Genomic DNA, 70,512 nt, shown 5'->3' on the forward strand with positions numbered 1-70,512 from the left:
CAAGCATTATGTTTCAGTCACTGTTAGTGATGCAGCTGTGGTGCTGGAACATTTGTGGTTCTTTCAACACTCGCAGTTGCATATTTAGATGTGTGAACCAGACCTCTGGCAGTGTCACAGGCACCCTTCTCATTTAGCATCAGGGCCAAATGTAGTCCTCTAGGCCTCTCTAATCTGGCCACTCCCCCCCCCCAGGTCCTTTAAGGGTTTTGGGGTGCCTGAAATGTGCTCTTGGCTGCAGGTATGGGGAAGCTTTGTCCCTACAGATGTTGCTGAGCTGCAAGTTCCATCGGCCCCAGCAAGCATGGCGAGTGGCCAGAGGTTCCCCATACCTGCTTGTACTCTTGATAATGCTTCGTCCTTGCCTGGCTGTGTATGTGCAGAAATCACCCTACCACACAATGGTAATGTTTATATAAGTCTCTATAAACCAATGTTCCCCAATAACTCACTTTCAAAACACGAGACCAAAATGCCAGAGTTTCTTTGATTTACTTTAGCTGCTGTCCACAATGGTATTAAATGGGATTGAGGCAAAAGCCTGCAATAACAGAATGTAGTACTTTACCACTGTAAGACATTATTCTACTTTCCTGTCAAATTATTGTTGTGCTTTTGCTTAGGACTCACTCATAGATCATTCTGGGATGAAGCTTTTTCAAACCACTTGTCCCCTTCAGTTATTTATAGCTAAATGAGCAACAAGAAGAACAAAGAAGGGTTACAAAACAAAGTTTTATTCAGGTCTAAACATTAAAATGTTGCAAATTTATGTACATAATCCTTCAGAAGGGAGTATAAAAGCAGGAGGTGAGCTATATACACACAAACACCCATGACAAAGTACTTCGGAAATAATTTAAACCAGAGAGGATTCACAACAGCTCCTCAGAATGTCCAGTCTTGGAATTGTTAGGGTGCCAAAACATTCCAAGAACCAAAAAAAGCTTTAAGTATTCCCTTCTCTTAAACATGTCTCCATGCTGAGCGACTCATGACTGCAGGAAAGCTTGAAACTCCCAAACAAAACTTAGGAGCAATAAATGACAGAAAGGATGTGTGTAACATACCCCTATATTGCTTACTAAGATGCAACTTTCATAGAACCAAGCTGATCACACTCTTTAACTACTGTATTTTATTATCAGTAGGTCAGGATTTAATGAATAAGTATTTTTAAGAGGTCACTCTAGCTTAACAGCCCAGGATTTCTTGATATAACAGGTAAACTTCAGTTTAGAAACAAAAAGCACTGTTTATTCAATTATTGCTGCAATAGATTCTAGCTCTCCCAGAGCCTGTGTAGTGTTATAAGAGGGGTCAAACAATGGTTTCTTAAAAAATATATTCATGTACAAAAGACAAATGAGTTCTACAAAGTAAAACATCTTTATAAATATTAAATAGCTAAGTAAGGTCTACTATAAATCTAAGAACATGTTTTTTAAAAGTCCAAAACCATTTTTAAAAGTGACACCAAAAAAATTGCAAAAACATTCATATCAAATATGCATACACTACAGTATGCTTTCTTCAAGAAGATGGTTAAGTGTTGCAGTCATATTGTGGAGAAATAGGTCCAGAATATTTTGCAGAAGAAAGACACAGCCTGTCTGTGCTAACAGCAACTTAGTACTATCAGGTCTTAACAAAATTCCACCCAAATTTAAGGTTTTGGTGTGTGTTTTTTAATTTCCCTCATCAGAAAAGCAAGTGGCTGGAGAAAATGGTGTGGAAAAGAAGATACAACCATAACTAACCCCCATGGAGGCACATGCATAATACTCCAGCACTATACAAAGATGATCAGCTCCAGCAGCTGATCACCTGTTTGGAGGAAACTGGTGTCAAACTCATAGATGCAACCCACTTTCTCTTCCCCCAACCATGTCAAAAGAGTTGCTAAGTGCTTTAATTAGAGCAGAGGTTAAGAGTATCCCCAAAAGCAGACACAGGTGAACAGTCTTTGCATTGCGGCCTAAGAGGACAGCACTTGGGCTGCTACAAGATGGTCTTATCTGACACGCGCTGCAACCTCTTTTGAAGCTGTGGAAGCAAGGGTCAGAGGCTATTGAGGATTCTGCATACCTTGTGGATTTACTAGGCAAGCATGCATATCAGGCATGGGGTATGGTTTCTGAAGCATCGGGGGAAAGGGGGGATTTCTAGCTCGAATAGGAACATAGGAAGCTGGCTAATATCATTGGTCCATCTAGCTCAGTGTTGTCTACACTGACTGGCAGTGGCTCTAAAGGATTTTGGACAGTTCTTTCCCAGCCCTCTGGAGATGCCAGGAGTTGAACCTGGGACCTTTTGCATGCAAAACATGGGCTCCACCACTAAGCTACAGCCTTTCTCTCTAAATATAACCCCCCCCCCCCGACTGCAGAGAAATGCTTGCAGACAGCTTCAAACCATTTAACCCATTTATCTCGGTTTCACTCATGCCAAAAAGTCACCAAATATCTTGAAAACATTGGCAAGACAATCAGATGGCAAAGAGTGTGTTTTGCATGTTAAACCAGATTCAATAGCTGGCATGCAGTTCGAGAGAGAGAAGCTGCAGCGATGATTAAGGGCTCTTGCTACTTGCTTGCCAGGCTAGAGGAACCACTGGGAAGATGTCGGGTGAAATAGCTCCTTGTATTCCGATGTTGGAATCTGGTGACCTTTCTACAGAAATGCGTTTAATTTGGGCGGCATACATGCGGCCCAATTCCAGGGGACACCACTAACCCGTCCCAAACAGATCTTGGATTTTATCTCTTTCCTAGCTGGTTGCTTCAAGACTCTTCAGTGCCAAACTGGCTCCATAACAGGCAACTTCATTATTTGTATTCTACACTGAACTTGCATTTGTTGCACTGGATAAGCTCTAAAACAACTGTACCCTACAAGGGTTCTTTTCTATCCCATCAGGCCACCTGGCTTGTTGCTTCCTAAACACCCAACAGACTAGGAAGCAGAGCCTATGAAGCCGCACAGTAAATAGTAACTGGCTGAGCTACATGTAGCTCAGTAACTGGCTGAACTACATGATAAAATTCTTTTTCAACTTAAAAAAATAACTCCTGGGAGATCAAAAAGTTTCTTTTGGGTGTTCAGACAGGGTATAACTTGGAACTTTTAAGTGATCTCGTATGAACCACTAAAAATAACCATCCATTTATTCCGGCAATTCCACTTTGCATACTTAATTCAGAGCACCTCCAGGGAAATTGAGTGAGAATAGGACCATCAATAGCTATTAGATACAACAGCTGATAATGCAACCTCCGTATTCAGAAGCAGTATACCTCCAATTATCAAAAGCTGGGAACAAACAAGGGATAGCCATCTTCATCAGGCCTTGCTGCGGAGCTTAAGAACGTAAAAGCCTGCTGGATCCTTTTCTCAGTGGTCAACCAAATACCTGTGGAAAACCCACAAACAGGACCCAAGCACAAGAGTACTTGCCACTCCTGCAGCTTTCTAGCAACTGATATTCAGAAATGTTCCTGCCTCTGCTCATGGATAGAGCATAGCCATTGTGGCAAGTAGCCATCAAATAGCCTTATCCATGAATTTCTCTAATCCTCTTTCAAAGCCATTTAAGTTGGTAGCCATCATTGCCTCCTTTGGGAATGAGTTCCATAGTGTAACTATGCACTGCGTGAGGCACTACTCTCTTTTATCTGTCCTGAATCTTCCAACATTCAGCTCCACTGGATGTCCACAAACTCTATAGTGTTATGAGAGAAGCAAAACTTTTCTCCATCCTTTTTCTCCATGCCATGCACCATCTTATAAATTTCTATCATGCCATCTCTTACTTGCCCTTGCACTAAACTAAAATAAATTCCAAATGCTGCAACTTTTCTTCATAGAAGAGTCGCTCTATTCAGCCCTTCCACATTTTCTGAACCTTTTCCAACTCTACAATATCATTTTGGCAGCGAGGAGACCAGAACTATACACGGTATTCCAAGCTTCTTGGAAAGCATCTTATTAGCCTAAACTGGGAACAGAATCCTAGACTAGTTGGGATAGTAACTTGCCAGAGCCATCAGACTTCCTCTAAAATCTGGACCCAACAAATGTTTTCTGTAGTGCTGTGCAAAAACCTGTCCTCCAGCTTCTCAAAATGTTTCTTACTTGCAAATGAGGCTTCCGTTTTCCTGTCCCTTTTTGCGGGGAACTTTAGAATTTATAAGAGGCAGGGGCTTGATTTATCATCGCAAAGTGTGTGTGTGTGTGTGTGTGTGTGTGTGTGTGTTTGTTTTCTTCCCATGAAACATTTTGCCAATACTCTACCACTGCCTGCACTCCCCTTAAGCTGCTTTGAGCTTCCTGATCTCAAACAGGCCCCCCTTTCATGGGGGGGGGGGCTTCTGAAGGAAGATTTCCCACTGACACTGCAACAAAACTGACCCTTCTTTCTAATCCCAGAACTTCAGAAGGCAAGAAATATGAAACCTTGAACGACAAGATGCAGTTACATAAAAGAAAAAGAAGGTATTTGCACTGTAAAATGATGAGACAACCTGGGCATGTCCATGTCCTACAATACTGAACTTGAAGGCCAAGAACCACTCCGTAAGTGTTTCCTAAAAATCATTCAACAGAAAACTAATCCAACATTTCCTAAAAATCATTCAACAGAAAACTAATCCAACATTGATCATAACTACAGGAATCTGAATCCCTGTGTAAAATAGCTGCATATTCGGAAAGTTGTGCGTTTGCTGCAGATCTGCTGAGGAGTGTGAGAAAGGGTCAAAATATGGTGCTGGGTACAGAATCTAGCTTCCTGAGAATCTCAACTTTCATTTTTTCTTGTAAATAAAAAGTTTAAAATCCTTATAGCTATTAAAATACATTCAAAACTGTGTAGGGGGTAACAGCTACAAAAATATCCAGTTAGGGAATTTACTAAAAATTTCCAGGTATTGGGACACAGTTTTAATACTCACATATAGTTTCTGGCCCTTCCTCATCACTAACCAAAATCTACGCAAAATAGAGAAATCATGCACATCTGCAATCTTCACTTTGAAGAAAGCCAATGTGGTGGAGAGGGGACAACACGGATCAAACATCTTGGCTACATAGAACTAGCTTCTGCATGAACAATGAAGGAGACCTCCAGCCTGAACTGAGAATTCTTAAGGCATGTGTTACGAAAGAAAAAAGGAAGTATCTATCTTCTAGAAATACAATACAGTGGTACCTCGGGTTAAGTACTTAATTCGTTCTGGAGGTCCGTTGTTAACCTGAAACTGTTCTTAACCTGAAGCACCACTTTAGCTAATGGGGCCTCCTGCTGCTGCTGCACGATTTCTGTTCTCATCCTGAAGCAAAGTTCTTAACCCGAGGTAATATTTCTGGGTTAGCAGAGTCTGTAACCTGAAGCGTATGTAACCCGAGGTACCACTGTAATTCTATCCTGATTTTGTTACATGACAAAAAGAATGGCAGCCATTGTTCTAGAATAACAAAACAAACGGAAGAAAAACAGGTGCGTTTTCAAATATCCCTATTTGAAACCCATATGAAGTCCAGCTCAGTAACAGCTTGCATGATTACGTTCCCTTTACCAAAGAAGCTCTCGTGGCCAAAGTTTTTTGCGAGTTTTCATCATGTGCAGGATGTCAATACAACTGCTGGAGGAAAATAAACTGAGGTTCCGAATAGCCAGTGATGGTAGACCTCAGAAGTGTGTCTGACTGGGGTGACTGGCTATCTGTGACAGGCAACAGAACTTGATGGTCCTCAGTTCCAAAGGGAAGAGGTAATGCTATATCTGAAGGCTTCACATCAGCAGATTCCAGCAAAGGGCTTTTCTCATTTGGAATGGAGTCTTGATCATTGAAGGAATGGTCAAGTGTGATGGGATCCAGGGGGTTCTCAGAACCTGTGAAAGCAAACAGAACTAAAATTGCGTTCATTGCTAAAAGTTGTGCACAGGAAGGCACAGGACAAGAAGATATGATTTCCCCCTGCAAATGATTCAAGGACACTCACTACTATTTACTAGTCTTCAAGCCTTCATAGATGTTTATTGTAAACCTGAAAACAAAACTGATAGCTGGGATTTTAAAGTTCACATTTGGGCTACAAGAATTATCAGCAAAATTTGATAACTGAATGGCTGATGGCCCTGACTTCAAGGACTAATCTCATTACAGATTTGGGTGGAGGGAGAGAGAATCTCAGAACCACCACCTCAAAACCATTATTTTCATTATGACAGGATGTGGTACTAGATTAGCTCATTTCAGGTATCTGCCCTCTAAAGCCAAGTGCATCTTCATGTAGGGTACCTAAACATGTACCTAAGCAGGCTCAGCAATACCATTCCTTCATCACTTGTACTAACATACAGAGTTGACACTCTTGACAAAGGGCAGCGGGTCTCCCATTGGCAGCACTTTGGAGCCTAAGTTAACCATGGAGCATACTAAGGCACAGTCCAAAGAATCCACCATTTTAGTGTGGCTAAGTTAGTCTTTGGATAGCATTGCTGAACAGCTAACCTTTTTACCCATGATTCTATGAGTAGTAGATATTAGTTCTTAAATAACCAGCACTTACCCGCATGAACCTTTGCTTTGTGTTTCTTTAGGTTTTTTATATCTGTGTAGGAGTTTCCACACAGCTCACAGATAAATGGTCTTTCACCTTCAAGAAAAATTGTCAATTAGACTTCATAGATGTGCAGTGCAATCCTAGGATCTGAACCAGGGCTTCCCACAACCAAAAACAAGTTTCTATAGCCACGGCATCTCAAACTCCACCCAGGTTTCTATGGCAAAGTTGCTTAAGGCTACAGATAGGTAGCCGTGTTGGTCTGCCATAGTCAAAACAAAAAAAAATCCTTCCAGTAGCACCTTAAAGACCAACTAAGTTAGTTCTTGGTATGCATGCACACGAAAGCTCATACCAAGAACTAACTTAGTTGGTCTTTAAGGTGCTACTGGAAGGAAATTTTTTTGTTTTGCTTAAGGCTGTTCTACATGTTTGGGAAATAACAAGTTACAAAGTGACTTCGATCCTCAGGCATAAAGCTTTTCGGTTCCTTCAAAATTGGCATCCAATATCAGAGGACAAGAGCACATTTAATGTGGAAATGCTATCATTTCACAATTCTTTATTAGAGAATTACATATAAAGATCACAATCCCCAGTTCACATACATATAGGAAGCTCCCTTATACAAAGTCAGACTGTTGGTTCATCTAGCTCAGAATTGTCTACACTGACTGGCAGAAGCTCCAGGATTTCAGGCAGAAGTTTCTCTCAACCCTGCCTGGAGATGCCAGGAATTGAACCTAGGACCTCCTCCTTGCAAGGCAGATGCTCTACCTCTAAGTTATGGCCCTTCTAATACAGACAGGCAATTAGAAAGGTAGGTAGGAGGATCATGCTAATTGAAACTAGATGATGTGTAGTATACTATCATTTAACTATTTGACATTAAATGACTTTGAGCATGCACATACCTGCATACAAGGCATGGAAAAGGTAAGAGGGAGGAGCACGCCTGAAAACTAACCTGTATGGGACCGAAAATGCTTGCTGAGCTCTCCTGAAGAAATGAAGCTTTTGCTACAAATTCCACATATATAAGGTTTCTCTCCTATAGAGAAAAAGAAGTGGATGAACTCAGTACATGACCTAGCAGCAATGCACGTGAAGACATCATGAAATCTCAAGTGTATGGACACACTTCAGTCTCCCCTAGTAGTAGACACGGATGCGGGTAGTGCCGAGTTTCTTGGGCTCACCAGTTGGAAGGTCTGATTGATATACATCACACATACATCTACCCAGACTAGAAGCAGTTCTAAAGCATCTCTGAGATTTTGCCTAAGCTCCGTTCACGGGAGATTTCTAGGAAATCATGCATGCAAAGCATGCGTTCTTTTGCTGAGCTCTGCTGTTGACCTCAAGCACCTCATTTAACATCTAAAGCATCTGGTATTCTCAAACAGTCTAACTATCTCCACCCCGCCTTAGCTTTTAATATCAGGTGTGTTCAAAGTGGCATGGTTGCCAACTGAAAGCTGGGCTTATCACGGTGTTCTGCTCAGCAGGCAATAAAGCAGGCAAGAACAGGTCAACTCATTTACAATTTGCAGATTTTCTTGCCTGTTGCACTGCCCTACAAAGCCATACTCTTCCCATTCCCTATCTATAGCACTCCATGCAAACTTGGTTGCGACACCTCTCTCATGTCTTCCACTCTGGATCTCACCTGTATGCTTTCTTGAATGAGTGATGAGTGAACTCGAGACTGCAAAGGCTTTCCCACAGGTGTCACAGACATACGGCTTTTCTCCTGTATGTCGCCGCACATGATATGTCAGTGTGCTTGCCTGTGCAAATCGCTGCCCACATCTATCGCAGACATATGGCTTTTCTCCACTGTGCTTCCTAAAAGGAAAGGAGCTGGTTAGATTCTATTGGTGCACCAATTGGTTTCCCTGGACAACAGGCCTATTAAAACAGTCAAAGAACACATGCAGGCATAAAGAGCAAAAGGGATGTCAGGCTGCGCAGGCTAGCTCCAGTGTTCCATGTTCCAGTTGGCTCTACCCCCAACTTTCCTGCATTGACCAGGAAGGTCCAAAGGGGGATTGTGTGCTCAGGTGAATGTACTTAAGAGTCCTCCCCTTGAATGGGAACCCTTGCATTATCAGGATTTGTGACCATGGGAAGGATTATCCACACACTCAGCTGAAAGCAGGAAGTATCCGCCTTCAGACTTTCCCGTTCAATGTGGGAAGGTCAGAGAGGGGACTAGGAAACTATGGGTACAGATGATGTGCATGCACACAGCCTGTGCCCCCTTCACATTGTATACCCATATGCATTCTCTGAATGCATGGGGGGGGGACTAATCTCCCTAGCTTAAGCGGTCAGTTTCAGATGAAGTCCTTTTACTCACCTGGCATGAATCTTCAGATTGCTAGAGGTTGCAAACTGCAGGTTGCAGGCATCACACTTGTACGGTTTCTCCTCCCCGTGATGCATGCGGCTGTGGAAAACCAGCTGGCATTTTTGAGCAAAGCCTTTGTCGCAGAGTTCACATTTGTATGGCTTTTCACCTGTGTAGAGAATTGAGCTGCTTGCTTTAGCAGTGTCTTGTGAAGGATGAGGTTTTTCAGGTGAGAAGTGACAGCAAACCAGAGGATGGGGGCAAAGTTCGGAATAAAGGGAAAGTATGTCAAAGACTACTCGACCGTGTCTAAATTTAAGCTGGTAGGGCCCTAAATAACTATTCCAAACCAGCCAACATTAATGTTAGCTAGTGTGGCACAGCAGCTGGCATCTCAGGATGTCCCTGGTTCAAGACTCACCTCAGCCATGAACTCACTAAGTAGCCTTGTTCAATGTTTAGCAAACAATTGGAAATCAACATCTATCACTGGTGACAGATGAAATGCTGGTATTACTCTGAATGGCAGAAAAAATAATGTAGATGCTAGGAGACTTCTTGACACACACACACACACACACACACACACACACACACGAAAAATAAACAATGGCAAATGTTCAGGAGCTCTAGGTACTGTCTTTTTAAGTTAGAATCCTTCCCATTTTGACCATTTTCAGATAACACATTTACCCCATGGTGTCTCAGAGTCGCCATCAATGTATATATGGCAGATATCTAAGTGTTCCTTTAATTTCATAAGCAGTTGTTTCCCCAATTAAATGGCATATAAATATAGCCTTTGGGAGAATCAGCAAGATATAAATTTAATAAATAATCACTGCCACATTTGAATTACTAAAATGCACCATGTTCTCCCAAGACTAAAAAGAAACAAAGAAAGAGTCTGCTTTGATGGGCTTATTAGCTTATTGATAATTCCACCAGAAATACCTGTTCAAAAGCAAATGTCATCAGTGGTTACCACAGGATGAAAGGAAATGTAGGAAGTTCACATTATTATTTCTATTCTAAGTGTATATGAGAAAAGGATGGAAGTGGGGACTACATACTTCTCGGTAGAGTCTTCTTGGTAGTGGCGCCCACCCTGTGGAATGCCCTCCCTTCAGATGTCAAGGAAATAGGCAACTATTTGACTTTTAGAAGACATCTGAAGGCAGGTCTGTTTAGGGACGTTTTTAATATTTGATGTTGTTGCTTTTATTATTAATAATAATATTCTGTTGGGAGCCGCCCAGAGTGGCTGGGGAAACCCAGCCAGATGGGCGGGGTATAATTTATTTTTATTTTTTGTTATATTGCAGCTCCCACAACAAACAGTTTTAAAAGACTACCAAAAAAGATAAACACAAAAAATGATTGTCTCTTAAATCCTTTTGTGACAAATGGTAAACTTAATGCTTAAACCAGAGCCGGCCAACATAACTTGTGTGTCACCAAGCTGAGCACATCACCATAGTTGTGTACTGACGCCTGGCAGAGGTATGTTAACACTGCCGCCTTTGTAGTTGCAGCTGGTCACCAAGAAAAGGTGTTTATCAAGCCAGCAGCACATGCCTGCTTGGTCACAAGTCTGCAGGCTTGTACTATAGGCAAAAGAAAATGAATATGGTTTATGGTTTACAGTCACACAATTCATGCCTAATATGGTTAATGAACATATGAAACTGACCTATACTGAGCAAGACCATTGTTTCATCTGTTACTGTACACTGATAGACCCTGGCTCACCTAGGTTTCAGACCGGAGTATTTCACAGCCCTACTTAGATATGTCAGGAATGGACCTTATGCATGCAGAGCATGTTCTCTATTGTACAGATATGGCCCTTTATGGTTTGAATAAATGAGCAAGCTATGGGCATTTGTAACTTGATGTGGAAGAAAGTAGTCCCCTGCAATGCCAGTGTAGGAAAAAAAATCTTAAAAAATGGTAATTGTACAAATTTGATAACAGCTAAAAATAAAACACTGGCAGTAAAGAATATTCCACTCACAATATTGCCGTAATCGTTCAAAAGCAACTATCAACCCACAATACTGAAGAAGGGAGAGAATGGGGGTCTTTCTGCTGACTTTCACAAGAGGCAACTCCCAACACAAAGCAAGGAGCCTACCTGTATGGGTTCTTACATGTGTTTTCAGCTGGTTGCACTGCGTAAAGGCCTTCCCACAGAGCTGGCACACGTACGGTTTGACTCCTTTGTGGATCCTCATGTGCCGCCTCAGACTGCTAGCTTCGGAAAACACCTTGCCACAGGTGTTACACACTGGCTTGGCCTTGGGGTATTTCGGATCCAGTTCCTCTCCCGAGCTTTCCAGCTGGTAAGAGTTCTTGTCGCTGGCGATGTTGGACAAGCAGTGCTCCTTCAAAGCACAATCCTGCTGCGCTTTACCCCGTTTGGACTTCATAGTCATCGTCTGGACAAGGATCTCCTGCGCAGCAAAGGTTTCACTCTCCACCACAGGTGTAAGCTGCAGCTCAGAATTATCCCCACCTTGGGCAGCTTGCTCCGTGATCTCTGTGGCGAGCTTATTTGCATCTAAAAACATCTCCACTGCAGAGTTCTCTGCAGCATCACTTGGATATTGTGCTGGCTTGTTTGGCAGGTTCTTGGGAGAGCTGAAGGCCTTCTTTCGCTTTTTGGTTTGAACAGATTTTTTCCCTGCGGTTGCTATTAAGACTGGGGACTGCACCGTGTCCACTGAAGGGGCATCCAATCTCTCTTGGCTGTTATAGTCACGAAGGGTTAGCAGGCAAGTCTGCTGGTTCAATGCAATATTCCCAGTGATACTAGAGATTTCTGTAGAAGAGGGATTAGCAATAAAAGCAAAGTCTTCCATCTTTATTTTACATTTAGTGACCGCCTCCTCCACTTTGAGATAGTCGGCAGCCTGATGTATTTCTTTAACATTCCAGCTGCAAGGGAAAAAGGTTAAATGGGAATGTACCAACTGAAGAAAACAGGCTGTCTTATAGAATTAGTATAAATACTAAGTGGATAGAAACTGATGAAGCTTGCAATTAGATTTTTATAATTTAGACTGGAATTTTCTCATATTTTTAAATAATTCAAATGTATTACATATTCCTTTAAAAATAATCTAGTTTAAAAGCTGAATTTAATAGAGTTCATCAACCACTGCTCTTTTCCAGTGTGGTGCTGTGCTTGAACATCTAATTTGCACAACAGAGACTCAGGTTCAGATCCCACTATCCAAAAGGTGCCCTTCAGATGCAGTTTATAACCAGGTTATTAGAAACATAAGATTTCCATAATAAAACATGAGAACTAAAGAACTTGATTTAAATAAATATATTAAATCCTAGGAAAGGTGTTAGGTATGAGCCACCACATCTCAAGACCAGTCAGTAATGCTAATATTTTGAAAATGATCAAGTGTTTGTATTTTGAAACTGGTCAAAACCAAAGGACAAGTAACACTGGTCTCACCCACAGGTTCGTTGCTGCTGCACAAAAGTCCCCTTAAGCCCATTTCCTTCACAACCAGGACATCTACTGAAATTCACAAAAAGCCCCACCCCTCCTTTCACAATTTCCCTGTGTCTTGTCTCAGGCAAGAATAGTCTTTGCAAAACCTCTAATTCTGCTTACCTTTTCTGTCACCTCAGTGACCCCTTACTTCTTATAACTTTTGCCTTTGCCTCAGGATGCATGGAAGAAAATGGCTGATATGCATAGTGGAGGGAGGGTAATAAAAAAGGTAAGGTCAATGACCCCTGGACGGTTAAGTCCAGTCAAAGGCGACTATGGGGTCTCGCTTCAGGCTGAGGGTGCCGGCATTTTCCAAATCATGTGGCCAGCATGACTAAACTGCTTCTGAGGCAACAGAACACCCTGAAAGAAGCCAGAGTGCATGGAAACGCTGTTTACCTTCCCGCCACAGTGTGGATTCAAACCGCCAACCTTCTGATCAGCAGGCCCAAGAAGCTCAGTGGTTTAGACCACAGTGCCACCTGTGTCCCTAGGGAGGGAGGGTGTGGAAATAGGGAACGTCTTTAAGCAGCTGCTTGCAATGCAACAACTGAGGCTGCAGTATAATACTAAAACAGAGGCAGTGCAGGCCCGAGATGATCACAGTCCAATGAGAACTGTATTCTGTGTAAATTGCAGGCACAGGGAATAAAGAGCTGAAGCCCCCCTAAACCAGGGTCATGATCTGGATCTGGTGGATCATGCTGGTCATTTCTGAAAGTAGAATAATGCACTCAAGGGCATCACTTATAGTTTAGCCCTCAGTTCCCTTCCATTTGCTATTTATACCCCTCTGGGGGGCAAGGAAGCGCTAGGGTGAGAAACTGTTCCCGTAAATAATCTCTGGCAAAACTAGAATTAGTGTTTGCCTCTTTTTATGTTATAATATTGGCCTATGAAACAGTTACTCCCTTGAATGAGGAGCCTGAAACCACAGCGACATCAACTATCAGGTGGGTGGTATTATCCTAGCATATCCTAGTTGTATTTTCTGACCTCTTTGTCCTCGCTCCATTTGTGACATGTCTACTTAAATTGCAAGCCGTCAGGCAGCAACCTGTCTTTTTAGTTCTCTGTGAATGTCTTATTTTGAATACTCTGCAGACAAATGCCCAGCCTTATTGCATTACCTGTCAAGGTTTAAATCTCCTGTATATATGAACTCCAGAAGTTTCTGAAATCCATCAGCCTTCACTTGATTCTGATCCAAAAATATGTTACTCTCCGAAGTATCCCTGTAAAAAGCCCCAAAGTACTCGCTAAAGGAAGCCAGAACATTTCGGTGAGCTTTAAACTGGCATTCACCAATAACGATGGTGCAGTCACAAAGGAAGCCCACCTCTCGCTGTTTGTTCAGTCTCTCCAGTAGGTGCTCACAGTGATGGGAATACTGCATTTTGGGTATTGAGACACAGCTTCCTTGCTTTGGTCTGAGAAGGCAAAGGAACATATTTAGTATCAGTATGCCAGGCTCAGAATAGAATATAGATGTACTATAGTTCCCACTCAACGATCTTAAACTTTTAAGCAATCCTGCACTTAAGGACAAATTATATGAATAGCATCACATGCAGTGAGTTTTCCTGTTACTTGGCACTAAAACCAGATTATTAAATTTTACAGACTGGTTTGGGTCACAACTATCATTTTTATATGATAGCTTATTGAAAATTTGATGTCCCTCATTTCAGTGGGGTTTCTTTTGTCCCAGACTGCATCATGTAGGCCTTGTATACTCTGACAAGACTTGCATGTTGTAATCTTACACCAAATATGCCTCTTCCCAACAAGCTCACTCAGCGCTTTGGGGGCAACAGTCACCATTGCACCATTGTGTTCAGTGGCTCCTGTTCCTTATTAATTCTTTTTGCAAATCACTCGCAGGGGTTTGGCGGGTTTGTCTGTCTGACCAATCCTCCGGTTATAAATTGGATGAAATAAATAGATATAATCGTGCTTAGGATGGCAGCTCTACTTCCCAGAATCACAGAGCTGAAAGGGACCCCGACGGTCACCTAGTCCAACCCCCTCCAAATGGAGGCAGGAATCTTTTTGTCCGACATGGGGTTCAAAACATAAGCCTGAGATAAAGAGCGTCAGGCTCTACCGACTGAGCTACCCCAGGCTCGGGACAGACGCTTGCCAACGAACGGACTGCGGGCGAGGAGCGCCCCTTTCCACCCGCCCCCCAGATTTGACTGTCTGAGGACCACTCCGCACATTTACTGGCCCAGCCCTGCCCCCCCCCCGCCCTCTGCGCTGCCCCATTCCTCCTGCACTTCGTCGAGGCAGCCCTACCTATACACCTCCTGTATATCTTTCCTCACATAAAAAAACACCCTTTCTCTCCACTACCCGAACCCCACCCCCCACCCCCGCGCCAAATTGGTCCCGTCCAACCGCCCATTCTTCCCTCCCCTCAGAACTACTAGGGGGAAACACACCTGGAGAGGGGCAGGGGTGGGGTGGGGGGATGGGGGACGCGGAACCTTGTTCACCTCAGTCCGCCATTTTATGATGACGCGACCCGCACCGGCGGCCGAAATCTCACTTCCGTTCTCAAATGAACTCCGGCAACTAAAGAGTGGCGGCGGGAGGGGGGGGGGAATAAGGTGGAAGTGGAGGGCGGGGCCGAATTAGGTTCCGGCCGGGAAGTTCTTCCCTCCCACCTCCCCTGACAAAACTACCTTTCCCATGATGCCTAGCACCAAAAATGAACTCTGCCAGCGGCCGAGTTTTTCCTCAGCGTGAGGGGAAATGTAGTTCCTAAGTGCCTCGCCGAGGTTAACTGCTTGGGTGCCAAGGACAGAATGAAATGAGAACGGATCGGAATAGGCTTTGTTAGGAAGTAGGTTGTATCAGCAGAGCACGCAAAGGAATGTCCCCTCACCCGCAAAGCTGCATAAGATAATTTTTCTCAACATTTATTGCGGTTTTTCTGCTGAAGGCACTGCAATGCTGGGCAGAAGAGGGAAATAAATAAATGAAAATCGCGAGACTGGACTGCCATCAAGATACATAACGGCCACTTAAATGCTGTTTTGCAGGAAATGTGATTCCAATGTGGCCCTAATGGCTGCAGATATAAAGTGATATGTTGAAAGTTCGGTTACAAATGCACACTCCGGTTAATCTGAAATAGATTTACCAGCCAGTTCTGCCCCCTCCCTCCACAATCCAGTATTAGGCAATTTCATATTGAACTAAATAAAACACGTTTTGGCAGCGAATAAAGTGTAATCCCAAATCCGTAATATAAACGGGTCAAAATAAATAAATTCAAGAAAAAGAAACTTCTGTGTTTCCGCCCGGTTTCGAACCGGGGACCTTTCGCGTGTTAGGCGAACGTGATAACCACTACACTACGGAAACCTCAATATGAAAACGTTTGAAATTATTCTATATATATGCCTGTGGCTCAAAGGGCGAATGAATAGAAACATCAGCACAATACATGGTACTTAATACTGAATTCCAAAAGTATATTTATAATCCTAAATAGTCAAGCCCAAAGACAGATATGCGCGGAACTCCGAAACATATGGGGAGCAAGCCCCACACAGAACGCAATGAGATTACAACTCCCTAGGAAACATGCCAAAGACTGAGCTGTCAGATCTTCCTTGCGTGGACATATGTCCAATATAGTCAATAGTGTATACATATTTTAAAAAAACTTTTTCTGTTTCCGCCCGGTTTCGAACCGGGGACCTTTCGCGTGTTAGGCGAACGTGATAACCACTACACTACGGAAACTTGCATACAGCTCACCACGCCTCCTCTTTCCCTAGTAAGTACCATTGCTGTAATCTCAGGTGTGCGCTCTAAATGAAAAGAGCAGATCGTTGCAATGGCAGCTTTTGAGGTTTTTTTCCTTCTACTTATGATTGCATATATTTCTAAAGGGCTTACTACAACTCCTATCTGTACCGGCCAGCATGCCGGGAGGGGGGGGGGAGAGGCTGGGTTACAGTTAAAACTAAGGTTGTTCTTGTCTCTTTTCTAGCTTTAACGACCAATGCATTTGTCAGGGGATTGCTACGGCAGACCCCGCCACCCAGCGGTTGCCTGATGTATGCTAATTTATACGTATATATCTCCACAAGCAGAATGAGAAGGTAAAACCTTGCCAGGGATCTTAATTGTGGAAATGGTGCTTATTAGCTCTCCCATAACAAAATCCCCCACTTTAATTAAATTAAATCTGCTCTATTTGTTTAGGACGCACATCTGAAATTAACAGCAATTGTACTTACTGGAGGAAGAGGAAGCAGATGTCCTCGTATTCAGGTTTCCGTAGTGTAGTGGTTATCACGTTCGCCTAACACGCGAAAGGTCCCCGGTTCGAAACCGGGCGGAAACATAAACTTTTTTTAAAAAAAGAACTTCTTCCTTGAAATCATTGGAGATCAATCACCCATGTCCATTCAGGAAGATTTGACAGCTCAATCTTCGGTATGTTTCCTCGTGAGTTATACTCTCAGATGCATTCTGTGTTGGGCTTGCTCCCAGTTAAGTGTGCATAGACAGTAGCCTGAATTGACCTTGATCTCCAAAACTGCATTGTTCTTTAAAAATATACCAAATTCACGGTTTTGAAAAACGTTATTGAAATTCTCCTGGGGTGCCTCTCTTCTCTGAGGACTTGAAAAGCAGCTAATAAATTATTTTAAGAACTACTGCATAAATCACAAACATTCAAAGAAATTAAGGCACAGTGACCAGAAAGGAGGTGATCCCCAGGACAGAGGAATTTGTGCAGTTTTGGGCAGCCATGAAGAACACATTCACAAGGTGATTTTATCCAACTACAGTTAGCTAGGCATAACCTACTGCAAGCCCTTAAGAAATTAGCAGGTGAACATTGCAGTGGACCAAGGTAGAGGCTTGCACCCAGAAGCCTGACAAACACTCAGCAAATTTCGAGACTACAGAGCTTCTAATTGAACTCACTGGAACTTAATTCTGACTATGTAAATTTAGGGTTATTCTGTGCGGAACTGTTGGTTGGTTGTCCTTCCTTCATCATGTCACACCTTGTTCATTTCTTTTCTCCTTTGTGGGTCACGAAAATCTGCATTATATGCTGAGCATGTTAGTCAGCAGATGAACCTTCCCCTAACACCTTTACAGCTCTCTCATTCATAGAAAAATCTACAAATAAGTAAACAGATGCATAAAACAAAACACAAATCTGGATCACTGTAACTTTATTTCTGCCCCAAGAATAGCTGAATTATGGAGACAGGACATGTTCAAATAACACGAAGTATGCTCATGCTGCCTCCTAGTGGTGCAGCAATAAAACTGCTAGTGAAGCCTTATTTACCTAGGGATCCATCAGCCACGCCATCCCCGGACCTTGGAGGGAACAAAAGTACCAGGAAAGCAAAATCTTCTTTGGAGAAAAACAGTTTATTGAGATCTGAGCACAGAGTCAAGGTCTGTACTCAGAGACAGCCTGCTGGTTAGTTCCTAGAAATACACTGGCTGTAAAGCAAGACACTTCAGCAGACTTTCTTATACCCCCAGACTTCCCCAATCGGCTAGCAAATATTGCTTGCTTAACACATTTTATTGCTTGCTAAACATTCCTGTCTTTCTGCTAAGCCAAGCACTCCCTCCCACCTCCTTGTACACGTGTCTTCTTTTGCTAGCTAAGCATTCCCTTCGTATCTCTTCTTATTCTTGCATTACTAAGCAGAAGTAAAGTAGGAAACATCTTGCTAGTGGTTTTTTCGGTTAACAGCAGTTTCTGGCTAGGCAGGAAGCGACCTTCTGACCTGTAGCTAGCATCAGCAGTTTCAAGTAGCTGGTTAGGCAGAAAACGACCTCCTGACCTGTCTGATTTAGACTTTTGCAAGCAACTGCAATTTTGGGCTGTTTTGACCATCCTAGCAGAGTGCAGGAATTTACTGTGTGTAGATAATATTTGAGAGCAACAGAATAAAATATTGAGAGAAACCTTTCCCATCTCCCTTTACTCCGTCCTCTTCTTTTGAACAATCTATTACTTAGATTCGTTCTGGGGTAGGGGTCTATATTCTCTCATTACAGCAATCACGCGAGGTCCCATCATGCGAGACATCATCTTTTTCATCATATGTTGCAGGCATTGCATTAAGCAGGGTATACAGAAGCAGAAAAGCAATAGAAGCATTATTGGGCCTATTCTCCCCACAAATACGATACCATACGACAAGGGCGGTACATATCACTCCTACCCACCAAACCCAATATCTCCATGGTTCCTCCCACCAATATTCAGGGGGTGTGCTCATTGTTGAAGAGCCCACTGATATTTGTGCCCGACTACCTGTTGAGCCTCAAGGATGAGAGCCCACCGGTGAGCTGATGCTCCCACTATGTGGGTCAATTTTTCTATTAGCCCTGTTGGGTGGATTGAACTCTCGTGCTGCCTCCCTAGTGACCAGAGCATATGGAAGCTGAAATCCTGGGGTGGCAATTCTTACTGGCACTTGTTTAGTAATTTCAATGCACACCTGGCTAAGGCTCCCACCCCTGCAATACTTGCATTAAGATAGGTTCCGTCCCATCTATCACCTGGGTTAAGAGTAGGACCTGGTCTATCAAATGAGGTTGGTACAGTGCTCTACCTTCCAGATAACAGTTGACTACCCTCCCACAACAGCAAGAGCGGTACAGAACTAGATAGATTTCGATCGTCTCTGCAGCTTCCCGTAAGAGCACTGTCCACGCGTGCTGGTCAGTGGTGTGGGAGAGGAGCCACAACGGGACAGTGGGGTGTCTCAATACGGTAATCTCATCAAACCCCAGTTTCCAATAGCCAAGGAGCACGCCATCTCTTACCACCGGCAAGACGAACCAGTCGTAGCAGAGGCCAGCAGGCCAATAGGGTTGGTATGGTTCGGTAGGGTCAGGGCAATAAGACATAGAGCAAGTCAATAAAGAAAATAAGAGAGAAAAGAGAAAGTCTTTGTAACTGTCCTTGTGATGATTAGTCGCAGGATCTCGTTGCCCGTGGCCTAACGCTTTTTCCTGGTAGCGTCAGACACAAGGTGATGATCAACTTCAGAGGGTCAGCGGGATTTCTTTTGCAAGTCCAGACACCCTTCTTCAGATGCGTGTGATGTACCCAGGGGATCACCTCGACTACTTTCACTGCAGTTGGGGATGAGGGGGTCGCCAGACGCTGTCACTCAGAGGGACTGGTGAACCGGCTCAGCGAGACTGCCACGGGACTGCAGGTGTACGCTTGAGGGAATACCTGGAAAGAAAGCAAACACACACAACAAACACAGGGATTGCACTTGTTCTTGGGTGATGTGATCTCCCATCTGCCCAAACCGGCGGGGATGCCTCGGACGAAAGGGGTTGGCCTGCCATATAGAAGTTCAAAGGGTGATAGTTCTCAGTCTCTTGGTTGGCGCACAGGGCACATTTTGGGATATAGCAGCAGTTAGTTGAGGTAGAATATTCTCCCAAGGTGCGCCTTAGCAGCTGGGCCTCCCAAATGGGTGGGCTCGTGGTAATTCTTTACAATTGTGCTGGCCAGATGTTGGGGCACAAAAACACGGCTGTCCGGTCCTTCCTGGAGCGTTGCTCCTTCTTGGCTGGTCCACTGCTGTTCATCAAGGGTGTAACGTGGTTCCACATCGTCTGGAGTGAGTTCTGGTACCAATATCAAAAGTCCTGGTGGTGCCTCTAAATTGGCTGGAGAACAAATGTCTACGTTGGGGGCGCTGCCTGCGGGCGCCCCTCCCATCCAATTCTTCACCGTGTGTAGAGATATCAGCAAGGCGGTCGTCACTGGAGGGGATCTTCAGGATGCTGAGACACAGTCCAATCTGAAGCAGCTTTCTTATGTGGTGGACTCAAGGGGTGGTGCCAGCGACCTTCACAGCTGTGGGTGTGGAGAGCAGATGGGCCCTTCCAGCACGGCGGCAGTGGTGCCTGGGACCAGTCTCATCCACACCTCGTCACCTGGCTCAAACTGGTCATGCAAGAAGTTCGGGCCTGGGTTGAGAGAGAAAATCTCGAGAGAGAGACTGTACATAATTGTTCAATTCCACATCTTGAGCAGGGATAGGTGAAAGCATGCACACATAAGGAACCGGTCTCCCAAACATCACTTCAAAAGGGTGACAAGTGAATACGTTTCAATGGGAGGCTACAGACTCTAAGCAAAGCCAAGGGCAACATGGACACCCAATTAGACCCTGTTTCTTGGGTCAATGGTTTTTCAAAGTCCTGTTCATCCTTTCCTCTTTTTCAGAACTTTGGGGCCTATATGCGGTACCCACCATCTTCCTTCTTCACTGGCAACAGTGGGGTGTTTCACTGTGATTGGCATTGTTTCAAGATTCCATGTTGAAGCAATCGCTTCAAATGCACCCACACTCCTTCAGCTGCCTGTCGTGGGATGGGGTATTGGTTTTTATCTTCCGCCCATAGTCCAGGGTCAACATCATGAGGCAGGCTAACAGGGAGGATTCCCTCCTCTTCTTTTCCCATCATCAAGCACCAATGGTCTCTCAGGGGCATTTCTAAAGAAAACTCTCCTGCTGGTCCAGTTGTCATCATTACTTCCCCCATTGGTTGGAAGGAAATCTGGGCTTGTAATTTTGTTAACAAGTCTTGGCCCAATAAAGAAATGGGACACTCTGGTATATACAAAAAAATTGTGCTGGACTACTTGGCCACCTAGGCAGCAGGTAACAGACTGCAAAAACGGGGCCTTTTGTGATTTACCTGTGGCCCCAATTATATTAACCACTTGGTTTGTGGGTTTTGTTACAGGCACAGGTAAGACTGAGTGGGCAGCTCCCTTGTTCACCTTCTCCTACCTGTAATAAGGTAGCTAGGTTAAGGGCTGTGGTAACCTGAAACTTCAGGCGTGAATGTAATAACAGCATCTGGCACTTCCTCATTTTCGCTTGTGATAGGAAATAGGTGCCTTTCATGTCAAGTAAGGCTGGGACTGCATGTGGAGTCACACAGGTGGTGTCCTGTCCAAACGTGAATTTTATCTGCCTTCGTGAGTAGGGTGGCCACTGCCACAATCGCTCTCATACAGGGGGGGGGGCAATCTCTGTTCTGTTGGGGTTAGCTTCTCTGACAAGTATGCGACGGGTTGCTGCCAATTTTTCAGTTTCTGGCATAAGACTCCCTTGGCTACCCCCTGGTCTTCATCTATGAACAGCGTAAAAGGCTTCTTGGGGTTTGGATGCCAAGCACTGGGGCTTGTTGTCACTTTGAGATCCTGAAAAGCCTGCTGCTGTTCCCTGCCCCATATAAAAGGATCCTTCTCTATTCCCTAGTTGACTCATGCAGGGGCCAAGCAATGCTTCTGTAATTAGTAGTGAGTCCAGGAGATATTGTTCATCATCATAAGTGGGATTATAGGTTTTAAAAAAAAAATCCCTTCAAACAATTTTACGATCTTTGCTGGATTCTCCTCAAAAGAGGGGTTCTGATTTCTCCAATTACAAACATCTGCACTTGAAAAGGGTATATGCTGGACCGTGTAGGTCTGTGGTGCCTTCGCTTGTTCAGCTGGGACAGGGGCTGGTGGATCATAAACCCTCTGAAGGGGCATTTCTCCAGTTGCCTGATCCTTCCTGGTTTTCTCATACTATCTGTGAGACATAACTCTCTTCGCCGCCTGTCCCCACTTACGTTGCCATCTCTTCCTCTTTTCAGGGGTGCAGCATTCTGCTGCCTCAACTAACAAGGGGCTTACATCCAACTTCTTCCTCAAATGGCTTTACAAACTCCTTTAGTCTCTTTTTCTGTCTTTCTGTCCACATTTTCTTTCCTTGATTCATATCATCTAGTGTCTTCCTAAACTCTTCGTTATCTTCCTCATCTTCCTCTTCTTCCGTCTCACTATCCTCCTTCGCAGGTCCTCCTCCCCCTACACCAGCACCTCCCTGTGCTTCTTGATCTTGGCCTGGGGGGGGGGGTTTGGAGGGGCTGTTGGTGGAGTGTAAGGTGGTGGCTTAATCACTCCCCCTCCTCATCTTCTGGGTCTTCTAACACCAGAGGCTTCACTGTACAAATCCTGTTCTGTGTGTTGCTGTCACAGCAAGACTTTAGCCATGGTAGATTCCTTTTTTTTTTTTTTTTTACATTGGTCTTCCATGTAGAGATATAGGGGATCTGGTCTGGGTGGGCATTTAATATATTTTGCCACAGGGGGTTGATTTACCACAGGGGGTTGATTAATTGCAAATCAAAGCCACGCAGTTCCCTGGGTTGGCAAGTCCACCTCACATAAAGTTTTGAGTCTCTGTTTTTTCAATGTGAATCATCACTCTTCGTGGCTGTTTTCCAGTTATTTAAAAAGCATTCCAGAGGAATACATTGGCTTGCTCCAGACCCTATTTTTTTTCAGATACTCCCCTCCTAACTGGGTTTTCAAAATTCTCTCACACTTCACATGCTACAGTTTGTCAGAAAATGCACAACCCTACAATCGCTCGGCCAAGGGGCACTAATACCCCGGCCCACACTTGACAACAATTCAGTCACTGGAGTATCTGACATGCAACATAGCAACATACAAATCACATCAATATAATTTCAACATGTAACACACTAAACACACCAAAATAACTTCAGCATGCAATACACAAAACACACCAAAATAATTTCAGCATGCAATACTCAAAACACACCAAAATAACTTCAGCATGCAATACTCAAAACACACCAAAAAAATCACAATATATATATATCCCTCCCTCTTCTGTTCCAAATTTTTGCTGGTGGCACTCTCCTGCACAACCAGTCCCCTTTTTACCAAACCTTACTGGTGGCATAACACTGCCACGCCCTTTTTTCCCTTCCTGGTGGCCCTCTGCACAACCAGGTGAGGCTTGATCAGACCTCGCCCCCCTTTTCCTTGGGGGCCCACGCCCTTTCCCTTGGGCTTACCGTTTTCCGCTGCGGACCTGTCCCCTTGGCGCCGTCCTCTTTGTTTTTCTCCCTCAACAAGATGTCTCCACTGCAGGACAGTGTGGCCGGCTTCCCCCACAAAACAGGCGGGGTGCGCGCTGAAGCCTGCAAACGCTGCTGAGCTGTTCACCTTGGTTGAGCCTGGCCCTCCGGTCCGTATTGGGGAGAGGGCTTATCCCGGCACGAGCCCCCAAAGAAATGAAGCCTTATTTACCTAGGGATCCATCAGCCACGCCATCCCCGGACCTTGGAGGGAACAAAAGTACCAGGAAAGCAAAATCTTCTTTGGAGAAAAACAGTTTATTGAGATCTGAGCACAGAGTCAAGGTCTGTACTCAGAGACAGCCTGCTGGTTAGTTCCTAGAAATACACTGGCTGTAAAGCAAGACACTTCAGCAGACTTTCTTATACCCCCAGACTTCCCCAATCGGCTAGCAAATATTGCTTGCTTAACACATTTTATTGCTTGCTAAACATTCCTGTCTTTCTGCTAAGCCAAGCACTCCCTCCCACCTCCTTGTACACGTGTCTTCTTTTGCTAGCTAAGCATTCCCTTCGTATCTCTTCTTATTCTTGCATTACTAAGCAGAAGTAAAGTAGGAAACATCTTGCTAGTGGTTTTTTCGGTTAACAGCAGTTTCTGGCTAGGCAGGAAGCGACCTTCTGACCTGTAGCTAGCATCAGCAGTTTCAAGTAGCTGGTTAGGCAGAAAACGACCTCCTGACCTGTCTGATTTAGACTTTTGCAAGCAACTGCAATTTTGGGCTGTTTTGACCATCCTAGCAGAGTGCAGGAATTTACTGTGTGTAGATAATATTTGAGAGCAACAGAATAAAATATTGAGAGAAACCTTTCCCATCTCCCTTTACTAGCACATTTGCAAAGCTAAACAGGGCCTGATACGATTTCAAATGTACCGGTATTTGTTACTCTCTAAGTAGTCCCAGGCATAGGAATCCCTTTTGTCCCAGAAGCTTCATGCTTGACACTACTGAACTACGTATAGCAGTCTGCAACAAAAATTCATTAACAGTTAAGAACATAGTCTTGTTTTTGCTTATATTGCATAATGGGGGCTGGCTGAAGGTAGCAGCCCAGAGTGGCTGGGGAAACCCAGGCAGATAGGTGGGGTATAAATAATAAATTATTATTATTATTGACAACTTGGTGGGGCAGTGCCCTGTTCACCCTTATTCCCTTATTGTATGTATCAGCTCCCACTGGGTTCGTGAGGCTTGGAATAATGATTCACGGTATGTGCACAGAAAGCAAAACAAAACAAAAATCCTTCCCCATTTCCTAGTCATATAGATATTCACAGCCTTACAAAGCTTCAGGAGAAGGTATCATAGCAACATCTAAGTCACAATAGAGCCAGCCACACATGCCTGGGAAGATTGTTAGCCTTACTCTTCCCCCAAAATAAGACAAGCCCACTGAGAGTCAAGTGCCCTGAGCAGAAACAGGCAGCAGCAGAACCATCACTCAGGGAACCACCGCTCAGGAACTAGGCAGAAGCAGAACCAACTCTCAGGGATGGGTGAGCTGCCACCAGCTGTGGTGATAGACAATGGCTCAGGTCTGCTCAAGGCTGGCGTGGCTGGAGACAAGGAACCACGTGTCATCTTCACCAACCTAATAGGCCGCCCCAAGGCCAAGTCTGTGATGTTGGGCGCTGGCCAGAAGGACTTCTACATTGGAGATGAAGCGCAAGCCAAGAGAGGGATCCTCTCCCTCAGGTGCCTGGAAGACTTGGGGGATTTTGAACCGTAGGGAAGCAATACACATTGGCTACACTAGTTTCTTAGGAGTGCGGGTGTCTAGGGAAACAAGTGGCCTGGGATGGTACACAGAAGGGGAGTGGCGAGTTCATGCAAAAAGTGATTCAGGCTCATGAAGGCTATAGGGTCACAATAGGGTAGAACGGTGGTGGTGATTTCAGGCTTGGGGGCCAAATGCAGCCCTCCAAGTCTCTATTATCTGGCCCCTGGGACTTTGCCCAGAACACCGCCCTCACTGGCCCTGCTGCACACAGGCATTGAGTGTTTTTGCCTGGCTGGAATGTGCCCTTTAACTCTGATAATGCCTCTTGCTTTCCTGAGAGAAGGTGTGTCAATGTGTGCAGAAACTAGCTAAAGGCAAATGTTTGCATTTATTGCTCCACCCACTTTTGCCTTTTCTTCCAGTCACAAATAGCATGTGGTCCATGGAAGGGTTAAAAAAAAAAGGATAGGAGCAGCCCAGGGAGGAGGACAGTGGCATCAGGGGAAATGGCCAGGAGGAGGGGTTTAAGAGCAATGAGAGAGGGGCTGCGCCCACCAGCTGAAACAGCTGCATCCCTTTATCTGCAGCTGTGAGTCACTCTTGAAAACGAACAAATTAGAGGTCAAAATGGATCAGTGATTATTACGTCAGGATATCTGCTCAATTGTAAATACTTAGCCTCCCAATACAAGTGAAATTTACATTTCCCTTTTTGACAAAGACTACATTTTGTAAAATCTTAAGGTTATTCACTGATTGGTACTTTCTTATTTTTATTTTTTACATATAATTGAAAAATTGAAATACTTTATTGTCACTTGTACAACTTGTATGCAGTGAGATTACACGAGCACCCCCCACTCAGCTCTTTTAGTCTTAATTCCCCTCGTTTACTGACGCACACCCACCAAACCCGAAAGTCAGTTGCCCTGTTGTTATCTTTTCATTCAGCAGCCTAACAGCCCACGGATAGAAGCTGTTCTTTACCCTGTTGGTGCAACTAATCATGTTTCTATATCTTCTATATCCTATACAGGAGCAGTGTGAAATCTTTTTCCAAATTAACAAAGCCAAAATAGTCTTATTCGGATAAACAGGTTTTGGGAGGGTTTCATAATAAGAAACACAATGGTCCAGATCCAAAGAGTTGTCCTGAAATTTTATTCAAATGCATGAGTCTGGTAAATTATGAAAAGTCCCACTGCTATAGGCTTAACCAAATTTTGTAGGCTGAAGCCAGTGTGTGTAAGCCCTACATCAACATGGCTTCTGTTAACGTGTTTAGGATTCAAAATTTAGGCTGTCATCTAACTGCACTAATTAGCAAATTAGGTCAACATAAATGAATAGGACTAGTTCACAGGTAAAAGCATCTGACATTCAAATTGACTTATTTGCAGAAGATTCATAGTCAAATTCAAAATGGCCAGACTCAGGGGGGAAAGAGCCAATTTTGCAATCTACAGTCCGGGTGCAATTTGTTCTGGAAATGTCATGGTCCCATCAATGCAATGCCTAGTAACAGGGTAGAGTGAGTTTCAAAGCTTATAATGGATTGATGGTTATCTGGAGCATTCCTCTATGGTTTGCAGTGTATCCAGTTTCACACTGAACTTTTCACCTCAACTCCACCACACATACTGTATGAGATAGACATAAGGTAGCTAAAATCAGTTTGGCTTTGTTTTCTCATACTGTGTTTAAAATGGTGGTAGAAGGGCTGGCACTTAGTCTTTGGTACACATCTATATTACAAATGAAATTGGTTTAACAGTCATGGATACCTCACCCCATCGAGAAGCACCCTGGCACAGGTACAGTTCCCAAGGTTTATTAGCTAGGGCCCATGAGGGATGGGTGAATCTATCAATGTTGGTTTTGCTCAGTTTTTAGTTTTTCCAATCTTAAATTCAGTTCCCCACATTTCTACATCAGTTGGCATTTTTTTAAAAAAAATGAAGTTCTCATGTATGGTAAATGCATTCAGCATTTTAGTGCATTGCTGCTGTCAGTCTCCTCTGGAGTAAGGATATGGGATTCAGCTATATGTCATCTAACCTGGTCAGAGGACTCTTCCCTACTGAACAGCATTTATGGCAGGCTGCTGATGTGTACATTGAAGTGAAATAAGACCTGCAACTGCAGTTGGCACTTCCAGGAGGCTGGAGAAGAGACTTGCCACCATTGCTCTGCCTGACAATAGCCTTTTGGTGCCGCCAGCCTCCTCTGCATGAGATGTGGGAGCCCTGCTTGTATGTCATCTATATCCCCACTCTGAACCGTATTTAAGTCAGGCTCCTTTGGAAAGTAGCAAGACCACTACCAGAAATTTTATTGTTGGTTAACTTTTGTGTTTGCTTTGAGCCTAAATTGGGGTATTGGGGGGGGGGGGAATGCTGAATTTATTCTGTGTTTGCTAAATTGATTTTTGTATTTTGAATTAACTGACATGTTCCATATGTTGTGTATTTAATGTTTTGAATGTTTGTTGTAAGCTGCTTTGAGCATAGTTTGTTGTGAGAAAGTGGCGTATAAGTAAAATCAATCAATCTAGAAATGAATCCTTAAATCCATGACAGTAAAAAAAAAAAAGTTTGAAACTGCTTCTGATTCAGCATGGAGCCACATTCTTCATGAGGGATTTATTTTCATTTACTACAGTTATCCTCAAGGCAGCATATATGGTTCCTCCTTCCCTTCCATTTCATCCGCACAACAACCCTAAGAGGTAGTTTAGGTGGAGAGTTAGTGACTGGCCCAAGGTCACCCAATGAACTCCACAGCTGATAAAGAATTTGAAACCTGATGTTCCAGATTCAAGTGCAACACTAGACACACTTAGCACTTTGGTTATTTTCTGATTCAATGTGTTTTTACATACACATACACTTGCACATGCAATACATAGAGAGTACATAAGATGCTGGCAAATTTAGTAGTACAAGAAGTTTGCTATGTGCTTTCACAAGGGTACATAGGCATGCTGCATTTTAAAGCTGGGAATGCTAAAGGTTTTGGGCATGACAGATTATGATAATATAATACCACCATCTTCTTTTATTCTATAGATATCCAGTGGAACATGGAATTGTCACTTCCTGGCCTGACATGGAGAAAATATGGAAGCACGTTTATGATAATGAATTGAGGTTAAACTCCTGCACAAGACCAGCTCTGATAACAGAGGCACCACTCAACCCACTGGCCAACCGTGAACAAATGACAAAGCTGCTCTTTGAAAAATTTGAGGCACCAGCTCTCTACGTGGCTATCCAGGCTGTCTTGGCACTCTATGCAGCAGGCCTCACAACAGGTTGTGTGATGGATTCTGGCGACGGCGTCACCCACACTGTCCCGATATTTGAGGGCTACTGCTTGCCTCACGCTGTTCTTCGGCTTGACCTGGCAGGCCGGGATCTTACAGAATATCTCATGAGGATCCTGAGGGAAAGCGGCATTGCGTTGGTGAGCACAGCTGAGAGGGAAATTGTGCGAATCATCAAGGAGGCTCTGTGTTATGTGTGCTTGAACCCTGAGGAAGAGATGGCTAAAAAACCTACTTCAATTGAGAAAACTTGGAAATTGCCTGATGGGCAAATCATTAAAATCCACAACCAATTGTTCCGCTGCCCTGAAACCCTCTTTCGCCCATCTAACATTGGCATGGAAGCCCCAGGTATTGATAAACTGCTGTTCAACACTATAATGAAATGTGATATCGATTTGAGGACCACTTTGTATGCCAACATACTCCTTTCTGGTGGTTCAAGTCTCTTTCCTGGCATTTCTGATCGCCTCACAAAGGAGTTGATTCGTATGGCTCCCAAGGACACGGAGGTGATGGTCCAAGCACCTTCTGACAGGAAGATCTCTGTCTGGATGGGAGGATCTATCCTTGCTTCTCTCTCTGCCTTCCAGGAGATGTGGATATCCAAGGAAGAATATGCTGAAGTTGGGGCCAATATAGTACACAGGAAGTGCTTCTAGATTCCTGTTGTATTGAAACATTTTTATTTAAAAAGCTGTGGGGAAGAAACACAAATTCACGGCATCCTTGGTGAGGCTTTTAGCCTCACAGCTTTCTGAAAGATGAATAAAGGTAACACTTCCATGCATACCTGTTTAGGGTACAGATTTGGGATTGTCTGTAGAATAGACTACTTGTTTATTGATGAAAAATGACAGGCTTGCAATCTATAAGGGGGAAAAATGACTTGGAGGAAGGTTGTAAAAAGCAAACTAAGGCACTAGTTCTTTGTTTCAAGTATAGGTTTAATTACATGTTTCTTTCATATAGTTCACCAGGTCCTTTCTTACAACCCTCATTCAACATAAGATCCCAGTTTGGCATGTTTTACCATTAAGCCAGAATGGATTCACCATGAAGCACTGCAAAGCAAAATACTTTCGGCAACAACAGTGGCTTTTTATGTTTGTTGTTGTTGAACGAAAAGAACCATCCACATAGCTTTTAAATGAGGGGAGGGGAGGGGATAAATCAATACAACAAGAGGGCAGACGAAGCCTTCGACGATGTGTATATATACCTACAAATCAAGGTTAACATTAATGTATCAGATGAACTAGCCGTGTGTCCGGAAAGCTTATACTGCGATACATTTGTTAGACTTTAAATTGTGTTCACAAGATCCATCCCTGCTTGTGAAGGAAATAGGGGAACACAGTGGTACAAAGAGAGGCGTGCTGCAACATGCCTCCGTGCATGTCTGAACAGTTCGAATGTGGGCCCCAAAGGCAAAGGCTACGAAAACGGGGGGGGGGGGGTGCAAAATTCGAGCAACTCCACACAGTAACCTAGCAAGCAGGCATGTCCTGGCATGCTGCTACAAGGCAGAGCGACCTCACCATGAACTTCCGCCAGATGATGTTCCCGCCCACGACCCACAGCCAATGAGAGGCAGCGCGCGCTCCGCCTGCTAACCAATCAAGCGCCGCGGAGGCCGCGCAAGCGCCGGAAGAAGCCAATCCAACGCCGGGGAGGCGGGGCAAGCGCCTGAAGCGGACCGACTATATAAAAACCGCATGTCGGCAACATTCACTCCGCAGGCGGCCGAAAGGTTCTCTCACCCGGGTGGGGCTCCCTCCCCCCGCTGTTCTAACCCTAATTAGCCGTTAACGGCTCTCGCTCACATTCGCTGTTTTGACCGTTGACTTTCAGCGATTCGAATTCTTTTTTCAAAAAACGTCACCCGTGTAATGGGGAGGTGCCTTCTCCTCCGCCTGCCGCGCCTTCTCGCCCAATTCCTTTCTCCTGAAGCGGCCAGAGCCCGACCCCCGGTGAAGAGGCCGCGGTCAGCCTGGCCCTGGGCCGCTGCTGCCGCGAAGGGTTCGGCCCTGTCAGCCTTGGGGAGCGGCGCGGCCGGCTGAAGGGCGGTTGAGGAGCTTGGGGGCGGGGACCGGCGCGAGAGCAAAACAAACCAACCGGGCGGTGCTGCGGTTCCCCGCGAGCCGGTGCCGCGCGCTCCTGAGCAGTGGGGCGCGCGGCCGACGCCGCCCGGACACACAAAGCTGTTGCTATTGCTATTATCTGCCCTCTTCCCTCCACCCCACCTCACCTACTCGAAAGGGGAGGAGGGAAGGAGCTGATGGTGGAGGCGAGCGCGGAATAAATGCGCCTTAAGAAGCAATGCGGGGAGAAAGTTGTGTCCTTGGCCCCTCAAGTTTGGCTTAAAAGAAGCCCCACGCCCACCATGGGGGGGGGGACTATAGAGTTTAAGGGAGGGAGGCTCTGTTGGTGCACGATGGTAAGAAGACAAGTTTGGTACAGGTGCAGCGCTCTGCTGGTAGCTTTTCTCTTCCCTCCTCCTCCTTTCCTTTTGTATCTTTGTCAGCAAGTCTACGGGCAAGGGAGTGCCTTGCTGGTTCATAGAGGCTCAGTGCTTAGGAATTGTTTATAGGCGCCTTGCAATTGTAGTTGTAGTGAAGCCTTGCTCACCCCAGATCTTGTTCTCGAGAGCAAGTTTTTCGCTAAAAGTTGCCGAAGTGACAAATTTCAATGTAGGTGGTGGCAATTGACTGGGTTCCCATGCATGCTGACTGCAGGGTAAGCTTTCTTGAAATTTCATATTTTGCCTGGTAGGACTTTTGTACAGCTGGGCCTGCCCTAAAGGTAAAGGTACCCCTGACCGTTAGGTCCAGTCGCAGACGACTCTGGGGTTGCGTGTTCATCTCGCTTTATAGGCCGAGAAAGACGATGTTTGTCTGCAGACAGCTTCCGGGTCATGTGGCCAGCATGACTAAACCACTTCTGGCGATCCAGAGCAGCGCACGGAAACTCCGTTTACCTTCCTGCCGCAAGGCATTTATCTACTTGCACTTGACGTGCTTTCGACCTGCTAGGTGGCAGGAGCTGGGACCGAACAATGGGAACTCACCCCATTGCAGGGATTTGAACTGCTGACCTTCTGATCGGCAAGTCCTAGGCTCTGTGGTTTAACCCACAGCGCCACCCGCGTCCCTAAAGGCACTGTACCCATTAACAAAAACACCACACAACTTGGCTCTGTTCACAAACAAAGCTTCCTAAATGCTGGTGGGTTTAAATCTTCAAAGAGAGAAAAAAGCATTATAACACAATTGGGAGTCATCAAGCCCCTGAGAGTTATTCTCATTTTCTTGCCATTCTTCTGCCTGTGTTCTGTATGTTTTAGGCAAGTTTTAACAGCTTCTGCATTTGTCAGGCTTCCTCAACCTCGGCCCTCAGATGTTCCCATCATCCCTGACCACTGGTTCTGCTAGCTGGGATCATGGGAGTTGAAGGCCAAAAACATATGGAGGGCAGAGGTTGAGGAAGCCTGGCCTATGTGGTGTTTTGCCTTAATTCCAGTATGTCTTCTCTTTTGTTCATTGTTGTTATTATGTCATTATTTCTGTGTTTTGTTATTTGTTCGTAACTGCTGCCTCCTGTGTTGCCACCTCTCCAGAGTGCAAGCCTGGGCAATGTGTATAGAGATCCTGACTCCTGAGCAGCCCAAAAGACAAGACCCACCCCCCCTCTTGGCCTTGCTGATGTGGTCTAAGGAAATACATCTGGCAGCAGCATGGCTGCAGGAGTTGCTGGAAGGAGGCATACAATATGCCATCCAACTCCCTTAAGGGCTTCACTCCGGATTTGTGTAGGGTTCACTCCTGAGCCTTTTCTTTTCCCAAAGATGTCCCACATAGCAGAAGGTATTGATTGTTATTGGGGTTTGTTCCCAAAGCCTTTCTCAAGAATGAATATAGCCTGAAGGCAGTGGAAGGACTGGTTTTCCTTTTTCAATTTCTGTATTCTTAACATATACTGTAAACCACCCTTTTTATACTGTAAACCATACTGGATCTTAAGATGAAAAGCAGTATATAAATTTAATTAAGAATAATACTTACCATATTTTTCACTCTATAAGACACACTTTTTCACTCCTAAAAAGTAAGGGGAAATGTGTATGCGTCTTATGGAGCAAATGCAGGCTGCACAGCCCGTGATCAGGTATAGCCGCGTGAAGCCTCTTCAGCACAGCGGGAACGTTCTCCCGCTTCCCTGAAGAGGCTTTGCGTTGCTTTCGCTGAGGCCAGAACAGCAAGAGGGATTGCTGCGCAGCAGTTCCTCTTGCTGTTCTGGCTTCAGGGATAGTTGCGCAAAGCCTCTTCAATAACATTTGATTCAGAATATTTTTTTCTTGTTCTCTAAAAACTAGGTGCGTCTTATGGTCAGGTGCGTCTTATAGAGCGAAAAATACAGTACCTGGTAAGGTAAAAGGTAAAAGTACCCCTGCCCGTACAGGCCAGTCTTGACAGACTCTAGGGTTGTGCGCTCATCTCACTCAAGAGGCCGGGGGCCAGTGCTGTCCAGAGACACTTCCGGGTCACGTGGCCAGCGTGACATCGCTGCTCTGGCGAGCCAGAGCCGCACACGGAAACGCCGTTTACCTTCCCGGTAGTAAGCGGTCCCTATTTATCTACTTGCACCTGGGGGTGCTTTCGAACTGCTAGGTTGGTAGGCGCTGGGACCGAACAATGGGAGCGCACCCCGCTGCGGGGATTCGAACCGCCGACCTTTCGATCGGGAAGCCCTAGGCACTGAGGCTTTTACCCACAGCGCCACCCGCGTCCCTTCACAGTACCTGGTACCATCTTGTAAAGATTTAAATGTATATAAATAGGTTTTTTAAAAGAACTGTTTGTTTATTATTTGGTTCCTTACCTAAGATTTTAAGGCTGCAGTCCTAGTCACACTTACCTGGGAGTAAGTCCGTTTGAATTCAGTAGGACTTCTGAGTAGCTATGGATAGGATTGTATTGTTGGTGATTTTTAAACGGTATTTCCCAGTTTTCAGGAATGCATGCCGCCCTACATCTACATAGACAAGAGAGTGTTTATATGACCTTTTGGCATAAATACTGTCTGAAAACTTGCTATTCCAACGTTTTGCTGCCACTGTCAGGCTCCAATTGTTGAACACATCCAGTAATGTAGGAATCCTCAGTGGGATTTTTGACTTTGATCACAGCATGCCTTCCAAAACTACTTTTACAAATCTACTCAGTTTCAAACATATTTTTCCAGGCAAGCATGGTTGGTACTAGTCACATAGTTATCCAGATCTTACTGTCTTTAGGATTGTTGGATAATTATTTTGCTAATTGTTAATGGTTTATTAATTATGCTTTTATTTAAGATCTGAGGAGCTTCTGAGAGAGGAGAAGACAGCTACTAATTAGATTAATTCATTGGAGAAAAAAATTGAGCTCTGGCCATTAAGTACTTCAGCAACAGGAAACACGCTTTATCAAGGCATGCTTGTAGTGGATAAAAAGACACGAAATCACCTGCCTCCTGGAGTAGTTGAGCTTGATAAATTCCTTCAACAGGCAGGGGGGAAGCAAGGAGGTTGGGATGTATATGATCACCAAGAATTTTTGAAACTGTGGACAAAGCATAAAGGAAAACCATCATACATTGATGAAGTCCTTGATCATCTTCCTGACAGAACAAGGGAGGATATTCTGCAGCATGAGAAATGCTATCAAGAATTTCTGATTTTAGAAGCACAAAAAAAGGAGGTGAGATAATGTTGCTAATTAGCGTTTGCCATTTTAACAACTTTGTGTCAAAAGCGATGAGACAGTTCACCCTCTTTTCTTCATCTCTAGCTCTGCTACTATGGCTTTCTTTTCCTTTGCTGGTAAGCAGGACATGCTAAAGGTAAAGGGACCCCCGACCATTAGGTCCAGTCGTGGCCGACTCTGGGGTTGCAGCTCTCATCTCGCTTTATTGGCCGAGGGAGCCAGCGTACAGCTTTTGGGTCATGTGGCCAGTATGACTAAGATGCTTCTGGCGAACCAGAGCAGTGCACAGAAATGCCGTTTATCTTCCCGCCAGAGCGGTACCTATTTATCTACTTGCAATTTCACAAACTCGGAGCACACCAGAACTTTCACGCACATAATAGTTCCTGCGAACAAGGCCCATAAGCTGGGCGGTTGCGGATCCGCCGCCTTCCAAGGGTCCCGATCCCCGCTGCACCATGGCTGAGCCGGTCCTGATGGTACCGGATCCCTTTATTTGCGGGAATAATAGACACGTTAATCAAGGCCCAGGTGGCATAGCGAGCAACAGTGGTAGTTTTCAGACACGTGTATGAAACCAGCGAAGTCCCATGTAACCCTCGGTCTCCAACTTTCCTCCCGCGGCCACAAGCAGAACCTCGCTCAGAAGCCCGCAGAGACGAAGCTCGATATCATTTGAGGGTGATGGGGAGTAATTACCTGGTTGCTCCTGGTTACAGCCCCTAGTGCTACCGTTGCTAGGGCAGCCATTGTGACAAGCCCTCAAACAGGGTGGGGCTGTATTGTTGACGTATCACCATTGCCTATGGACGACGTGAGGCCCGTGACACGGAGAGCGAGCACGCCCCGCTTGTGGCTAAAGGGGTGGGGCCAGCCGACATGAGCGCCAATCAGAGGCGACTTCAGAAAACTTGCCGTCGTTTAAATAGGAAGCGCGTTGATGGGTTGGGGAGCGCTCCGGAGGCTTCATGTTGCTTTCGCTGAAGCCTGGAGAGCGAGAGGGGTCGGTGCGCACTGACCCCTCTCGCTCTCCAGGCTTCAGGGATAAGCGCTTGAAGCCTCCGGAGTGCAGCAGGAACTCGCGCTGCGCTCCGGAGGCTTCAGGTTCCTTTTGCTGAAGTCGGGAGAGCAAGACTCTCCCGGCTTCAGCAGAGAGGAAGAGTGCGCAGCGCCCCTTCAGCCAAGCAGGAGGAGAAATGGAAGGGGCTCTATTTCTCCTGTGGCTTTGCTGAAGGGGCGCTGAGCAGAGAGGGGGAGAATTTTTTTCTCTTGTTCTCCCCCTCTAAAACAAGGTGCATCCTACGGTTGGATCCTATAGAGCGAAAAATACGGTACATTTTTATCTCTCTCCTGCCCCTTCTCTTCCCCTGATCTCTGTAGAACAGAGCTTTTTACTCAGTCTACAAGTTAAAAATGATGCTATTTTGAAATTTTATTTCTTATGCTATATGTTCATATGTAACCAAATTGTAAGTCTATGCAAATGTATTTATATATTTTGAATTTTATAAAATCATTTAAAATAAAACAACCAGAGCTGTTTCGTCAATTCTCAGTCCCCCTGTTGCCCCAACTTGTAACTTGTTTCTCTGCACTTCTGATGTTTGTTCCTCTTTGTTTGTTAAAATGGCATTAGCTCTTGTGAATTGTGTGCTTAAACAGTTGTGCATGCATATAAAATTGTGCCGTGTCTGATACTTGTTGGAATACTTCTTTCACAGTATATCAAGATCCTGCAGACCAGTACTAAAACTTAATTCCCTATGGGCTCATGTGATTTTTCCTAATGACTTTGCTGCTTGTCAGCTATGATAAGCTACTGGTGTAATGAATTATAAAGTTACATTATAAAGTTACATTGACATACTGGCAGCCAATTTATCAATATGAAAATTTGGAGAGACAGTCTTTATAAAAATTGCTAATTTTAGAATTAAGAACGATTAGGAATGGTGCTGGTTTAAGTTAGGAAAGTGTTATTTTATTTAGAAGATACCAAACTTAACACCTTTAACTTGTATTTTTTTAAAAATAAAAAATCAAATACAACTAATTGCAAGGAGTATGCTCTTGAGTATGCTGTCATCTAGTGGTATACTGTAATATTAACACAAGTAAAGAGGTGGAAACCACTTTACTTAAAGAAAATGAGACCAAATATGTGTATATTTTCTTCTAAGTTTCTGTCACATGCTGGATTATATTAGTTTTCTGTTCTAGAGGGTGGCACTCAAACCAGTGGATTCAAATTACAAGAAGGGAATTTCAGCTAATGAAATAATGCACTTGTTGACTGACTACTACTTCTTTGGCTATCACTTGAAGCCAAGTAAGATTGTCTTCCATGAACACAGTCTTAACATTGAATCCGTAAGTGACTGGAGACAGTGAAACAGGCAACTTCATTAGTTGGTTTTAATTCTAGGCTGGAAAGCATCCTAACAGAGATTCTGTTGTAGATTTTCTGTTTTTGCAGGTGATTAGTCCAAATGATGTTTGAGTTCAATTCCAACTCTGATGTTGTAGCTGTACATTTCAAAATGAACATCCTGATTATTCAAGCCCTGGAGGAGCCAGCTGGAGGACACACGGGAAAGTGGCTGCTGCTAGACGGGGCAGCTGAGCAGCCTAAACAAAGTCTCACTGCACCTCCAGTCTCTTTCAGCCATTTCCCGCCCTCACTGAAGTCCTCTCTAGGCTCTGGAGAGGGTCGTCTTGTGAGCCACAAGGACCCTCCAGCTCTCTTTCTCCATTTCCTGGTTAGATTTATTTCCCAGTGCCGTGTGTTAGTCAATCACACGTAAGTGGGGGGGAGGGACATCTGCGATTCAATTATCCATTGTCTGTTTTTACAGGTGAGATGTGAGGCACAGAGTCTGAGCAGCAATCCTGTTGACTTTTGCATGCGAAGAGTTATGCCATACCAAGGAAGATATAGTCTGTTTTGGCAATGATAAACATTTATCTCAATTGGAAAACCATACAGTGCCCTCTATATTTTTGATCCGCAACTTCCATCATTGCGTTTGACTGCTGGCTGGGGAAGATGGGGGTTATAGTCCAAAGCATTGGGACGGCACCAGGTTGAGGAAGCCTGGTCTAAAACATCTGAGTGCTGTCCAACCCAGTGCATGTGTTCACTCAATCAACTCCTGTGGGGCTTACTCCCATGGAAGCAGGTACAGAATTGTGCTGCTGGTGTATAAGTTTGTTTGGCAAAGCTGCTGATTTACTGTGCAAATTAATCATCAAAGAACTTAGGGCAAGGCCCTTGTGTTTCTTAGTAAATATCCACTATGCATAGTCTGCCTAGCTTTCATCTAAAAACCACAGCACTTTTATAGTAGAATACCCCATGATTGGCATACCATGTGAAGTATAATAGTTTAACAACTTAAGTGGATGCATTCTGCTCTAGCATTATTTCAGGATCGTATATCATTTGACATGGTGTCAGACAACAGCTGAGCAGAAGGGTCCAGGTTCAGTCTGGCATCTCCAGTTGGAGGGGGTGGAATTGGGTTGGAGAAGATCTGCCTGAGGCCCAGGACTTGCTTCCACCTTATAAATGATGTTGGGCTACATGGATTACTGGTTTGAGACAGTGTAAGTTGGTACAGTGGTACCTTGGGTTAAGTACTTAATTCGTTCCAGACGTCCGTTCTTAACCTGAAACTGTTCTTAACATGAAGCACCACTGTAGCTAATGGGGCCTCCTGCTGCCGCTGCGCTGCTGGAGCACAATTTCTGTTCTCATCCTGAAGCAAAGTTCTTAACCCGAGGTACTATTTCTGGGTTGGTGGAGTCTGTAATCTGAAGCGTATGTACCCTGAAGCGTATGTAACCTGAAGCGTATGTAACCCGAGGTACCACTGTACTATGTATTCATGAAACAACAGATGAATAGCTATTAATGAAATGATGGAACACTGCATTTTTAAAAAAATGGGTGAAATCCAATAGTGCCAATATGCCAGTGAAATGAAATACTATTGACATAACTGATTTCTCACCACCTCCTGCAATCTCCTATACAGGGTGGCCCAAAAGTAGGTATACAGTTGAATCGATGAAATTCATTAGCAACAGATGAAAAGGGTACACATAACTGACAGTTAAGTGGCAGTTAAATTTCAGGTTCACTTTTGGAAAGAATAGTGGAGTCAGATAAAATGATTATTTTTCTTTACTGATATAAATGATGACAGCGAACTTGAGTCAAGAACAAAGTGGATTCTAAAGCAGTATACTTACTTTTGGACCACCCTGTATGTACCCGTAAAAATCAGCTTCAGAAGGATGGAAGCAGTTTTTGGTAGTGCACAGAGTGGAGGAGAGGAAGGGGAAGCACAATCCTGCAAACAGAATCACACTCATATGCCATTGGGTTGGAGCCAGAAGACTACTTGCTCTTAGTTCCCCTTGAACCAATGGGACAAGTTACGAATTGATTTTGTTCCTGTTGATTTCAATGGTAACTAAGTTCAACTCAGTCTGTTTTGAATGAGCCTGTTTTTTTCCCCAACAGCAGATGGCAACATACTTTCACTAGAAGTAGAAATAAAGTGTAGATCTCACAGAACTCGCAAGATTGAAGATACAGTACAGTACTTAAAACAGTTAAACATTTAAAATACAGTTCTATGATCATGATAGCATATTTCCCTCTAAACCTTTACGTAGTTGCTAATGCAAACTATGGAGAGCTAAGATTTGGGGGGGATTTTTTGCAGACTACAAATAATAAAATAATTGCTATGTCTCCTGTTCCAAAACAAGTGAGATGAAAATACACTGCTATGAAATCCCATTTCTGCCCATTGAAATTAGGTGTCTATTTGAGTGTGTGTGTGTGTGTGTGTGTGTGTGTGTGTATGAATGAATGCATACATTCACAAGGTATTCTCTGAATGCACACAAGACACACACCCTTGCTAAAGCTAAGCCATTCTGAGTCTGGCCAATGATGGTTGGCTCTTGGGAAGCACATTTTTGTTCCATAAAGGAAGAAGGGCAGGATATAAATGTCAGAAAATAAATAATAAATGCATTCTAAGTGAATATCAAGATAACATGCTTAAGGAAGCACCTGCTAAATTGTTCTTAAAATCCATAGACTGCAGTGGGATTAAGAACTATGGTCACACGACTGCTCCATGTATGCACAGTTATTTCCAGCTGCCCACCTTAGATTGTATCATGCAATAGTAAGTCCACCTTATTCTATGTGTAATAGTGCAGGATTGTTTCCTTGAGGAAGCAAGCATGATAGTTAATCAGAAGATGTGTTTTACTTTTAAGAGAATTGCATATAACATATTCCTTGGATTAGAACAGCATATCCAGACCTTAATCTCTAGCACTGACCTTGGCAAAGTCAAATTTGTGCGATCCACTGCTGATCCAGTTTTCTGAGCTATGGATTCCATTTTGTGTGCCTGTACTTGTCCATTATCAACCAGTCATTTGGAATTTACAAGTCTGTGTGCAAGGCAGACTTTCCAAAGTGCAGGGTATGGCAGGCAGATGCATTGGCCAATCTGATGCCCTCCAGATGTTTGGAGCTACAACTCTCAAAGCTGATGGGAGCTGTACTCCAGAACATCTGGAGGGCACCAGGTTGGTGAAGACTAGCTTTTATAGTAAGAGTGCTTGTCTAAGTACAGTGGTACCTCGGGTTACATACGCTTCAGGTTACAGACTCCGCTAACCCAGAAATAGTGCTTCAGGTTAAGAACTTTGCTTCAGGATAAGAACAGAAATCATGCTCCGGCGGCACAGCAGCAGCAGGAGGCCCCATTAGCTAAAGTGGTGCTTCAGGTTAAGAACAGTTTCAGGTTAAGTACGGACCTCCGGAACGAATTAAGTACATAACCTGAGGTACCACTGTACTTCTGTTGTGCTTATACGAATGGCCTGACATATAAACAGCAGAGTAATTGAATTTGTTGCTGATTCCCCCACCCCATCCCAGTTATTTACTGTATTTACCGTATTTTTAGCTCTATAAGACACACCAAACCACAAGACACACCTAGTTTTTGGAGGAGGAAAACAAGAAAAAAAATATTCTGAATCCCAGAAGCCAGAACAGCAAGAGGGATCGCTGCGCAGCGAAAGCAGCAATCCCTCTTGCTGTTCTGGCTTCTGGGATAGCTGTGCAGCCTGCATTTGCTCCATAAGACACACACACATTTCCCCTTACTTTTTAGGAGGGAAAAAGTGAGTCTTATAGAGCAAAAAATACGGTACTTCAGAAGAGTAGGTACTTGAACAATGTCAGTGAGCAGATTTTGGCATAATTTTTTTTGCCACAGCTATAAAGATATTGATTGTACTGTGGAATGCATTATTTCATCATTGAAAAACACTGCTGGGTGGAGTTCATCTTCAGTGAAAAACTGGACAGCTGCAATATGTCTGTCTTAATAAAGCAGCTCTGGTAGGCATGTATTGACATATAAACATTGCCTTTGGTGGGGTTTTTTTGAGCTGTCAAATAACAGGTGTCTCATCCTGAAAGAACGATGCAATGATCTGCTGCTGTTGTCTCAGAAAAGGTGTGGATATGTTGCACTGGGATATATAATTGAAAAATAGAGCATGCTAACCCCCTAACTAAAAAAAAAAAAAAAAAAGGTAATAGGTTGGATCTAGACTTCATCATGCTTAAGTGTAGATAGAACTCATTAATCTCAGTGGGTCGTGAATTTAAGCATGACTATGTCTGAGTCCAACCCAATGTATGCTTGTATTCAAGACCAAAGAGGTAACCACTCAAATATTATTCATATTTACCCGTAGTTTATTTACAAGATGCATGTTCTCTGCAGGAAGCAGCCAGAGTAATTTAGAAATTGTGAAGTAAATATTCTTGCCTTTTTTCACAATGTCTCTGTTGTGCTGCCTAGGAAGCTGTAGCTGTGGTTAAAGACAAGTATGTGTCAATATTATCCAACATTATATTATATTACAATCTAGTAAATGCTTCATACTATGCTTTTTGTTATCAACTTTTAACAAGCAGGGCATTGCAAAAGTGAAATTAAAGGAACAAACTGAAATCTCCTAATTTTGTTTTCCCCGCCCCATAACCAATTCCCTTAGGTAAATGTCTTTATCTGCATGTTTACAAGAGAGTGTTCAAATAGTAAGACAAATTGTGCTGGATCTTTTCATGTGCTAATTGAGCACTTCTAAACCAAACATAAGAAAATTTATTTTTTCATTTTTTCCAAAATATTTTTTCCCTGGCCGTTTGGTAGTGAGTGGTGTACCTCTCTGATCCTGTTCCAAAAAATTATCTGGGATTACAGCAGGAATCTTAACAGATAAGTAGGGAGATCTTCGGTGCTGGGTTGAGTAGAAGTCGCCCCTCCTGTAATTACCTTGATTTTAGTATATTTTTCTTTGTGTTAAAATGGGCAATCTTTCAGTCTTGGACATGTCTGATCTTGATCCTGTTAACTAGAGATTGTATGTCATTATTTTGATGTGCCTGTTCTTGGTGCTGTCACAGTTCCTGAAGAGAATGATGCAACACAGCTGACAGGCAGAACAAAACACATTTTTCAGCAAAGACCGTCAAACGGTTCCTTCAAGGGCAGAGGCTTGTTGGCTTTCCATGCACAGAATTGTTAGTTAGAAGTTAAATAGAGCATTGTGTAAACACGGGCTGCTCTTTCATTACAGGTGACCAAGAATATATTTTGTTTCCATCTGTGTTGGCCTTGCATCAAGTCCAGGCTTAAGATAAGGCCTAAGATTAATTGATTGCTGTTCTAATAAACTCTTTGCTTATAAGTACAGTTTAAACACAGATGCCCTCCTTAAACATCCATCCTGTGTCATGGTATATTAGGGTGTGTGTAAAACATATTCAGCTGTGTGTGTAAAAAAAAAAAAAGTGTTTAACCCTTCACCAGACTGAGGTATTTATTTCCAAGGTGTAAGAGAACTAGAATTGTTCTGAAATTCAGAATAGGAAAGATTTTATCATTGGTATCCGGAAACAAGGAAAGAAAATGGTTAGTCAATTATCCTTGAAATACCTTGTGAATTTATTTGGTGGTTTCTCTGATTATTTGTTCATTTGACAACTAACTCCTGGACATGTGAAAACTGACTAGAATGAACACTATTGTATTTGAGGTACTATGGAAGTTCTGAGGACCAGCCCAATACATTTTGCTCCTGATTAATGAACAGTGAGAACCACTGGTTTAGTTGGGTTAAACAATAACCATATTCTAATTTTATGAAATGGACAGATATGGGCCTCATGTTCTCAAACATTAAAGGGGAAAAGATTGCTGTATACGTTGCTGATTATTTTTTAAGTCTTGTAAATTCTAGTATTGTACACTGTAGCATGTACTAAGACTGCTAGACCTGAGGTCCCTTCCAGATGACCTATCTATCATATCCATCCTGATTTCCTTGTACAAAGCTTATGTGCAGTTAGAGGTCTTAACTTAGCATTTCTTCTAATTTTACAACACAGAGCAATTCATCCTGATTTTCTTGCGGGAGCACTCATAGTTCATAATCTGTTTCCAGATTTCCAAGTACTGTGCAGTATTTGATAGGAAAGGATGCACACTGAGAGCATTTCTCAAGACATACTTCAAGGACAAAATCAAGGCACTTCAGTAAAGCCTAAACATTAATCAATGTAAGGATGTTCTTGTACGTCAAGTACTACATAGTATAGCTTGCCAATGACCTCAGCTTGCTAGCCAACACTGAAACAACTAGAGTAATTACAGATTACATTAAGTATCAAGCAAATGCCAAGAGTCAACTTTTATGCCTTATTAAAATAGATCCTTCCCAGAAGATTCAGACTAATAAAACTGAATTTTATATAGCAACCAGGGAAAGATTTATTTATTTATTTTTATGAAAACATTATCCCCTATTTCTCCTTGACTAACATTCCAGCTTGGCAGGCTTCTGTTGCATAGAATATATGCAATATATATCCTCACACACATCCCCACCCCACCCCCCGCAAATTACAATGATAGCTTTGAGCCCAAATCTTGCTGTAGTAAGACTATTTGAAAATAAAGGGGTTAAAGTTATATGCAAGTAAGCTGTTCCATTGGTATCAATGACTACATAGGGTACAACAGTTTTATAAGATCCCAGTTGCTTTCAAAAATAAAAGCATTTTGATTACCCTTACAATTTTGATTACCGTGCACAATTGATGTGACCTTTCCTTTGCAGTACGGAATCAATTTTCTGTCCCACTGCAGCCCATCAGAAGGTAGCCCAGTGGGCTTTGGTTTGATCCAGTGAATAGCCAGTTTGTCCATATTCAGACCTCCCCCCCCCCCTTTTAAAATCAATTCATGTTTATCAAATTGAAACCCCACTATTCCCCCAAGAAGACTGCATGTCAGGCTTCCTCGTTCTTCATGCTTAGCACCAACCCATGAGTTAAGGTAAGCTGAAGATTCTAATGTCACCCAGTAGGGCTGGCCCTGCCATTAGACATTATGAGGCAAGCACCTCAGGTAGCAGGTGTTGTGGGTCAACACTGTCTTCCACTGTTGGAAGACAGCTATCCTGCTGCCATCAGGTGCAGTGGAGGATGCTGTTCATGGAATGTGAAGGAGGTGGTTGCCATCCTGTCCTTTGCCTCAGGCAGGAAAAAATACCCTGGGCCAGCTCTGTCATCCAGTAAGCTTCATGTTCAACAGGGCCTCTTTGTTCAAATTCTAACACTAACACCATACTGACTAAAAGGAGTGTGTTGTGAGGGCAGGGAGGGAAATGTGAGAATCTGTATTAGATTCAGTAATGAACCACTGTTTACCAATGACCTGAAATGAATTTTCAGCTATTGGTCATGGGGAGGTCAAGCCTTTGTGGGAGTCACTTCCACTGAAATCTTGTAGCACTGACTTAATCATCAGTCTGTTCCATAAGTCTGCTATTCTAGGCTGCATCAACAGAAGTCCAGATCAAGGGAAGTAATAGTACCACTCTACTCTGCTTTGGTAAAACCACAGCTAGAGTGCTGTGCCCAGTTCTGAGTGCCACAATTTAATAAGGATGCTGACAAGCTGGAAAGTGTGCACAGAAGGGCAACCAAGATGATCAAGGGTCTGGAAACCAAGCCTTATGAGGAATGGTTGAGGGAGCTGGGTTTGTTCAGCATGGAAAAGAAGAAACTGAGAGGAGATATGATAACCATCTTCAACTATCTCAAGGGCTATCTCATGGAAGACGGGCAAGACTGGCCACTGTCATTCTTGGCCCCCCCCCCCCCCCCGCAGACAGTGTTCCAAGCAGTAAGCTGACCCAAAGGTGACTGTCCGCTGATGCCATGACACTACTGGATCATGCAGTGCCAGCCAGCTCATTCCCAGTATTATTGGGGGTCCTGCCAGTGTGGCCACATGAAAGGCAATGGTCTCCGTGTGCCTGGAAACCCTCATTTGCATTGGCGGGGGTCTGGTGTGTCACTGCTCTGGAGGGGAGGACACAAACCAATGGCTTCAAGTTACAAGAAAGGAGATAAAACCAGGAAGAACTTTCTGACAGTAAGAGCTGTTTGCCAGTGGAACGGTCTCACTTGAGAGGCTGTGGACTCTCCTTCCTTGGAGGTTTTTAAGCAGAGGTTGGGTGGCCATCTGTCATGGATGCTTTAGCTGATATTCCTGCGTTGCAGGGGGTTGGACTAGATGACCCTTGGAGTCCCTTCCAACTCTATGGTTCTGTAACATGAAGGACCATAGCTTGGTGGTAGAGCATCCGCTTTACATATGGAAGGTCCCGGGAACAACTCCAGGTAGGCCAAGAAAATACTTCCAATCTGAAATCCTGGAGAGCTGCTGCCAGTCAGTGTGGACAATACTGAGCTAGATGGACCAATGACCTGACTCAGCATAAGGCAGCTTCCTATCTTTCTAAATGTGACTGGTATCTGAGTGCCAAAATAACATCAAATTATGTCAAAAGCATGTAAAGGACCGTAGACATGACTTATTCTTCAAAGAAAGCCAGCAGACCCCTCCCATCTCATCCTGCTTATGCTTCCCAGTGTGACAGTGAAATGTGTGGCTTCAAAGTAGCCTCAATGGATTTAGGAGAGTAAATAATGCCATGGCACTAAAGGATATGTAATTAATTATGACCACTTATTTCATCTGAAAAAATAGCGATCATGCTAAATGAACCATGGACACAATTTCAACCACATCACAACTATTGAGTGTGTTTTTCCAGTGATGAACATTATGCAAGGCTGGAATTTAGCCTTTGAAGCAGAAAATAAATATGGAAAAAAAATGCATCTGAAAAGAATGCTATTGAAAAGAATAAAAAAAACAAAGTGCTATTGTTTTCAAAATAACAGCTGGTTGTTGAAGCAAGCAGTTAATGCTTCTTTTGGCTCTAGTGGAGCAAGAACGGGTTTGTAAAAAGTTGGGTCCATCTTTTGTTTTGTTAGGATTGTACCAAGATTAAGCGCTGGGTATAGTTTAAGACGCTTTATATCCTGCCTCTCATATGCATATTGATGACTGAAGACAATGAGTTAGGGAATTGCCACAATCCTCTGTGGCTGGTGAGGCTGTAAGACAAGGATTTGCGCAAGGCCACTCAATGAACTTTGTGGTTCAGCCAAGATAGAGACATCATCATCATCATCATTATCTAGTCCATTATTAACCTCCTTTTAGAGCCACAAGCTGCTGTCCATCTTCTGGTAGTGGTGTCCCTAATTTGACTCAATGCTATGTGACAAAATACTTATCTGTTCTGAACCTTCCAATACTCCACTTCCTTGGATGGCCACAGGTTCTATTACTGGCGGTGTGGGGGAGTTCTCTCTAACCACTTTCTCCTCTATCATGTTCCCCCTTACTCTCCTTTCGCCCAAAACTTAATAAACCCTATTGATGATTTGGTCTCTGGTCTCCTCTTCTGAAATCCAGCACTTCTTACCCACTCCAATGAATGCTTCTCAGTTTATTCTAAGGAACTACCTGAGCCGCTTCAGCCATTAGACAGACAGAGGCGCCTGCCTCAGGTGGCAGAATCCCTCAAGGTGGCACTGAAATCAATTTTGGCCACCACTCCTCCACCAGCAGCAAGAGGCAGCAGAACAAGTGGAGAGCAGCATTGACAGCAGCAGGTATGGTGGTGCAGGAGAGCAGGGCAGGACAGCACTTTCCATTTTGCCTCAAGAGATGAATAGGGGTACGTCACCCCTGAAAATTTCAATTTACATTTGTAAGCTAAAAAAGCTGGATTTCAAGTGTTTTTGTCTTTTAATACAGAAGAGCAAATTTTTAAAGAAAGTAAGAGAGACCTCAGGAACAAAATATGAAGAAGAAAAGTCGTAACCAACACCGACTGCAGCATGTTCCCGATTATTAACCCTCATTTGGTACTACTTAATCTCCAGAACGTATTAGTGCCACAAGGAATATATTTGACAAACTCTAATACGTTGACTACAGTTAACAATTTACCTACAGCTGTTGCTGGGCTAATGGTGTCCACCAGTGGCAAGACCATTTTAATTACCATTGTCATCCATCTCATGAAGCTTTATGCATTTGTATTATTTATGGAGCTTTCCTGCAACTGTTAGATGACTCACGGACAGCCGAGGGATCAGGAGTTCAACTTATGTTATGTTAGATGTTATCACCAGAGAGCAGCAAAGGGCACCTGGGTCACATATGTGAATTTGACCTCTGGTGAAATGAGTTTGGGGCTAGCTGTATTTAAGAAAAGAGGAGGGGAAAAGAGCGGGCTAACTCTGCAGAGACAGTACTGGGTAACTGCACCCTCCCCATCTATTAGGTGCTGATGGTTTCTTAAGAGGTGCTGAGTGCCCTCATCTTCTGCTGAAAGAAACTGGAGGATAGATGGAGACACTCCATGCTTTTCTCCACTGTTGTGCAGTAAGAGTGCATTTGTTGTTAAGCTGTATATGGTCCGCATACCTTCCCCTGAGATTGTGCTTATTAGTACAGTGTCTTCTTCATATATTACAGGTCTAGGGGACCTTTGCAGTGGCATCGTAATCGGGGTGGTGCGCCCCGGGTGCCATGTCTGCAGGGGTGACAAGGCGGCACCCCGCAGGGGCTCACGGTGACGCGAGCAGCCATTGTGCCGCCGCAGCCACATGTGGAGGGTCCTCCATTCGTGGCTGCAGCCACAAGCAGAGGATCCCTGCACTGGCGGCAAACCTCTATGTACAGCGTATGTGCAGCATCGCATGCATGCGCTGTACGTAGTGACGCCGCACATGCATTGTGCTTAGCAGTTTGCCGCCGGCGGCACTCCAGCGCTGTACGGACGGTGCCGGGATCCCTCGTACAGCCACAAACGGAGGATCGAATGGAGGCTTCATACAGCACATGCATTGTACATAGCGACGCCGCACATGTGCCTTATGTAGCGACGCCCGCCCCGGGTGTCATGACGCCTTCGTTCGCCCCTGGACCTTTGGCCCGACAGATGTTGCTTAACTACAACTGCTACCAGTTCAAGCAAGCATGGCCAATGGCTGGGGATGATGGAAGTTGTAGGTATAGGTGTACTGCCTGGTGGACTGCAATACACCAAGCTATTACTTGGCCTGTTATAGTGATATTCTCAAACGGGCATTCTGGTCAGAGACATTATTTGGCTTGCAGCTGAGTTTAAGAACATAAGTAGCAATGGGGGAGAAATTCAACTCGGTTCACATTTAAATGCAAACCTACGCCAATTCACACTTTCTGAAACAATAAGGACTGAAACACGGACAACTGTTGTAATTTGCATGTCCTCTGAATTTTCAGTAGTCTTTTCTAGTCAACTAATGCGTACAAAATGCATATACTAGCAGAGGCAGTCTTTGACCATCTTTCATAATATGGTGCTCCCTAATGCATCTTCTCAATTATGGATCGCCTCAATTTTCCTCCCCCTTGACTTGGCAACCTGTATGGGGGAACCACCCTAAATCTGGCGCTGATACTAAGAGAAAGTGTGCGTGTATATATTAGTGAAAATAACATGGAGAAATGTGTTACATTATGAAAAACTGTGTTGCAAAATTCCCTGTATTTGGCAGAATTGCAAACAAAATTGTGTATGTCAGGAGAATTTTGCGGTAAAATGCTGCTGAATTTTCATGAGGATTTTTGTTGTTAATGCAAACTGAAGTGGAAATATGGAAAAATGAATTTAATACTGGAGAAATGAAAGAGAAACTGTTAGTCACCTAACCCTAACCAGCTTGCATGGTTTGAGGCCTGCAGTTTGATGTGAAGCCCCCCTAAACCATGTCTTAGGTAAAGGTAAAGGGACCCCTGACCATTAGGTCCAGTCGTGACCGACTCTGGGGTTGCAGCGCTCATCTCACCTTATTGGCTGAGGGAGCCGGCGTACAGCTTCCGGATCATGTGGCCAGCATGACTAAGCCACTTCTGGCGAACCAGAACAGCGCACGGAAATGCTGTTTACCTTCCTGCCGGAGCGGTACCTATTTATCTACTTGCACTTGGACGTACTTTCGAACTGCTAGGTTGGCAGGAGCAGGGACCGAGCAACGGGAGCTCACCCGGTTGTGGGGATTCGAACTGCCGACCTTCTGATCGGCAAGTCCTAGGCTCTGTGATTTAACCCACAGCGCCACCTGTGTCCCTAGAAACCATGTCTTGCAAGCTGCCAAATGCCTGGCAAACACTCCGGTTACTTGCTACTCAATCATCTTAACAGGAGATGTCAGAAACTAAACCTGGAACATTCTTATTCAGAGACATAAAAGTAAACTATGGAACTCACTGCCTCAAGATGTGGTGATAGCTGGAGACTTACATGGGATGTTTTGTTTTTTTTAGGAATTAGACCAAAGGCCCCATATACATTGTGCACTTCAAGAAGTATCATACCACTTTAAAGAGCCATGCCTTCTCACAATGAATCCTGGGAAGGGTAGTCTTTCAAGGGTGCTGAGAATTGTTGGGAGACCCCTATTTCCCTCACAGAGCTACAAGTTCCAGAGTGGTTTAGCAGTCGATCCCACTTCCCAGGGACCTTTGGGACTTACATTGCTTTGTAGACAAACTCAAGAGGTTAACAGGTGAGCATGGTGGACTGATAGGCTTAATTTGTTGTTGTTTAGTCGTTTAGTTGTGTCCGACTCTTTGTGACCCCATAGACCAGAGAACGCCAGGCACACCTGTCTTCCACTGCCTCCCGCAGTTTGGTCAAACTCATGTCCCTAGCTTCGAAAACACTGTCCAACCATCTCGTCCTCTGTCGTCCCCTTCTCCTTGTGCCCTCAATCTTTCCCAACATCAGGGTCTTTTCCAGGGAGTCTTCTCTTCTCATGAGGTGGCCAAAGTATTGGAGCCTCAGCTTCACGATCTGTCCTTCCAGTGAGCACTCAGGGCTGATTTCCTTCAGAATGGATAGTTTTGATCTTCTTGCAGTCCATGGGACTCTCAAGAGTCTCCTCCAGCACCATAATTCAAAAGCATCAATTCTTCAGCTTAATATAGATTCTTAAATGTGCTCCAAGAGTGAACGTCACCATCATTTGGGCTCGGGAGAAATAACCTTTGCAGAATACTTGACACAAATGCCCTGTGTACCACACCACGTGTCATAACACGGGGTAGAGGACAGGTCTAGCTTCTATCACGTGCTTAACACTGAATTTCATCAGGAAAGGAGTTCAATTTATTGCCCTCCAGTGTCTTTTGACATGAAGCGTAGGGAAAGCGGTGCATAAATGCCAATGCACTGCCACACACATCGCTTTTTAAACTCCGTTCCTCTGCCTTTGTAAAAAAAAAATTCTGAAGAAAACAAAAGCCCCAGCGATATTATCCTTTAGAGAAAATGCTCTGACATAGTAACTAGTTGGGTTGCCCCACTCTCCATTTTTGGTTTATTTTGCAATGCCCCTGGCACAAATTAAGTGTGAATTAAAGCACTGGTGTGCAAATGTGTGAAATGTGCCCCCATTCCCCCTATATACACAAAAGACAGTTCCTAAGAAGACGAAAAACATGGCAGGGACAATGCAAAGACACTGTTGGGTTTATCAGAGCCACAAATCAGGATTAGTCCAGACATCCATCTTGTCTCCAAACCTCCTTTTAGCACCCGAGAAGCAAATGTAAATAAGATAACGTCTGTGAATGCGCACACATCTGGCCCCCACCCTAGGAAGCCTCCAGCATCACACATTTTAGAAATTAAATTCTGGAATGAGCCACCGGAACAGGGTAGAAATCATTCCCTTCTTGGCGAGAGGTCTCACGCTTCTGCCATCCCTCCACCTGCAGTTCCGCGTTGTGGCCGGGAGGGGGCAGCGCAGACCAGCCCGTTTGCGCTCAACCAGTAGCGTGTGAAGCCGAGACGGTTCTGTTTCTTGCAAAAGGAAAGGAAAATAAGACGGGCCACGCAACCGCATCTGGCGGGATCCATTGCAGACTTGGCAACGAGGCATCATTCCCACGGCGGGCAGACAGGACGAGGTTCTCTTCTCGCTATCTAGGATGCGCAGATCCCGAGCGCCGCGAATCAGAAGGACTCTATTTTCCTTCGAATTATACAAAGGCTCCCGAAATCTCTCGCTCGCTCCGTCTACACACGCACACGGGAAGAACCCAGGTCTCTGGATGAAACTCAAAATATCGCCCAGGGCAATAAAACTAAGGTCTTCTCAGCTTCTTATACTTCCAGGGGAAGAGTTATAAAGCACGAGCTGAAATCTCTCCCGCACTGATATCCTGTTGATTGAATTTTGGCCGCAAATCGTACACAGGGCGTTTCTCATAATAATTTAGCCTGAGATTTATTCATTCGCCTTAAAGGGGGGGGGGGGAGGCGAGATTCCTAAATCACCATCGCGATCGGAGGTATTCCCCACACACACCTCGAACAATTAGAGCAGACAAGGCCAGAATATAAGTACTGTTACTTGGGAGTAAGTGCCCCTGCTTTTTTGTTTTAAACGAGATCCAGGAATACGTGTCTTGTAAGAGAGGCGCTTTTAACGGATCCGTGTTTTTTAACCATGTTTTTGCGCCACTGCGGCCCCACGAAACAGTGGGTGCATGGTTTTTTTGATGCTGCCTACAGAGTAAGGCGTGGTCTATAGTATCATGGTGGTTTTATTTAATTTGCATGAAAAAAATCATATGAATTCACGAGGATCCGTTTAAAATCAGCTGGATCCTCCTTTTACCCTTTTAACTATCGCCCTCTCTTTGGGCCCCAAGACTCGCCAAAGGTCCAGTAGAAGCATTTCGACTGTCGGCCGTCTTGTTACGCGACGAGCCACGTGTACGAATCGAAGGTGTAAACCCTGCGCGCACTTACTCGGGAGCAGGCGTCGTGCAGGGACCACGTGCAACTTGACTGTGGGGTGTGTGTGCCAACTTGAATAAAATATTGGGGTGGCCCAGGTAAACCCCGTCCTGCAAACTGATCACATGATGCATCGTTTGAATGGCAGTGCCCATCAACTTTTTTGGGGGGGGGGCGTACCCTCAAAGATTTTATTCAGGGAGTTGGCTCCTATGCCGTTGAGGAAACCAACCTCGGGCCCCATTGCGCGCCTGCAAGCCTAGCCTGCCCCTGATTTGCCTGGCGCGAAGCCCAAGGGAAGCTCTGAGGGAACCTGCCCTCGCCAGAGCCTCCATCTATTTCATTCCACCTTTAAAATCAGCCCCGGAAAGGGGGCGCCGAATTCTGCGCCACCACAAGCGGCGTGGGACTCGCCCGAGGGTGAGGCGGGATTTGAAGGCCCTGGGCGAAGAGGAAGCCAGGCGAAGGGCGGGCAGCTCCAGGAAGGCCCCTTCTTGCGCAGCCGCCGCAGCCGGAGGAAGAAGCAGTTGGCGGGTTTGGCTTCCCTGCGAGCGCGCGGGGCGAGGCGCCGCTTTCCGCCGAAGGGGCGCTGCTGGCACGGCAGGGAATGGCCAGCTTCCCGGGGACTGGAGGGCCGCGGGTGCGAATCCGGGGGCGTTGTTTCAGTGCCGGTAAAACACGCGGCGGAGAAAGAAAGCCTAAAACCCGGATTAGGCAATCCTCTCCAAGAACAAATGAAAGCTCTCTCTCTCTCCGCGGGAGAGGAGAGGTTGAAGGCCGCAATCCAGCCCAAGTCAAGCACGTGCACGCGAGCCCAGGCACGGGCTTTACTCGGGAGTAAAACAAAAAAACCAGCCACAATTCGAGAGGCGCTGCACCGCGCACAGGATGGCGCAGCACGCTGTTTACACGGGAGTAGGTCCCGCTCAATTCAAAGGGGCTTGGCTCCGAGGGAAGCGTGCGCTCTCTGGTCTCCCTGCGAGTAAGCCTCACTGAGTACTACTTTCTGAGCAGGCAGCAGGATCGGGCTGTTTAATGGCCTCTGCTTCCGGGGGAGGGGAGCGTGCGCTTCTGGCCACCCCCTTCCTGCACACGCGCGCTTTCTCCCGGGGTGCGAAGCGCTCTTTTGAACCCAGGGCCTGGCTGCCCATTCAGATCGAGGCGATCGTGCCCCTGGATCTTTAATATACCGTATATAATATGTTTGTTTTGAAAAATGCATGTATTTAAAGGGCAGCATCTTTTCGCATTGCCCCGGTCCTTCCTTACAACGTCTGAAGCGAAAGCGGAATCAGCCGATCGCATTCTCGCCTCCATCCTTTTATAGGCTTTTACCAGGCCGGTTTGCTCCCCGGGGTGGGAGGAGCAGGAGATTCAACATATATTCCGGGAGGTTTTTGGCACTCCAAAAGTTTCCAGAGTGATGTGGGTGATGGCGGCGGACAGAGGGAGGGGGAGTCCTCCTCCCATTGATTAAAATCTCCATATTTGTCTTTAGGCATCTGGGGTTTATTCAAACTTTCCCGTGTCTCTCTCTCTCTTTCGCCCCCCCCCCCCCGTCCGCCTCACTCCTTTCTCGTTCCCCCCACCCCTTCCTTGTGCATTTGTAAAGTAGCCCCATCGAGAAATGATAAATATCCCTGTTGATCACTTGATTGATTACCTCTCGGAAAGGTCACGCAAGCTCGCAGTAATTTCCTTTCGCCCAGGGCTCCCTTTTCCCACTTTGAGCGCGACAGTTCCAACTATACAGGGGCCTTCGCTTTGATTTTAACCCCTAAGTAGCCCCCTGAAGAAGGAGGAGAAAAGAGTAGGGGGGCGGGAGGGAGGGCAGAGAGAGAGAGAGAGAGAGAAAAGCCCACAATGCAGAGGCAGAAAAATCAGAGGTAAATAAAGCCAGCTAAGGTCCATTTCATACCCCGCTTCCTCACCAGCCCTCTACGCCCATTGAAGCAGATCAGTAAGGTTAAAACAGAGGAGGGTCTTGGAAAGGAAAAAGATACCCCCTTAAAGAAAAATTCTTTTAACCACCCCAGAGCCTGGGGGAGGTGAAAGTGTTGTCTGAATGGCCCATTTGTGACTCTCTCTCCCTCTCTCCTGTGGTCTGCACATTCAACTGTAAGCAACCAGACACGCTATTAATTTACCCAATGCTACCCAGGGTCCTGAACCCAATTAATTTCTAATAATTATAGCCCAAGGGGGCTTGGGGGCGGGAGAGTTCCTTCCCACCCACCCCTCCCGAGCCAATGCCACTTCACGCCACTGAGGTCAGCATATCATAATAAAAGTGTGTATTTTGAAAGCGATCTGTAGGAGACTGAGTTACTGCAACGGCTGGAAATTGTTTCCATTTTGCCTAATTGAGCCCCATGGCTGAATGCTGGGAGTCCCGAGACTTTTAATATTAATATTAATAATAAAAACATTTTTTAAAAAATTAAAAAGTTTCTTTTCTGCCCGGGCTGGGGGGAGCTTCCCAGTATCAGCTGCGATCAGCCCGCGAGAGATTTAATTTCTTAACAGCAAAAACCTGAAATCAAGCATTGGGTAAACAGTACTAATAATTGCCTTACAACGATTAAATTAATCTCCCTGCGTTGGTAGCTAGGAGAATATATATCTATACGAGATTGAATAGCAGCAGGTAGAGTTCATTGCACAAAAACAATGGGGGCTACAAACGCCATGATCAAGGGGAGGAAAGGAAGAAAGAAAGAGGAGAAAAGAACCGCCTCTCTCTCTCGCTTTCTCTCCGCCGCGCTTTCCAAACAGACTGCGGGGCATGTTCAATTAAGTTCAATGTGAGGAAAAGAAAAATTTCCTGTTCCATAGCAGAAGGCATTGAAAACTTTGGACGTCGGGCCATTTCCCTGTAACAGGCATTTAAAAGCACGCCAGTACCCGCAATTCCAACAACCTGGGATTATAACGCCGGAGACGGCGCACCGTTCTTTAAGCCACGTGGCGGAGTATTTTTTCTTTATTTTACAAGCGAGGAGGCGGGAGGGGGGTGTCTCCTTCGGTCGGGCAATAAACGCGCCCAGCCTTTATGACCGCCACCATCGATCCTTTCCTTGCACCCGCCCAACCACCCCTCTCAAATTCGGACGTTTGAGAAGGAGCGTCATAAGCCATATATATATATATATATTATATATATATTATATTCTTAAAAGCAAACAACAGAAAAACCCACGCCGCCTCTCTTGCCCTAAAAGCGGCATGGAAACGGATTCGTGGTCGGTGAGATTGGAAGGATGGGTAGAAAGCGCTGGACGGCGCCCTCCTCGCGTTCCTCAGGGCTTGAGGATCTCTCGAGGCGTCAGGATAGGGCTCTGGCGCGCGAGAAATAAATGCAGGCCGGAGCGGCTCTGTAATCGAAAGGGAGAGTCGTGCAGGGGAGAGGGAGGGGTTCCCCGACGTCTGGTTGGGGCTCCCTGGCTTGCAAGTCGCCTGAGATTCGGAGCAGGTGAAAGTGACCAGGCGCAGGGGGCCTGGAGCTGGACCCGAATTTTCTCCTCTCTCTGCGCCGCGGGAGGGTCTGTACTGCCCGGGGGACCGGGAAGCGGGTGGGCGAGGGGAAAGGTCAAGGGTTTGCGCATTTAGCTGAGACAGTTTATATATATAACCCTTGCATTCCACCGCCTTCTGGTTGGGTGTTTCGTCCGTCGGAAGAAACGCTTTACAAATGCGTCGCGTGCGCTGCCACACCAACCTCCTCTCGCCTTTGATCTGTGATTGGGAAGAGAAAGGTGGGTGGGCTTTCAAGTCCCGCTCCACTCCCACCTCCTCCTTTGACCTTTTGCAAGGTGGCCCCCTCTGTCAAGTCGGAAACTCCCCTGGCGAGCGACTTTTCTCCCAGCCTCAGTTTCCTCATCTGTGAAATGGGAAGAGTGTAACACTCACAAGGGTAGTTCAGGAAACCCGAGAGTATAAGGAAGACACCTTTGGCCACTTTCTTATGCTAACTTCTTATGCTCCACGTGCAAGGAAGTCTTATTGAGAGTTTTGTTTTTCTTCTTTTTTTTTTTTACTGAGTAAAACATGCTAGGTGTTAGTAGGTGCAGGCCCATTGATTTCAATGGGAACTTCAAACACGAACTTGAATCAGTGAGGAAAAAGTATAATGTATATACTGTACTTGATTTTGGGTGGATCCTGCCCTTTGGGTTAAGGAACCCAGTCTTGCAGGCGCCACAAGTCCCATTGAATTGAATGGGATTTACTCTCCGGATTAAATATATTTAAAAAGACGCCCCAGTGCTGCACTCCTGTGAACACTTACTCGGGTATAAACCTCAGCTGAATTCAGTGGGGCTTAAATTCGAGGAAGAGTGCTGTGGATAAGTGCATAAGTGCCATATGACAGAACAATAGGAGGCTCGGCCGGCGTCGGTTTAGGTAGCTCACGCGGCAACTGTTGCAAACGTAGTTGCTGTATAGTTAAGGACACAACCAAAAGGACATGTTCATATTTATTTTAAAAAAACTCCCAAGTATAGTATCTGGAGTATGCCTAAGGGGGAAGAATATCCGCAATCATTTCTGCAGAGTCCAACCCCACACCAGGGCAAACCACGTTTACTAGAATGTAAGTCCCACTGGTCTCAGTGACATACTACAAAGGAAAGCTAAATTTGTAAGCAAATCCCACTGAGCTCAACGGAGCTTGAGTAGAACATGATTAGGACTGGGTTCTAAAAGCCAGATCCTGTGCACCATTACTCAGAAATATGCCCCCTCGAGTTCAGTCTGTCTAACTTCCAAGTAAGGAAAGGTGCCCACTACAGGGTTTGCCCACCATCCTGCACATTTACTTGCGAGTAAGCCCACTGAACGGAACCTCTGGGTAAGGATGGATAGGACCCGCTTAGATTGCAGCCTTTTGCTATCGTGGTTAAAATAAAGGCAATGCCCGTTTGCCAAGGGCACCCAAGAAGGTGTCAGACTCTCTGCATAAATTATATATTATTGAATCTATGTCCCTCCTTTCATCCGAGTCTTGGATTCCAAGAAGCTCAAGGCAGAGAGCCCACCCACCCCGCCTTTCCCCCTCCCCATTTTGATCCTCGCAACAACCCTGCGAGGGAGGTCTGTTTGAGCGCCGCGGGAGCGACTGGCCCAAGTGAGCTTCGTGCCTGAACCGGGCTTTGAACCCGGATCTCTCCCACACCCCGCCTCCCGTGTAAGCAGCGACTTTCCTAGGTCAAGACCCAAGACGCTGCCCACTATGCCCGACTGCCTCCGGCTCCCACGATCCGGTAACGCGCGCCCGCCAGCCGCCACCCCTTTTGCTGGGTGCGTAAACCAGACTGCGTTATTGCGCAGCGCTTGGGAACATCGGGAACGCCGCAGGCTGGAAGTCTATAAGGTTCGTTCCGGGCAAGCGCTCTCCCCAAAGGAGACCTCCGGGCGGACTACATGGGCTTGGGCAACTGAAACACGCAGGAGAGCAAGGAGAGAGGGGCTTTCAGTGGACGGATCCTGCCCCACTCTCTCGCCACGCAGCAGACTCCAGCCAAAATTCTGCCCGGGCCTGGAGAGAGCGAGAGAGAAAGGGAGGCGGACGGAAGAGGCGCTGCGAGAGGAGGCTTTCAAGGTGATAATCCTGGAAGTCTGCCTCCGTTTACACAGGCGACGGGGGAAGCCAACAGGTGGCGGCTCAGGCAGAAGAAAGACGGCCATCCTCTCCGCCTCCGTCGCCGCCCCTCCTCCTATTCGGCTGGCCTCCTGCGCCTTTAAGAGCTGCACATTCAACAGGTGAAGCAGCTCCAGGATTCCTGGTAGGGCAGAAATGGAGAGAAACACCTCACCTGTTTGAATCTCTCTCCATCCTGCCCTGGGATGTTAAAAGGCACACGAGCCCCGCTCGGAGAAAAATGAAAAAATGGCCGGGGGGGGGGGAGAGATAAGCAGAAGGTGCATTTTGATGTGCCAGGGAGGGGCACAGTTAACTGTTTCCTTGCTCCTCCTCACCTTAGTCGCCACCCATTTCTTCCGAGATGGAGACCATGCCTTCTCCCTTTCCTCCCTCTTTTTACCCTAGACTGAATCGGTGTGTAGATTTCTGTCTCATCTAGCTCTTTAAAAACAACAACCAATAAATAAACAAACTCTGTTCTGGAAGTTAGGGCGGGTAGTATTTGACATCAGCACAAAAACTTACATTGTAAAGTTAATTATGACACGAAGTCGAGCCTTTCCAAACGGAAATATTTTCCTCGCAGGTCAGCTCAGGCTAGAACTTGGGCGGACGTCCCACCAAAGGGACCTTCGGTCTACCTAGAACAGCCCCCCCCCCAAAAAAAAATAATTCCCTTTGTAGGTGATCCCTTTCCAATGCTTTTTGTGTCTTTCCCGCGGTGGTCCTTAACATATTTCGACGGATCACGCCCAGCAGACTCTTTTCAAAAGCAGCCAGGCCATATGCCGCTGAGAAACTCACCTCTCACCTGCCTGAAGGCGGTAGCCCTCCCGTTGTTGCTATTCGGAGGTAGACTGCTCCTGTATATGTAGGTTTTACTTAGTTCAGCCTCTCCCCAACCCCCGTTGGTCGAGTTATTCTCCACTTATTTGTTTCACTTCAAATGAATACGCTTTAGAGGGAGTTGCCAATTCATTTAATTTTCTCCCTTTAGATTTTTTTTTAAATGTACACAAATAGGCTTCAATTCCAATGCATTTTTTTTCCTTTTTATGAGAAGGGGATTATTACTTCTTTTTTTTTTAATGAACCCTCGTTTCCCCCCCCGCAAGACCACCTGTTCTCAATTTTTAAAAAAGCAACACCTCTCAGGGATTTTAGTAATGTATATTTCGCACCATTCCCATATTCCACGGCCTCTTTGAGGGTTAGGAAGCGCGCTTGGCCGTCTCCATGCTAGCGAACGACAAAGGTCGCTCAGGAAAGAATGGAGAAAACTTGTGCTTTCCTAGCAAGCGCCCCTCGGCTTTTGATCTTGCGCTTTTGCCGAGCTGGTCGCTGCTACAAGTGAAAACCCCCGACCCCTGGTCTCTCCCACTTTTACAGCTAGATCCGATGAAAATTGCTCAGAAATCAATCCCACTGATTTCAATGAAACCTAGGCCCATGCAAGTGCTTAGATTAGCTGCCGATGCACCTGACTCTACGCTTACTCCGAGGCAAGTCCCACTTGTCTGCAAGTCAAGAATGCAGAGGATGCTAAAGCTGGCCACAAATGATCCAATCTGCGTTAAATCGATGTGGCTCTAAATCGTATGGAAATGGAGCTTGAAAGCGACTGACTCCGACGCTGGGCTGTGACCATCAGTTCAGAAGCAAATTCCAGCGATTGGCGTCCGATCATTGTGTTTAGGATCGGAAGCCTCTCCTGTCCTAGGGTACAGGCAGGGGCGGGTGGAGAGACGGGGAATCCAGAGGAGAAGGTGCACCCCCAAATCCGGAACAAATTGCTCGCGCAGAACTGGCTCAGCATCGGGGCTGAGAGACCGTAATTTTCTTTTATGGCGTCTGGCAGGATTTTGCTACAGATATTAATGGGAACATAAATAGCGCCGAGAAGGTATTGAACAAAACTGTTTAGTGCAAGGAGGTTGTTCTGGAGCAATTTTTTATTTTATTTTTATTTTTTTGCAAAAATCATTATGTAGCTTGGGTTGATTCATTCTCCAAACAGGAGCCAGTTTCTCCCAAGCATGTTTTCGATAGATGTTTTCGATAGATGTGCACCCCGCCCCCGCCGCCGCCGCCGCTCCCCGCTTCAACCATCCCTTGTCATTAAAGCGAGTGAAAGGAATCTGATTTCATGATCGCCATCTAGTTAAATATGTATCCAGGGGAAGATTAAAGATATGATAGGATCCTTGTGACAAAAACAAGGGTTAGGAGGGGTGTGCAAATACACTCCGCTCCAATCTGCATCCATTGCCCCGATCCTACATCTATTACTTTTGAAGTATCTTCAGGTGATTTAAATGCACCCCCTTATTTTATTTTATTTTAACATCCTGGGTGTGTTGTTTATATTGCAGAATTGCATTGCTGCGCGATCCTGCACGTTTCCTTGGAGGTACAAGGGTGCTCGGGACTGCAGCCGCGCAGCCCAAGCCTAAGCACGTTTACTCGGAAGTAAGACCACTGAATTCAATGGGACCTTCCTCCTAGTAAGCTTTAATATTAATGCATCTATGAATTGTATGTTCATCGGGGGACTGAACGAACCTTTCGGCCCTAAACAAGGCTGACTTCTCCTACAGTCCCTATGTACGCTTACTTGGGAGTAAACCTCACGGCATTTCTGAGTAAATATGCTTAGGATCAGGCTACTCCTGGCTGAGTTCGACCCGAACTGACTTCCAAAGTGAGGCGGCGTTCCACTGCGAGTCCGACTGAAGCAAAAGGCCGCTTACTTTCAAGTAAACGAGATTAGGATCGGGACCTAAGGGTTCCGAGCGCTGGGATGCGACGGACGGCATTGCAACCCGAGAGAAGCAAGGTCGCAGAAACCACTGCAAGTCCCACCGGGATGAGATAAGAGAGGGACTACTCTAGAGTAAGGGGAGCGGAGGATCAGAGCCACAAATGTGCTTGGAAGGGATAGTCCTGCCGATCAACTCTTCCCCACACAACCCCCTTCGTTTGTACTCGGCCAAAGGGCGGGGGGGACGACACATTGGAGTCAATGGGTCTCCTCTGGAGTCACGGTGCGACCACTTAGCGCGCCTCACGGTGCCTTCTGCAAACACTAACAGGAAAGTGTCAGTGCAGTATCTCAGAGCCCGGGAGTTTGCACCGCCAGGCCTATAGGGATGACCGAGAATCATAAATATTTATTCTCCTCCCTCTCCGCTTAGATATATAGGTGTCAGAAGGAAGCGGCTTTGCGGTTATACAAAACCGGGCTCCCCTCTCTCTCTCTGCCTCTCCGGGATGGCGGCGGGGCGCGCGTGGTGCGGGGAGGAGAGACTCAGACTCCCTCGGGGAAACTCGGGCAGGTCCCGTGTCCGTCTGAAAAGACGAGGCGGCGAGCCTCAACATCGGAGAGCCCCCCTCCCGCAGCCCCCAACCTCTCTGTCTCTATGGGCGGGTGGATCCAGGGGGAGCCGGGTTGGTCCACGGCACATAAGCGAAATAATTGTTGTGCTGGTGAGAAAAGTGTGTGCGTGTGCGGGTGGGGGGAGCGCACCGGCCAAGGGCGCACGAAGAAGAATCGCCGTGCACAATTAATAAATCGCAGGTCGTATCAGCTCATCATCCGGCATCTCTTAAAAAGTCTGCATGGGCGCTCATGTCAATTGGTTTTCTCTCCCTGGCTTCGATTCCCCCAAGCGAGCAAAAGAGAGATCTCCACACATCCCCCGCCCCGCGCCTTAGTCCCTTTCCTGCGATCTTCTGCCCAAGATCCCTTAAATCCAAAAGTGAAAGATCGCTCCAAACTTTTTTTTTTTGGCGGCGCCCGGGAGATGTTGAAAGTGGGGGGGGGGGGATTGCGCGGGGGGAGGGCGAGCGAGAGGAGAGCGAGAGGGAGAAGCCGCCCTTGCGCATGTGCGAAGGTGTCCAAACTGACAATGCTGGAGAAGATAGCAAGCTTTGGGGTTGGGAGAGAGAGAGAGAAACAGAGTGAGTGAGAAAGAGAGAAAGAAAAGAGTGGGGGAAGCAGGAAGGAAAAGAGAAAAAACAACAGAGAGAGGGGGAGAGAGAGAGATAGCGGGGGGAAAGCCCCTCCATTGATTTCCCTCCCCACCCCACCCCCCATCCCGACCCCAGATACACCCCCCCACAAGCAACCATCCAAGCAACGTCCGCGGGATTTGGCAGCAATGCGATCCAAAGGCAGAGCGAGGAAACTGGCCGCAAGTAGGTGCAATCGCTCTTTCTGTTGCGCGCCCCCCCCCCGCGCCCCCCGCGCTCCCTTCTGTGCCCCGCTAGGCGTCCGGGAAAGATGTGGGTCGGTGGGGTGGGATGGAGAGGGCGGGGAGGGTGGGGGTCAGCCACTGGCCCCACAGATCCGGCCCGCCCCCGGCGCAGAACTGGCCCCCGAGAGCCTCCGCTGCCCAACATCCATCCACCTCGCGGCTGGTTTGCTGGAGAGGGAGAGAGCGAGATGGTGCGCGGCGGCGGCGCGTTGCGTTTCTCTCCCCTCTCTTTTCTCCCCACTTCCTCGCCTCGGACGCGGGGAGCCGGGCGGGGGGGGGGAGAGGTCCCGGCTGGGCTCCCTGGCTTGGCTTGGCTGTGCCCGGCGCTGTTTGTGTGTTTGTCTGCCGGGGTGGCGGCGAGAGGGAGAGGGAGGAGGGGGGGCGGGGAAGGATCGCTGGTGAACTTCAGCCGAGGCGGCGAAAGAGTTGAGGAAAAGTTCAGCCGCGCCGAAGAAGAGCGCCGCAAGTTGCTCGCTCGCTCCGCCGAGGGAGGGAGGGAGCCAGAGGCTGCAAGGACGCCGAGCGCCCCTAGTGGGCGCTGCCGGCTCTGTGAAATAAACATTAAAAACAAGCGCGTGGGGAAGGGAAGGAGGGGAGGCCGCGAAAGCAGCCGCAGGAGGAGGAGGCGGTGGTGGCAACCTGCAGCCCCGGAGTTGGAGCGATGGCTTTGCTGGGACAGGTTGGGTGCAGAGGAGAAAGCATGCACCCACTTAACGCAGCAGCAGGGGACTCCTCGCCAGCTGATGGGGATTTTTTGTTTTTCCTCCTCGAGGTGGGGGTTGTCCATTTCAAGCTGAACCCCCCCCCCAAACACCAGGGCAAGATGCAGCCGCTCCGGGCTTTTGGGAGAACCTCCTTGGCTCGAGTCGCTCTGGTCAGCGCGGAAAGACCTCCCCCCCCCCGCCGTACACGCAACTTAGCCAAACAAACTCGCGCTCTGCGCGTGTGAGCGCTGCTTCTTCGGCGCGCGCACGTGTGCAACTGCCTCCCCCCGACCCGTGCACACGCGTCTCCCGTTCCTGTGGCACGTGCAAAAGGAACAGCCCGCAGCATACACGTGTACAGGCGGGAATACTGTTCCAGGAAAGGTTGCCTAAACAACGACGAGTCTTCCTTTTCTAGTTCTGGTGCTATTATTTATATTTTTTTTAAGTGGGGGCAAGTGTGTGAGTTACATAACAAAGCAGGAACGAGCGATCTCGGCTTCCCTACCAGTAGCGGCCTCCTTTTCCTTGTTGAAAGCGTAAAATAATAATAATAACAGCAGCAATAATAAAAGGAATATATTCCGTGGCGGAAGGGAGACTTACAAAGTTTTCCTTCGCTTGGGAGTTCCGGCTCTTTCCGCTTGGTAGTCCTCGATTGAGGTGGCCAAACTGGCCTGCCTGAGATTCTCAGCGGCAGCTCCCTGCTGGATCTCCTTATTTTCCTGTCTGTTTATTTCACATATTTAAAAAACTAATAATAATAATAATATCCACTCAAGAAGCAGCTAGAGCTGGGCAGTTTCAATTTTAACTTGATGCAGTTACAAGGCATGTTTTGAAGTGCGAGCTCGGTGAGGTGGAAGCGATTGGGCCGCACTTTTCTTTTTTTGCTTTGGCATCCTCGGAGACCCACGATGATCTTGTCAATTTCACGCGTCCTCCTCTAACAGTTTGCTACAGACTGCAGTGGCGGCTGGCAATATTGGGGCCGGAGTCTCCGTCTATCCTTACGAGCCGATCAAACATTATGTGTGCGATTCTCCATCTCTCCTCCTCCCCTCGCACAGCCGGCCATACATACAACTTACTGAAATTTCCATTGACTCCACCGCTATGGAAACTTACATACAAAATGTGCTCACGGCTGCACTCCTGTACTTTAGCTTGGGCTTGAGACTCACTTGAACATGTTGGGAATTGGGATTCACTTCCTAGCAAACGTTCAAAGCACCATCGGGCTTTCTGCGAATGCAAACCGCGCAGTAATTTCAAGTTTACCTCTTTTACGCTGCTGGGGAAGAATCGTTTTCTTGACTGCAACCCGCAGTGCAACAGATGCAGCCTTGCTTCGCTTTTTGCAAGGGAGCTGATCTCTAGTGCGTCCCGTCCCCTCACCCCATTTACCTAGCCCCTGGACAAGTCCTCTTTATTTATTTCATGCTATATTTGTGTTTGTTTCACTGCATTGTTACTTTGATTTCCAACTGGGGGGGGGGGAGAGTGAGAGAAAGGTGGCGGCGAGAACGGCAGGCAAAACGGTGCAGAAGTTGTGTGACATTTTTAAAAGGCCGATTATTTGCTTGTTTGGGGAGAAAATCGCGCGCGGGGAGGGGGAGGGAGGAGGGAGGAAAGAGGAAAGCACAAGATCTCATTGGATTACTGTCTAATTTTCTGTGAAACAGACCAACCCCCCCGCTCTTCCTCCACCTCGCCTGCGTTTGATTAGCTGGTTTTTGTTCCCCCAAAAGCAGATGTATCCAGTCGACACAATTTGAAAACAGATCCGTTATTCATTTAATAAAAAAAGGAAAGTTGCAGATGCGCCGATCGCAGCAGATGCGTAAAGATTCCCTTATCTAAAGGCACCGAGTTAAGTCCAGTAGCAAACCCAGCAGGGATCTTATTTCTGGCGCGGTCCGTGGCTGATGTTCACCGCAGCTGTGAGATAGTCTGTTGCTGCTTTTAGATACGGCGCAGAGCATTCGCCAAAACTTTCTGACGTGCCTTGAGATGTACAAGGCAGTGCAGATGCACACTTAGGAAGCTGCGTGGTCCGCCTTCTGCAACCCATAGGTTGCAAACCGAGAGAATAAGTGCAGCAGAAACCGCTTTCCCACGTTTACAAACCCTGTTTCTTTTCGCCTTCGATCACCACGTCAATTTCGCTGGCGCCTGTAGAATTAAATCGTTTATTTATATTTATTAAAAATGTCTTCAGCTTTCTCCCTTTTTTCCGTTTGCGCACCTCCCTACAACCCCCCATCAAATAAACTTACTATTCATTTACGAAGTTATATGAGGTTGCCTGGGGGCGGGAGAAACCACGATCAGGTTGTTCTGTAAATGTGATTCTCAGGTTGGAAGATACGCACGCTTTACCTGGAAGCAAGTTCAATTGAAACCCGTGAAACTTATTTCTAAGTAAACCGAGCTGTCTATGCCCAAATTCAGTCAAGTCCGGCCTGTTCCTTAAGCAAAGCGAGACACTTTAGGTGGTAAATGGTTTGTTCTTAGAAAGCAACGCAAGTTTAAGGTTATGTGGCCTGATTTTAACCTTGATCATATTAAAGATATTCGCTGTTTTTAATTAAAAAAATTAAAAGCAACAGAAAAGCGACAAAGCTTGTGGATGATGGGGCAAGTTGGAAACGGCCGCATTATTTGGAAAACCATAATTTTAAGTCGCTGAAAAATGAACTCGCAACATGCTAGCCACTCTGAGACTGTAACAGTTCCAGAGAATGTGCAGCCTATGTGTGACATTTACCGTTACGTGGTCACGATCCGAGCAAAGAGAAGCGCTTTTAGGGGTCGCAAGCCTACACTTTACCCGGGAGCAAGCAAACAAGAGTGGGGCGCACTTATTCTGTGTCCGCGTAATTTACTCCGATTGCAAGGTGCCAATCCACATAACGCACTTACTAGCGAAGCAAAGAGTAGGACGTCTTGACTTCGACGGCAGAGTTCAGCACGTGTTCAGATCTCTTCCCCCATTAAAAAAATAATAAGTGGGACTTTGAACGCGTCTCACTTGGGCTGGATCGGGCTCTCCCCGCGGGCTATTCTGGCGCCTCTGCTCGCACGTGAGAACCAGCTGGAATCGACGCTCTTGCTCGGGCTCTAGGGGATGCTCAGGGAGGGTTGGGGCTGTCCCCCACTTCTTCTCCCCACCCGCCACCCGCCCGGGCCTAAAATCCCCTACGGAGGAGAGCGCGACTTTCTGCAGAAGAAAATCCCACTCCGCGCAAGCGAACTAGGCGGCCGGCGCAAGCCCCGCTGGTAGTGGTTAGAGACACCCTATAGCCCCGTAAAGAAGCAGAAGGTGATCAGATTAGGCGAACACCCGTGCCTTATAAAAGGAGTTACTTGTACTTTTACACTTTATCACCAGTCTAAAAAAAAACACAACACAACACACCACCAAAAAAACCAGACAATTGGAGCAAGCCGCGATGGATCCAGGTCTCTCCAACCCTTTGAGAGAGTAAGCTAACACTTTACCAAGTTTCAACAAGTCTCCCCCCTCCCGCTCCGACACTTGTGAGTTTGCCCTCTGCCTGTGAGGGTTTGGTTTTTTTTAAGAGGAAAGGGTAAGAGAAGAAAAAAACACACCTCGCTTGAGTAAAAAGCAAAGCAGACGAACCAGACTTTATTTCCTCGCTTTGTTAGGACTCCTCATATTGGGCTATCTGATGAGTCCCAAACACGCGAGGTGCTTTTTATGGAAAGGCTTGTTTATTTGCCATTACTATCCTCTCAAGCTTTATTTTTTTATTTTTGCATTGGCCACCTTGGGCGCAAATAACCTCCTTTCGTACAAACAAGCAAACAAAATCGAGCAGCAGCAGCAGCAGCAACACAATCCGGCGTTGCTGTTGGTTTTCGCCCCTGGGAAGTGGGGACGGAGGTATCTTTCTGTTTGGAAGCGGAGCTTGGCCAAAAGATGGACCGCGGGCGGTGTTGGTGGGGCGGAGAGAGAGCGAGACAGGGAGGGGTGCGTCCCGTGTTTTCGCCACCGCCGGCTCCCACGCTGATGGAGAACTTGGTCCCTAGTCAGAGGCGCATCCCTCCGTGTCAACATCACTTCGCTTAGCAAGATGCCAAGGCGTTCAGTCTAGCGTGAAGACCTCGCGCCCGCAGCGCGCATCCTCGCTAGTTTGCACACTGGGCGAGAACTTAGCTTAACCATCCGCCTCCGCCCTCCCCCGCCCCCTTAGCCCAGCTGAGACTGCTTGGAAGCCCAGGTTTTTTAATGCCCACACTCACCCAACCAACCCCCAGCATATGCTTGCTGTTGAAGGCTTGTTGAATCTGCTTCTTGCGCCGCAGAGTCTCTTGGACCTGCTTATTCTCCTTCTCTTCTCGCATGCTGGGCTGTCTCTTCCCTCAAAGCTATCCTCAAACCCCTCCTTTCCTGGGAATTCTTCCCCTTGGGATTCCTTGCCTTCCATTTTCTTTTCTTTCCTCTTCCTCCATGGCGGTGTGGTGGGCAACCCCTAGGCACAGGGCGGCAGGGGCAAATGTGGTCCTTCAGGGCTTCCTCTGTGGTCCTTGGGACTCTCTCCGCCAGCCATGCCCATCGTTGGCTCTGCTCTGCACCCTTCATACATGGGTCTGCCTGGCTGGGAGGTGTCCATGAACTCTGATACTGTAATGCCTCTTGCTTGCCTGAATAAAGAGGAATGCATGAATGTGTGTAGAAATCAGCCTACTACACAAGGTAACATTTGCATTCCTTGTTCTGCCAGCTTTTACTTCTGTCCCTGGCCTTCAGGGTTGAGAAAGGTTCCCTATTGCTGCTTTCTGGTCGTTCAGACTGTATGATCCTTGAGGCACAGACCTGAATCTGTGTTGGTTTATTGTTTGCTTGTTTCTCTGTGTATAGCTACTAGTGCAATGTGTAACTCAAAGGAAGAGCAGAAGAGAGGCAGATGGAGGTGAAACTACGCAAATCCCTGGTGCAACAGCAGAACATACAGTGGTACCTCAGGTTACATACGCTTCAAGTTACAGACTCCGCTAACCCAGAAATAGTGCTTCAGGTTAAGAACTTTGCTTCAGGATGAGAACAGAAATTGGGCTCTGGCGGCACGGCGGCAGCAGGAGGCCCCATTAGCTAAAGTGGTGCTTTAGGTTAAGAACAGTTTCAGGTTAAGTACGGACCTCCGGAACAAATTAAGTACTTAACCCGAGGTACCACTGTATTTAAGATCTCTTCATGCCAACCAGTTGCCTTCAGGAACATCTACCTTTTATTCCAAATTTTAAAAATGGCAAAAAATATTGTAAAATCCTATTCTTGTATTCCACTTTAATTACCATAACCCAGAATAACTACTTCCCCAAGTGCATTTGCCCAGTAGCCATAGTAACCACATAAGAATGCATTGAATGAGTGTGTGCAGAATCCACCTTTTCCAGCTGCTCCTATTTGAATATGGCAGAATATTGAGCCTGTTAGGAAATAATTCATCTTCGTTAAGTGATCTTGAATTAATTGCAGATAAATTATGCTGGTGGTTGTGGGGCTGACTATGAGTGACCATGAATTGAGCCAGCGGACTTGCATATGCAAGATCATTCTGCTTTTAATCCCACACATACAACTGCTGCATGCATGGATCCCTTACGTAAAGTCTTTGGAGAACTAAGGAACAAGTTTAATAACCTCTCCACCCCAGGGCCTTAAAATAAGGGGTAGCAGAGAAGCCCTACAAACAAGAGAAGGCAGAATACCTTCAGTGGAAGGAACTAACAATAAGGAACACCAAGACTCTATCTAACTAATGTCACGACTGGACCTAATGGTCAGGGGTCCCTTTACCTTTACCTTTAAGGGCCACGCTGGGAGGTGAGGGCTGGGAGTTTTCAGGATCTGTGTAGGGATGGCACCTGAAAACAGATTCTGATATTGCTGGGGCTATTTTTATGACCCATTTGGTTCAAGACAGCCATGGGGATAAACTTTGCTTGGCCTGAGTTCCCAAGCACACTGGAGACCTTCTTCAGAAGCCCTGCTCTGCTTTCCCTCCTCTAGTTGAGGGACAATATTATTAGGAATATAAAAAAGCTGCCTTATACTGAGTCAGATCATTCATCCATCTACTCTGACCAGCAGTGGCTGTCTAGGATTTTGGGCAGGAACTTTCCCCAGCCCTACCTGGAAACCCCAGGGCATTGAACCTGGGACTTTCTACATGCAACACATCTGTATTTCCACTCAGCTACAGTCCTTCGAAAAGGGAGAGGGCCTTTTCAGAAGTGGTGGCCTGACTTTGGAATGTCCTTCCCAAGGAGGCAAGTCTGGTGCTGACTTTACAAGTTTTTAAGCACCTTCCTATCTGCCCAGGCATTTAAAAATAATTGTTGGAATTTTGCTCTCTTCTGTTTTGTTGTAGTTTTTCAGGTTTGTATTTACCCCCTGCTATGCTGTATTTCATTATATGCTGATTTAAATTTTTTATGTTGCAAATAAGTTTTATGCACACTTTTGCATGCTGCTCCAGCATGTTTCGGTGATAGGTAGTTAAGAAGTATTTTTAATATGTATAGCTGCTACATTGAGCATGTGAATGAGCATACATTTGCAAATAGTGGATTTGGCTTTTGAGGCTTAGCAAGGGCATATTATATAAAGCTATGGTCAGAATCATGGAATCAGAGAATTGTAGAGTTGGAAGGGACCCTGAGGATCATCTAGTCCAGTCCTCTGCAATGCAGGAATATGCAGCTGTCCCATACGGGGATCGAACCTGCAACCTTGGTCAAACACTGTAACCAACTGAGCTATCCAGTTGATGTACATGATGCTCTCCCTACAGACCAGAAGTGAGCATGGACTAGCCTTTTCCTAAATCTGGAATGTGCTGGAATATTCACATGGGCAGGTGCACTATATAGTTTAGGAGGCTGCAAGGAAAAGTGGATAGAGAAATCTAGTCAGTGAAGGGGCCATGAGAACAACCTAAGGAGCAGAGTATGAATGCTCATGCTTAGGGTAAAATGGCAATTTATTCCCAGGATTACAGTAGATGGCATCTGTTGCAATTCAGAATCATAAGCATTAAAGAGGGTTCAATGGGACATAGGTTGTATCCATTGCTCAATGTCACTGGGCCCAGGGACACAGTATTCACATAGACACATAGGAAGTTGACATATATAGTCATACCTCGTGTTACAGACGCTTCAGGTTGCATTTTTGTGGGTTGCGGACTGCCGAAACCTGGAAGTACCGGAACGGGTTACTTCCGGGTTTCAGCGGCTGTGCATGCGCTAAATTGTGCTTTGTGCATGCGCAGAAGCGTCAAATCGCGACCTCCACATGCACAGACGTGCCGCTGCAGGTTGTGGATGCTGCGGGTTGCGAACGTGCATCCCGCACAGATCACATTCGCAACCCACTGTACTGAATCCAGGTCTCTGGTCTATCCAGCTCAGTATTGTCTACACTGACTGGCAGCAGCTCCTCAGGGTTCCAGGCAGGGTCTCTTTCAGCCCTACCCAGAGATGCCAGGGACTGAACCTGGGACTTTCCTCATGCAAAACAGATGCTCTACCACTGATCCTCAGCCTGTCCCCTTGATTTTTTCCACTTTGCCGTGAGATTAGATTAGATTGGGTGGTACCGGGAATCAGAGATGACTAGAGAGTTGTGATCTAACAGGATTTGGCATTTGCTTTTGGTATGTGAAGAACCACTCAAATAGTAATGTTTGTGAGACAGCAGTCAGTCTGAGCAACAGGGAAGCCTCTTTTGTCCTGGAGAAAGGTTAGCACATGTCTGCTACAAGGGCTGACTTGTGTAACATTTTAAAATTCATTCTGATGAACATGATATACATGCATTTCAACATGGTCTTTTAGATGGTTCAACGTTTGTTAAAGTTGTAACCTGGCCCATGCAAGATTAGCTTGTGTGAATTCAGGGGTGGCATTTGAGGTTAAAGTGAGATTGCAGGAGGGGAGGATCAATATTTGCAGTAAGATTCAAAGGCTTGCTGTTGGATACGTTCAATATTAAACTGCAAAAGAAAGTAGTGTGTTGGAAGAGTATTTGCTGTGACTCATTTTTAAGTATGCAATGATAAGGAACACAAGAAGCTGCCTTATACTGAAACAGGCTACTGATAAATCCAGCATTCTGACCAATCCATCTCAGTACTGTATGTATTTTACACTGACTTACGGTGCCTCTCTAGGATTTTGGACAAGAGTTCTTCGCAGTCCTACTAGGAGATGCCAGGGACTGAACCTGATGCCATTTGCATACAAAGTGTGTGCTCTGCACTGAGCTATGGCTCTTCTCCAAGCAATAAGCTTACTGTAAGCAAAGAGGCGTATGCCTTTGA

At 45.8% G+C, this 70,512-nt stretch overlaps 3 protein-coding genes, 1 long non-coding RNA gene and 3 other non-coding genes across 24 annotated transcripts in view; 4 read left to right on the forward strand and 3 right to left on the reverse strand.

Annotated features, from left to right (window-relative positions):
* Window positions 1-716: 716 nt before the first annotated feature.
* Window positions 717-15,037, reverse strand: MYNN (myoneurin). 5 transcript variants are annotated; one of them, XM_028731516.2, is made up of 8 exons: window positions 14,936-15,037; window positions 13,568-13,867; window positions 11,058-11,860; window positions 8,930-9,125; window positions 8,237-8,415; window positions 7,535-7,618; window positions 6,574-6,660; window positions 717-5,893 (listed from the first exon to the last, which is right to left on the reverse strand). In XM_028731516.2, exons 2-8 carry the CDS (start codon window positions 13,831-13,833, stop codon window positions 5,631-5,633), a joined length of 1,878 nt encoding a protein of 625 aa, XP_028587349.1. In that variant the 5' UTR covers window positions 13,834-13,867; window positions 14,936-15,037; the 3' UTR covers window positions 717-5,630. The 5 variants fall into 5 exon arrangements, with proteins under 5 accessions (XP_028587349.1, XP_077785910.1, XP_028587350.1 ...); XM_077929784.1 differs by having other exon boundaries at window positions 8,930-9,089; window positions 14,882-15,026; XM_028731517.2 differs by having other exon boundaries at window positions 14,882-15,026.
* Window positions 15,038-15,736: 699 nt separating this feature from the next.
* Window positions 15,737-15,809, reverse strand: TRNAV-AAC (transfer RNA valine (anticodon AAC)). Its single transcript has one exon. It is a non-coding gene; the product is annotated as a tRNA-Val (tRNA).
* Window positions 15,810-16,120: 311 nt separating this feature from the next.
* On the reverse strand, window positions 16,121-16,193 carry TRNAV-AAC (transfer RNA valine (anticodon AAC)). The gene has a single exon. It is a non-coding gene; the product is annotated as a tRNA-Val (tRNA).
* Window positions 16,194-16,727: 534 nt separating this feature from the next.
* On the forward strand, window positions 16,728-16,800 carry TRNAV-AAC (transfer RNA valine (anticodon AAC)). The gene has a single exon. It is a non-coding gene; the product is annotated as a tRNA-Val (tRNA).
* Window positions 16,801-24,820: 8,020 nt separating this feature from the next.
* On the forward strand, window positions 24,821-29,257 carry ACTRT3 (actin related protein T3). Its single transcript, XM_028731520.2, has 2 exons — window positions 24,821-25,117; window positions 28,211-29,257. The coding sequence occupies exons 1-2, from the start codon at window positions 24,915-24,917 to the stop codon at window positions 29,127-29,129; spliced, it is 1,122 nt and encodes a 373-aa protein (XP_028587353.1). The 5' UTR covers window positions 24,821-24,914; the 3' UTR covers window positions 29,130-29,257.
* An 821-nt stretch (window positions 29,258-30,078) lies between these two features.
* LOC114597961 (uncharacterized) lies at window positions 30,079-35,911 on the forward strand. Its single transcript, XR_003706929.2, has 2 exons — window positions 30,079-30,907; window positions 33,824-35,911. It is a non-coding gene; the product is annotated as an uncharacterized LOC114597961 (long non-coding RNA).
* A 25,236-nt stretch (window positions 35,912-61,147) lies between these two features.
* MECOM (MDS1 and EVI1 complex locus) overlaps window positions 61,148-70,512 on the forward strand; it is a 469,813-nt gene continuing 460,448 nt past the window's right edge. For 3 of the 14 annotated variants that reach the window (XM_028731496.2, XM_028731500.2, XM_028731495.2), the window contains exon 1: window positions 61,148-61,395. In XM_028731496.2, coding sequence (XP_028587329.2) covers window positions 61,359-61,395 — 37 coding nt within the window. In that variant the 5' untranslated portion in view covers window positions 61,148-61,358. The remainder of the gene's footprint in view (window positions 61,396-70,512) is intronic. The other 11 variants (XM_028731503.2, XM_028731498.2, XM_028731505.2 and 8 more) reach the window with 6 other exon arrangements.

This window comes from Podarcis muralis, chromosome 6 (assembly GCF_964188315.1).
Source record: "Podarcis muralis chromosome 6, rPodMur119.hap1.1, whole genome shotgun sequence".
NCBI lineage: Eukaryota > Metazoa > Chordata > Lepidosauria > Squamata > Lacertidae > Podarcis > Podarcis muralis.

What these genes read in the sequence shown, in the direction of transcription:
- MYNN (XM_077929783.1), bottom strand. Translation starts at nt 13,887, where the DNA reads ATGTTCCTTTGCCTTCTCAGACCAAAGCAAGGAAGCTGTGTCTCAATA. An exon ending in GGAGATTTAAACCTTGACAG is followed by an intron (nt 11,861 to 13,567) that starts GTAATGCAATAA and finishes TTTCCCTTGCAG; the next exon opens with CTGGAATGTTAAAGAAATAC. An exon ending in GCATTTTCGGTCCCATACAG is followed by an intron (nt 6,661 to 7,534) that starts GTTAGTTTTCAG and finishes TTTTTCTTGAAG; the next exon opens with GTGAAAGACCATTTATCTGT.
- ACTRT3 (XM_028731520.2), top strand. Translation starts at nt 24,915, where the DNA reads ATGGGTGAGCTGCCACCAGCTGTGGTGATAGACAATGGCTCAGGTCTG. An exon ending in AGAGGGATCCTCTCCCTCAG is followed by an intron (nt 25,118 to 28,210) that starts GTGCCTGGAAGA and finishes TTTATTCTATAG; the next exon opens with ATATCCAGTGGAACATGGAA.